Source organism: Vigna radiata, unplaced genomic scaffold (genome assembly GCF_000741045.1).
Source record: "Vigna radiata var. radiata cultivar VC1973A unplaced genomic scaffold, Vradiata_ver6 scaffold_7, whole genome shotgun sequence".
Taxonomy (NCBI): domain Eukaryota; kingdom Viridiplantae; phylum Streptophyta; class Magnoliopsida; order Fabales; family Fabaceae; genus Vigna; species Vigna radiata.
In genome coordinates, this window is record NW_014543262.1 from 4,515,004 (window position 1) to 4,587,092 (window position 72,089).

The 72,089-nt window shown below is 32.6% G+C and overlaps 4 protein-coding genes, 1 long non-coding RNA gene and 1 pseudogene across 7 annotated transcripts; 4 read left to right on the forward strand and 2 right to left on the reverse strand.

The window, feature by feature from the left end:
• Positions 1-4,784: 4,784 nt before the first annotated feature.
• Positions 4,785-16,072, forward strand: LOC106753894 (uncharacterized RNA methyltransferase BH0687). Its single transcript, XM_014635759.2, has 15 exons — positions 4,785-4,997; positions 5,082-5,196; positions 5,285-5,396; positions 7,273-7,317; positions 7,418-7,485; positions 7,584-7,638; positions 7,751-7,830; positions 7,925-8,008; positions 12,303-12,416; positions 13,637-13,755; positions 13,848-13,965; positions 14,228-14,361; positions 14,448-14,601; positions 14,687-14,766; positions 15,736-16,072. Exons 1-15 carry the CDS (start codon positions 4,819-4,821, stop codon positions 15,827-15,829), a joined length of 1,551 nt encoding a protein of 516 aa, XP_014491245.1. The 5' UTR covers positions 4,785-4,818; the 3' UTR covers positions 15,830-16,072.
• Positions 16,038-20,739, reverse strand: LOC106753893 (chloride channel protein CLC-b). The gene is made up of 6 exons (XM_014635758.2): positions 20,444-20,739; positions 20,175-20,375; positions 19,923-20,100; positions 18,141-18,673; positions 16,455-17,613; positions 16,038-16,301 (listed from the first exon to the last, which is right to left on the reverse strand). Exons 1-6 carry the CDS (start codon positions 20,599-20,601, stop codon positions 16,194-16,196), a joined length of 2,337 nt encoding a protein of 778 aa, XP_014491244.1. The 5' UTR covers positions 20,602-20,739; the 3' UTR covers positions 16,038-16,193.
• Positions 20,740-23,686: 2,947 nt separating this feature from the next.
• LOC106753846 lies at positions 23,687-25,903 on the forward strand. The gene is made up of 3 exons (XR_001375248.2): positions 23,687-23,878; positions 24,024-24,104; positions 25,686-25,903. It is a non-coding gene; the product is annotated as an uncharacterized LOC106753846 (long non-coding RNA).
• Positions 25,904-35,308: 9,405 nt separating this feature from the next.
• Positions 35,309-42,704, reverse strand: LOC106753668 (30S ribosomal protein S21, chloroplastic). 3 transcript variants are annotated; one of them, XM_022777667.1, is made up of 3 exons: positions 42,274-42,704; positions 40,088-40,222; positions 35,309-35,448 (listed from the first exon to the last, which is right to left on the reverse strand). In XM_022777667.1, exons 1-2 carry the CDS (start codon positions 42,660-42,662, stop codon positions 40,102-40,104), a joined length of 510 nt encoding a protein of 169 aa, XP_022633388.1. In that variant the 5' UTR covers positions 42,663-42,704; the 3' UTR covers positions 35,309-35,448; positions 40,088-40,101. The 3 variants fall into 3 exon arrangements, with proteins under 3 accessions (XP_022633388.1, XP_022633387.1, XP_014490999.1); XM_022777666.1 differs by having other exon boundaries at positions 35,314-35,453; XM_014635513.2 differs by lacking the exon at positions 35,309-35,448 and having other exon boundaries at positions 39,894-40,222.
• On the forward strand, positions 35,310-37,553 carry LOC106753869 (uncharacterized protein At4g15970). Its single transcript, XM_014635736.2, has 3 exons — positions 35,310-35,509; positions 36,486-36,860; positions 37,047-37,553. Exons 1-3 carry the CDS (start codon positions 35,366-35,368, stop codon positions 37,551-37,553), a joined length of 1,026 nt encoding a protein of 341 aa, XP_014491222.2. The 5' UTR covers positions 35,310-35,365.
• Positions 42,705-55,247: 12,543 nt separating the features above from the next.
• Positions 55,248-59,264, forward strand: LOC106753754 (annotated as a pseudogene).
• Positions 59,265-72,089: the final 12,825 nt, after the last annotated feature.

The window sequence follows — 72,089 nt, forward strand, 5'->3', positions numbered from 1 at the left end:
AACCCTGAGGCCACCACCGCAATCACCACAGACCTGCAAACAAAAATTCTAAAAATCATTGAGTGACAAAAAAATCATAGACAAACTCAACTAAGACAGTGAGAATTATAACCCCAAAGACTCCAAAAACATTCATATAGAGTGACCAAAATCACATTCACACACCCTTTTTATCAAAACCCTGTCAGCGGTCTCAATCACAGCATCAACAACTCTAACTTTACAATTGAAGAGAACCAACAAGGAAAAAGAGGAAACTTGGATATTGTTCACAGACTTGGGTTAGTAAAAAATTTAACTTGTCGGGAGAAATAAAGGAGAACCCATTTATTGCAACAACAAGAAAAAGATTGGGAAGGAGACATGGCTCATCAACCACCAAGATTGGGAACAAGATTGGCTAGCCACGAACCTCACTTTCGCTTTCACTGAAGTAAAGTAAAAAACCCTAACCCTAATTTCACTCTCCACCCTTGTCAAAAATTGGGTTCCATTAAATAAATCACATTTCTTTCAAAATCCACCTCAATGTGGCTGAAGGACTCCATGTGGGCAGTTAAATGCCACATCAACACTATTATGCACAACTGAACTGTCTGTCGTTAACAATTTAAACGGCGTTTGCAAAAAGGACCAAATGGAACAAAATTTACATTCTTTAGAACAACATTGAACAAAAAAAAATATGAGGACCAAAATGAACACTCGTGACAAAAATAGGGACCATTAGTGCTATTAAGCCTTAGATTTATTAGTGGACTTAATAGCAACATCCAAGATATAATTGAATTCCATGATGATGAGACTTTAGATGTAGTGGTTCATAGAGCCATGAAAGTAGGGAAGAAACTCTTGAAAAAAGAAGCTTGTCATAACAAATTTTCCAAATATTCAAGAGATGTTTTCTACAAATCCTCATCATCAAAGGATAAAACCAAGGATGTTTCTAAGGAGCCCACGAACAAATCTTGTCCTCATTCTTCTTCTAACCATTCCTCCTCTCCACCTAAATCTCCTTCTAGACCAAGTCACATGAAATGTTTTAAATGCTTAAGACATGGTCATATAGCGACTGTCTGCCCCAATAAAAAGGCAACATGCATTGAGGATGAAGCCATTGTCACTAATGAGTCTACCTCTTCCTTACCTTCACTAATTTATAACTCTTCTTCCTCATCAAGTGAAGAAATAGATAATCTCATTCTTAATTGTTTCACTGAAGACATTCAAGATAGAAAAGAGGAGAGAGTAAATGAAGAAAGAAAAAAAAAGAGAGAAGAGAGTAAAAGAAGAGATTGAGAGAAAAGAAAGAGAGGAAATAAAAAAGAAAGAAAAAGAAGAACTTGTGAGAGAAATGGAGAAGGACAAAGTCTTAGTCACAAAGGAAGTGTCATTAAAGGCACCATCCACTCCCATCATTCAAATAAATCCAAGCCATGATAGGGGAGTTTTTCAATCCTTCTACTTTTCTCCTTTTACTAAGTTTTCTTTCTTTGTTCCAAAAGTATTTTGTTCAAATTTTTCACCTTCCTCTTTTCTTCTTTCCAACTTTTCAATAATTTTTTTTGAAACACATCTTGAGTTAGTGTTACCCATTTGGTTACATTCAACTCAAGAAAAAAATATTTTTTCTCTAAAAATGGTCTCCTAGTTTTCACCACTAAATACAATAAAAATATAAGGAGACTTTCTTCTATTATTACTTGTTTATATATTAGTCAACATAAATTCATTCACAAAATGTTTGATGATTTTTGTAGGTTAACATTTGATCCAGGAGGAGTTCCTTTTGTTTATACAAGAAATCAGTCACTAATCTCTCTTTGTTGCAGGTTTTTCAAGATTCGAGGTTGAATCCTCATAGATGGTGTAACAATGAAGAGCTTTTAAGTGACAAAAAGAATAAAAAAGAGTAGAATATGTTTCATGGGCTTGTATTTGCCTCTTTGTTTCTTTTCATTAGTTCTAGTTGAATAAACGCTTATAAAACCTTCTTTTCCTTTAAGCACAAGCAATGTGGGACTTTCCATGGCTTGGTCTTAAAAGAAAAGAAGAGGAAGAAATGTGTCTTAGCTTGTAGCACAAGGTAGCATAACTTGTTTTCATTTTTTGGACTTTAGGAGAGCTAAGTGGCTTATAAACCCTTTCAGAATGAGAGAATTAAGCAATGTGGGACTCCAAGCATCTAGGGGCCCTACTGCAACTGCTGGCCAGGTCTTGGATCCTTCCAAGTCCCACGTTGCTTGAAACTCTTCACCAAACTCCTTTTAAAAGCTATATAAGTAAGCCTAGGGGTTCTCCTTATACAACACCTTTGAATGAATTGAATTCTTGAGTTGAATTGCATTCTTACATTCCTCTTAGAGATAGTTTTCTGTCTCTTAGTCCTATTTTGGGTAGACCTTATCTTGCGCAAAGCGAGTGGCGATCCTTCTTTGGCACTTATCTTGGAGCCTCCTTCAAGTGGCGCGTGTCTATGAGTCATAAGTTTTCTCTTCTCTACTCTTTTCCGCTTTTATTTCCTTTCCATTCTCTTGTATGTTATTTAGTATATTCTCTCTATGTATGCACTTCCCCATCAGGTTGAGTCTCATGTTATACCTCCTAACCTAGCCGAACACCTCCACTAGGTTCTTCACGTGGTCTTCAACTGAGTGGAAGTGCACCACCATATCATCCACATATACCTCCACACACCGTCCGATATGCTCACGAAAAATCTTATCCATAAACCTTTGACAAGTGGCTCCTGCATTCTTTAACCCAAATGACATAACTTCATAATAGAAGTTAGCTCGCTCGGTGATGAAAGTCGTCTTGTCTTGGTTGGGAGGGTACATCGAGATTTGGTTGTACTCCGAGTAGGTGTTCAAGAAGTTTGAAATTTGATACCCTAATACTCCATCCATCAGGTCGCCTATACTAGTGAGCAAATATGTGTCCTTCAGACAGACCTTCTTGAGGTCCGTGTAGTCCATGCACATTCACCATTGTTCTCTCGCCTTTTTAACCATCACCACATTGGCCAACCAGGTGGTGTACGTGACCTTTCGCACGAACCCTTCCTCCTTTAGCTTGCTCACCTCTACCTCCACAACCTTTCTCTTTTCTTCCCCCAACCTCCCTTTCTCCTAGGCTACCGAGTGCGCCTCCTCGAAAGGGCCAACTTATGGAACATGACGAAGGGGTGAATCCCTAGCATGTTTGTCGTAGCGATGAACACTTTACGCACTCCATACCTTGCTATCTTTGTCATAACCACCATTGGGTCATTTTGATCGGGGTCGAGAGCTTTGAAGTCCTCATATTCCCTCATCCTCAACCACTTTCTCCCTAACAGCCCTGGTCGCACTCTCCGCTCTTAGGGCGGTCAACTCTCCCTCGTAGCATTGTTGCATTTCTAACATCTATTGTTGTAGTGCTCTAATCATTTTGGTCAGGTCTTTTGAGTTCATGTTTCTTGTGGTCACCATTGGGTTTACTTCAAGATCCTTAGATCCCACGGTGGGTGCTAAAATGTTTCGGGTGTAAGGTCGAGGATTACAATCAAACACTCATTCACACTTTTCTCCAAGTCACTTTGCATCGTCTTAGGTATCCGTAGTTAAATTCCTGTTAGATTCTTGATGTTCGAGCTCCAAACTATGTGGACAGATACATGCCAAAGGCATTTCGACGCTCAAGTTAGTATTTTAGCCGATCGATTACCACAACAATGTCTTAAAATTCACAATAAATGCAATCACCTACCTCTTTACCTCAAACTTGTATTTATAATTTTCAAGATGGACTTATGATTAACAAATTTGTAATTAAGATTCAATGTCTAATAAATACAACTTACCTAAAACTTGATTATAGGTTATAATTAAGACTCCTCAAAATTTGTGACGGTTCGATCGTATTGACCAATTGTAAATGTTTAATATTAGTTGTACACCGTAGTACGGGTGTATGGTACATATAACATGAAGGTGATATACATTTTATTCCACTTGGACAATTCTTATTTTCAAATGACGATGTTTAAAGGTAGTTGTATGTTAATAAGTTTAAGAAAGTTTATTCACGGTGTCCCTTACCAATAAACAATATCTTTGTGCATTGTAAAATTTATAAAATATCATAATGAAGGAAGTCACTTAGTATATTCTTTTTCATTTTTTCTTCCTTACAAGAAAAAAATATTGTTATTTTACATCAACTTAACCAAAATGTTGTGTATTAGTTACGTTATGATTCATGTATTACTTATCCTTAAAATTTGTCAACTTCATATAGAGTAAAAATTTAAAAATGTGATTCTTGAATGACCTAAAAGTGGAATCAAGTGCAAAATTCTATTTAAAATACACCTAAAACTTCCATAAAAGTTGACATAGATTGGAGGTAATTTTGTGTTGAAAATGACTTGGATGAAGGAAATATTATTGTGTTTGAAGTGGACAACAATTTCATATATCTGAATATTAAAAGTGTTTATTATTGAATGTTTTCTTTTTAATTAACTTTAGGTATAATTTGTAATCTTATTATTGTATTTTCTATTGAAGTTGTTTATTCGAACAAATTATGATATCTTCTAAATAGTCCTATTTCTCGATTCAATATAACAGCATATAATAACTTTATTCTCTATTGTGATTATGGTAACTTTTCTTTTATGATTAATATTCTTATATTACACATTAATGCAATCAAATAAAATACCGGTGCATTTTCCTAAATCCTAAAATATGAAGATATTTTCGGAACTATAAATTTGAAGATAATTTATAACTTCATTATCCATTCCCGTGTTGTTCTCCAAAACAGAAAATGACCCTCCGTCTCGTGTCAGCACCGCCATCATTTTCTCTCTTCACCTGCCGCTCCTCCGCCTCCACCGCTTCCACCGCGCTCCCTCCGGCTACGCCGATACCAACGCCAGTGCCAGCTGCTTCAATTCCACCTTCTCCGCCGTTAACGTGCGCACTTCACTGCCCGCACTTCCAATCGTACGCTCCTCTGTTACTCAATCTCATTTCATACTTTCCATTTTAAAATTGCAAATTATTTGTTCATATTGTTGTTTTTCTCAGGTGTTCGGGGTGCACGCACGAGTTCAACCTCCACCGTCCGGTCATATTGGACGATGCCAACGATTTCTTTCGGAAACACGGTGTCTCCGACTTCACATTTGACACGTGTAAACTGGTTGGTTTTCTTCGCAATTCGTAAAGTCTTTTGGGTTTCTCTCTCTCTTTAAAATAACCTTTTTAATTTAGTTTTGTTTTTGTTGTAGTGGGGTTGGAGGTGCCGTGCGAAATTGGCCGTCCGTGGCTCTTCAACGGAGCCTCTGATCGGGCTCTATGAGGAGGGTACTCATAACATAGTTGACATTCCACAATGCAAAGGTCCATAGTTCATATATCTATACAGTTATTCCATAGTGCAAAAAAACATAGTTCATATGGCGTCTGGCCTCATAAGTAAGAAACCAGAAAAACTATTTTACTCTAGTTAAAATGTTAGTTAATTTCATTTAATTTTCTCAATCACATTGAAAAAAGGAACTTTCCTTTTCTAAATTATCTTTCTTGCTATGCTATTCCATAACAGAAAAGTACATAGTTTATGCTCAATTTACACTCAAATATAGGTTAAAAAAAGCAAACAAACTAATTTACACTAGTTAAAATTGTAATTAGCTTCTCCTAATTTTCTCAGTCTGATTTAAAAATTGAACTTTCAATTTCTAAATCATCTTTCATGCTAATTGATGGAAGCTTCAATTTAGGAGAATTAAATAACGATTATTTGGGAGAATGATTTCACTAAAAAGGGTGGAATCAATTTAGATTTACTTATATTTTGGAGCACCTAACTTAGAGACTATGTGTATATTGTTATTCTTTGAGTGCCATCACAAGATTCTATTCCATTTTTATCCACCTTTTCAAAATGGAATAAAATGTAAAACGAGTTTAATACAAAATTGGTACCTTTTATAATTCTCATTGTTTGGTGTACGGACAAGCGGTGATCTTCTTATCCTATTGTCTTTTCTATCATGTTGGTTCAACAAATTTTTTCTCCTTAGGTTGAGTTTAGTTAGTAGACAGCATGATGGTATAGTTGATTTCCCTCTCGCCTCCACTACCTGTGGTACTTCTATTGCTACAATTGTCATTGTCACCGTCATTCAGTTGTTGCAACTACCATCAACACCTTTGTTGTGGCACCACTGTCACCTGCACCATTATTGTTGTTTCTGCCACCTTCATATACATTGCTTTTACCATCATAGTTATCATCATCTTTGTCAAATCAACCATCACTATTACTACTATCTGCGTCACTGTGGTTACTTTAGCAATTGTCACTATTCTATTAGCTTCACTACCATGTCATCCTGATAGGAACTTGATATTGTGGAGTATTTAGTGTTTTAGTTCTTCCCCTTTAATAGCTAGCTTTTGAGGGTGGGTTCTCCAAGTACTTGGGTACTTATTAATTGGTATTAAAATTGATGGTTGATGTCTTGAAAAGGGCTAAGAAGACATGCTAAGGGTTTTGAGCTACGAGAGAGTTGAGTGAAGTGTCATCGAGTAAAGTTTTGTAGAGTGGTATGATAGGAACTTGGGTATTAGGGGGTCCAAATCCAACATCAGTGATATTGGATGTTTCCCAAGTGATTGTGTACATATCACATTTCTATTGCAGCAACTATCTATTGTCGTTATCACCACCTCTATTGTTGACACTACAACTACTTCTACCATTGTTATCACTATTAGCACTATGGCCGTTATAGTTATTACTCTCACAACTAATTATTACCATTGTCATTACCTCCACTCTCATCGAAGTCACCATTAATGTTGCTATCTTTTACTGTTATTGTTGTAATTGTCACCATTGTCACCACCATTATCACCTCTACTACTACCATCATCACCATCAACACTGTTATTGTCTCCACCATCCCCACCAACACCATTATGTAGGATTACTGCTTCTTTTCTTGCACTTATACAATTATGTTCTTGCCTTACACTTCAATTCTATTTTATCCTATAATTTTCCCCACCAAACGAGCCCTAAAATTGTTGGAACTAATGTTTTTAGATAATTATTTGAGTTCCAATTTGGTCACTTTCTGCATTTTGTTTTCTTTGGTTGTGTTTGTGAGTGCAAACGTAGTTTGTTTCCCTATTTATTTTTTATTGTCTCAGTTATTGATGTGAAATTATGTCAATTAAGCTAGTGTATAATGTCTTATGCTTGCAGCTCATCATCCTAATATTAATGCTGCTGTGGAGCTGCTTCGAGGGGGTATTTCGCTGTATTGTTATTATCACTATATTTGTTTTATTTTATTCTTCGATTTATTCATTTAATTATGTTTTATGTGCTTTACCTCAATATCATCTAGGTATTACTGAATTAGGCATTGGACCATACATTGAAGATGAAGGTACCGGTGATTTGCGATATGTCCAGGTGTGCTATTCATAACAATAGGGTAGTTGATGAGTTCAGTCAATGGTTGTAATTTTCTGCATTCGTAAAGTTAACTAGTAGTGAATGGGTGTTTGCAGATGGCGGTGACGACTTATAATACATCTCTTCCTGCGGCTGAAAGATACATGAACGGTTACTTCTTAGTTTCTATAACTCATTAATTATGCCAGAAAAACGAATAGATATTTTCTTACTGTTAATGGCATTGAATAACAATGACTTCATTTATTTTATATGATTTCAGGAAAGGTTCAGATTACATTGGTTTGGAATTCTAGAAATGAAAATTCACCTGGTGCTGACAAACTGAATGCATTGGCAAATGTGAGCTTGTTGGTTCCTTTCTTTTTGCTTTTATAAGTTCTCCTGCTTCTTCCCTTTTAATAATAGAAAGTGATGGTCGATATGATTGATACAGTTTCTATGGAAAAATGGTGGGCCACGGAGCAGGGTTCATTTAATTCACTCTGTGTGGGCCAATTTTCAGACTTCTACTAACAATGTGAGTTTAAATTATTCTTATAAAACAAATAAATGGTTTATATGTTATTAAAGTGGAATCTGGTATGCTGTTTGTGGTACTGGGAAGGTAGATGGTGTAGTTGCAGTAGGGAAGAAAGGAGGGTCTATATATGGTTCATGAACTGCTTTATTACACTAATCATTTGTTGCTGAAAATTTAAATAACAATATTGTTGATTCTTAATGGTTATATATTTGAATTTTAGGGAACAAAGTGCTGCTTTACAAATTTTCCCTTAACATTTCATGGTGGGCAAAAATATCACATGTGGAGAAATTGTAGAGTGGGTGAGGGTAGGGCACGGGACTTTACAACATGCAAGCAGAGTCTTAAATGTTACTTCAGTGGTTTTATATGTTGACTTTGCAGTTTAGGTTGCCTTAGCAAAATGATATCATATGAACAGGCAATCTCTGGAATAATTTTTAATTTGCTTACTTTGGATGATGAAATTTTGAAAGTTTGTGTTTGCCAAAACATTTCATCGGTATTATAGATGAAATTTTGATAAAAATGATTTCATCTGTGTACAAGACAGTATTTTTGATAGCTTTTAGCTTATGTCAATAAGCTACTCATATTACTGTTTTAAAATAGTCTACCCAGATGAAACTTATATTTTACGGTCTTGCCCCTTCAAATAGAAATAGAAAACCTCAATGTCCAAACTTTGTTGATTACGACAATTTTTGGATTATGGATTTAATGTTACACTTATTTGTTATTGTTTTAATTATTCATTATTAATAAAATATTTATTTATTTATTGGGAAATGATAACTATTTTAATTTACAATGAAGAATATTTTTTACACATATTCCTTGAAATGTATTAATATAAAAAAATTTAGATTATAAAATAATTAAAACAAATTAAAAAATAGAAATTTATTTTATTCAAAATATGTAATTACCTAATATTAAGATTTGATATAATAACCAATCATGTTCTTATTTGTCATTTTACAACTTTCAAGCAATTCGTCAACTAGTTTTATCAAATACTTTTTTTTTTTCTTTTATAAATTTGGCCTAGGCATGATGCCTTCGAATGGATAAATTTATTAAAAGAAAACAAAAGAAAAAAATATATGGGCAACTAAACGAAACCCATCTAACAAATTACTTAGAGAATGTTAGGTTTCTCCGAGAAACCGGATTTTCAGATTCAGGAAAGAAATAAGCACTAAAATCTTACCAGACAACGTAGGACTTTAATTAAGAAAAACATAATACAGAAAACATCCAATAGCTTCCAAAGGGAAGAAATTGCCTTCAAACCTGGTTCTGAATAAACTACTCAACACCCTTTTGCAGATAAGTCTCCCCCTTAAAAGATAACCCACCTTAGGCATCATAACTGCCTCCTAACTACTACAATTAATCCCTCTGCTTACTTCTAACTTCTATGTGTTATTTTTGCCAACCTGTCCCTTTTTATTTCTGTTAAACTGTCTAAAAGTTGTCTAATACATTACATATCCTATCATTATTTGCCGTTGCAAAACAACCTTATCCTCAAGATTGTAGTCTGGAAACTGGTTCTTAATCGTTGTGACAACTTCCCATGCGACTGCCTCAAGGTTTCCTTTCGGCTGTTGGATTAATCCTTTCCTATTACGTCTACCAAACAGCTTGGTGGAAAAAAAAACAGGCACTTTACTTTGACCTGAAGTTCAATAAGAATCCCTTGATTTGAGTAGCTCTTGTCCCTTTGATCAACATCCTGCACCCCTCCTATGGTCAGACAACCTACTTGAGCACCATCTATGTATGCTGGGCATGTCAACCGAGTATCATGAGTTTGATTGCAGAATTTTCCAGCCACGTAATCCTCCCAACTCTTTGGAGGTTTTCTCATGATATATCTTATTGTCCTCAATGATAGGATGAATGTGTTCTCATTGTAATGTAATGACTCCGGAGGATCTGTTTCAAGAGAGACTGGATGATCGAGATCTTCACGCAGTCCAATTTCAACCATCTTCAGGGCTGATTGATGAACTTGTTTATTGAAATCTAAACATCTTCCCACAATATTATCGCAATATAATTGAACTATATCCCCATATCTGTTTGTATCCCTAGCACCAGTAGCAACAGTAACACTCTGCCCACCTCCTACTGTGTAGCCAGCAATGTTACCATCGTTTTTTAAGTCACCCTTTGGCTATCATCATCTAGCAAATACTCATACATGTTTTGTAATCCTTGAATCTGTAAAGATCTAACTTTGACAACATAATCTTTTGCAAACAAATGCTTAATAAACAGTCTGACTCGACTTCCAAAATCAACAAATTTATTATTGGAGTTTGCTAGCAATCGTTTTCCATAACAGATAAGTAATCCAAGATAAAAGGGAGATTGTCGAACTTTCTTGTCCTTCATGCATAGGGCCTACCACTTTGTCAAGAAATACTCTCCCAATTGGTTTTCTGATGTTGGGTTTACTAGAGACATCGATATCTTGAATTTTTGGATGACTTTTTTCCTCTCCCCGTCCTTGTTACTATTGTCATCCTCTCACGTAAAATTTCCACACTCTCAATCTGTGTTGTTGCTGCCAAACTCTCAAATAACATGTTTCCCATGTTCCCTTCAACTATCCTTAGTTGAGTCTTCCCAAGAAAGGTTCTTGGATTTCTGTTGTCAAGTCTTGGACCCCTTAACTACATCTTCTCCCATGTTATTGAAGGTTAGGTGTACTTTTGATGTTCCAGTGATGTTCTAGAGTTCAAAAACATTTGTTGTCCCCAACACTAAATACCTTTGAACCATCCACACTCAAAACAACCTCATCTTTTACTTAGTTACAATGGTCCCACCACATTCAGCCTTCTTTCCTCTGTCTTCACTGTTTTGACATATTCACCAAGACCTACCACCCTATCGCCGCTAAAAACAATAGCTTTTGAAACTTGATTTTGAAAAGCAAGAATTACAACATTACCATCACAATCTTGGTCTCTATTAGATATATTATCTTTTATCTAACAGTCTTTTCCTTCCTCTTCACTAATATCCTTTTCTCTTTTCTTCTCTCGATTGATGGACTTGTCTCCTCCATTTGAGGGTTTCTTGGCTTTCTTGATGTCTTGCAAACTATCTTTTCCTTCCTTTCATGATGTCACGAAGAAGTTCCTCTCTCCCTCCCTTTCTTGCTCTGTCAACATATTTTTACCTTCCTTTAGAGTCCCTATTTTGAATTTGGTCATCCAGAATCCTATTACATTCCCATATCATTTCTTCCAATATTTGGAAACTTTTTCTCATCTCTTGACGACATGTCCTCACCTTTTCCACTTCCTTGGTCCCCCTCTCCAAAGTATTGACGCATCCTTCCATGCTTTCCATCCTTTTTGATCTGGATTTTCAATTTGTTAGGTTTCTTGGGAACAAGAACTGGATTTTCAGATTCAGTACAGCAGTAAGCACTCAAATCTTACTACTCAATGTAAGATAATATTTTAATTAAAGAAACATATAGAGAAAACATCCAACAGCTTCGAAGGGAAGAAAATCCCTTCAACACAGGTTAAGACCTGGTTCTGAATAAACTACTCAACACCCTTTTTCAGACAAGTCTCCCCCCTTAAAAGATAACCCACCTTAGGCATCATAACTGCCTCCTAACTGCTATAATTAACCCCTCTTAACTGCCTAACCATCTCTCTCCTTACTTCTAACTTCTATGTGTTATTTCTGCCAAACTGTCCCTTTTTATTTCTGCCACAAACTGTGTGAAAATGGTCTAAAAACTGTCTAATACATTACATATCCTATCTGAGAACCTTCAAACAAAAACTAAACAAGTCTGAATGTAAGTAATTGATATCCTTTTTAGAAAAAATCGAGAAATATTCTGGATGGTATAGAAGAATACCATTTATACTCTATTCTATTTTCTAAACCTAAGAGACTCAATTTATCCACATAATGATTACCTTCTCTATAAATACGAGTGCATTTAAATTTCATATCCTGACAAAAACTTCATACAGCTTTAGCCTAGCTTTTCATCTTTTAGCTAACATTTTAGCTTTCAGTTATTTCGGCTAATTTTATCAAACATAACCTGTATTTACGGTTTAGATGAGGAAATTCACAAACTTTATTTTCCATTTCCGTTCTTAAATAAAATAACTAAGTTATCCAGGGTTCCTTGTATGCCAATCATGTCAACTTTTCTTGACAACTTATGATGATTACTTCATGAATAGTGCTGACTAAAATAAATTCAAACCTCTGAATTGTTTACTTGATGGCTCAGATAATTTTTGGGAATAGATGGAGACATCTTCTTGGAGAAAGAGATTTTTGGGAACATGTTGGTGGAATTGATGTGTCCTTGGCACCTTCTAGTTTTGGCCAGGCAAACACACGGGTAAAGATTTTTAATTTAGTGGATCTTCATAATTTATATGCAAATCAGATACTGCATCTAGTTCATCTTTTTGAACTAGTTACTATTGAAGCTTGGACACTGGATACAAAATACATGCATTGTGTAAATAAATGAATCTTAATATATACATGCATATTTATGTTATTGGTATGTCAAGATGTATATGGGAATATGTCTAAACACTATATTATGCTTGGCTGTGTTAGAGGGTAAGCCATGGTGAAACAGTAAGTACTGTTGCCTTGTGACCAGACGATCATAGTTTCAAATCTTGGAAGCAACATCTCTAAGTGTAGGGTAGACTGCATCTATCCTCCCCAAAATCCATTAGGTGTGCACTAAATCACCTTTTGATGCATAGTATTAGAAAAATTCTTTTAGGATAGCTAGAAACATGTTTAGTTACATGTGTGAACTAATTTTCTTTCCAAGAGCGTTATATTTAGGTTCCACTATTTCATCTTGTTGGAAGTCCCACATCTACTAGAGATAAGGCCAATTTATAATATATAAGTGGGGTGCAGACCTCACCTTACAAGCTAGTTTTGTAGGGTTGAGTCAGGCTTAAACTCCACTTCTAATATGGTATCAGAGCTATGGTTAGAGTCTATCCTAACGATATTTGTTGGACATATTGTTCCACCCGCTATTGGGCCGTTATCGGACCACCTATTAATATCTAATCTCATGCTCAAGATGTATATACCTCGGCGTGAGGGGGGGTGTTGGAAGTCCCACATCGACTAGAGATAAGGCCAATTTATAATATATAAGTGGGGTGCAGACCTCACCTTACAAGCTGGTTTTGTAAGGTTGAGTTAGGCCTTAAACCAACTAAAAGGAAAATCACACAATTAAAAAACTTGGAGCATAAAATCCCTCAAGAAAATCAAAAGTTGTCAGATAAGCCTGACAGTTACTGGAAACTTTTCAGCAAAGTTGCTGGAAGAATCCCCTGAGTTCTGACAGTCTCTGGAAAAGCTGACAGTTGCTGGAAACGTCGGACAATGTCAAGTGCTTAGTGAAACTTAGCGAGAATACGAGTCTGATACCATGTGAGAAAACGTGAGAGGAAATTTGCTGAATGTGCTATTACCACATGGAATATGTCTAATGTTGTATCATTGAGGGTCGCTGTACCATTAAGCCTGTAAGGATTGATTCAATGTGCCTCTTGTCTTGCTTCCTCATTCTTCCAGGCTTTTGATATCTTGCTGCGGAAGTTACAAAAATATGTTCCATATGAATCAGCTGTTGCTGATTTGTATGCTGGAGCTGGGGTTATTGGGTTGTCATTAGCTGCCACGAGAAAATGCAGGCAAGATCTCGATGATTCTAAACATCTAAAATGTTGTTTTCTAACTTTGTATACATAATTGATTTCGAGGTTTTATTCTAGTTATCTTACAGATCTGTAAAATGCATTGAGATAAACAAAGAGTCGAAGGCATCTTTTGAGAAGACCATTGAACGTTTACCTTCCACTGTTGACAGCAGTATTACTTGGCATCATGCAGATGCTTCAAAGGTTAGTACTGCATATCCGAAGCATCATCATATACAGTGTTTTACTTCCAAATATTTTGTTTTCTGATTCACATAACAAAAATTATGGCTTAACTTTTGGTATGCATGTAATTTATGAACGTATGTGAAGATTTTATTTGAAAAGGATAATCTATATGTGTCTATGAGAGAAAACATAGCCCTTTTTTTTAATATCTAGAAAGGAATGTATCCTTGTCATGTGTTATTTTGAACTGATTGTATGAAAAATTTACATGTAACAGGAGCCTTTTTTGTGGCTTTTGGGATCAGATGTTGTTGTCATTGATCCTCCTAGAAAAGGACTAGATGCATCTCTTATTGATGCATTGAAAAACATATCATCAATCGAGCGGAAAGCCTTGTCATCTTCTGAAAGGTTTTGATTTTGTGAACCTATCTGGTTTGGTCTGTACCAAAATATTTCCCCAGGCAAGTTTCTGATCTAGTGTAAGTTAACTGCAGCTCAAACTCATCCCAGGAAGAGAAAAGACCATGGGTTTTACGTGCTAAAGAAGCTTCAGTCCAGATTGGAAGCAAACCACTACCGGCTAACATCCCTCAATCAGTGCCACAAACCCTTATTTATATAAGTTGTGGATGGGAAAGTTTTAAAGAGGTGTATAACCTCTCGTAATGTTTTATGGACGTGATTTTACTTTTCTCAAACTTTTCTTTATGCTAGCATTAAAATTTGTTGACAGGACTGCAAGTCATTGTTGTCTAGCAAGGCATGGTATTTGGAAAAAGCTCATGGATTTAATTTCTTTCCTGGTACCCAGAGGTATTTATGTTTTTCTTTATTTCTTAATTATTTATAAGTTTTAGTATTTACTAATTATCATATTTTCTCTTATTCTTGGTAAAATCTGAACAGAGTTAGTCAATTTCCCTTTTTCTCAGTTTCTGAATTACATTCTAATTGCGTTTCCACTTTTTATCCATCCTGAACACAAACCTTTGGTATAGTGTTTATCCTTTAGGAAGTTGAAAGAAATGAGCAATTATTTCTGCAAAATAAACTAAACCAAAAATACTAAATTGGAAATGGAAATAATGGTTAACGCCCAGGAAAATTTAAAATTGCATTTATATTTGAACTTGGGTTGTTCTCACAGTACTCAGCATCCCTACCCAATTCTTTACAGTCTCCTCCCTTGTCCTGGGAAGGGTGGTACTGGGCCAGCAAAACGCAAAACCCAGCCCCTATAGTGGACTCTTAATATATTTTCGTTGTTTTATTTTCTTTATGACCTTTCCCAGTGAGCTCTGTTTACTGCAGCCCTGTATTTATACTGCTCCTTCGTAAGGAACTAAGCCAATGATAACCTCTGTTAATTTATATTTATCTTCTTACTTTAGCTTTGAGATTCTCCCGCTTGATGTACTATACTAGTTTTTGGGTTGGTTCTCCTCTTCTGCTTAAATCCTAGTTTCAGACATGGCATATGTGCTTTATGTTACTCTAAAATTAGAGCATGATTCCTAAAGAGTAATTATGCCATCTCTATTAAAAGCCTGCTGCATATATGGTCCATGACATGATATATACTTTAAATATGTTCCACTCTTCCCCTTGGATATTTTTCCCCATAAAGTAAATTTTTTTATAACCTTTTTTTTTTCTCTGCAGAACTAAACTAAGGATACTTTATGTAGTTGGTCGTATGATTGTACTAGCATATCATCCTGCCCCACTCTTCCCCGAAAGTAAAAAAGAATATTAACATGTAATTTGCCCATTTTGTTGCAGCATTGAAGTCCTGGCAGTGTTCAAGAGGGGCCCTCAGAAAAAGAAACCAGGAAAGAAAAAGAAAAAACACTTGCAAAGAGCTGTGAAACATTAACTTGGACAGGGTTCCTTATACAGATTTTCGTGTACAACATCAAATTAATGTAATGTTGCATTGAAGAAAAGAAATGGCAAGTTTTATAGCAGTTTGGAGTGGAGAAAGTTTGCCATTGCCATTTGCGGGGCGGGGTGGGGGGAAGTCGTTTGTATTGGGGGAAAAAGGAATTGTGTTTCATCGTTTGATTAATTGTGTTGAAAGAATATTAAAATTTGAATATAGTTTTACATTGCTTTTGTATCTTATTCAACATGCTTTTGATATAAGTAATACAAAATTGAGGAATAACTTGAGGAATTATGAAACCAACTTGCCCCCAAGGGTGCGGCTTGACCATTCAATCTCAATTACTAGGAAAGGTTCAGTTTCTTTTTCCTCTGCTCTTAGATTTTGCCAGGTGAGGAAAGACTGTCAAAATGTTGTGTGCCAGAAGATCTTGCCTGGTCAAGATCCCAATTACTGGGGATACCTGTGATGAGGTGACATCATTTGGTTAGTCGTAACATAAAGAATTTTTCAAAATAAATAAAAATGAACAATGAATTTCGTTTATCTCCCTGAAATATTAACATATCTATTTCGTTTTTGAATTATGTTAATATTATGTGCTTAAAAAACTCACCCCGGATGCTTGATACTTGGGAACTACAAGCAGATGACGAAGTCCAACTTGCCGGAAGAGAATCATTGCTTTTGCTGCTGACATGCTCTCTAGCACGGTAAAGGGAGTTGTATTGGTTAGAGGATGTAGATCTACAAACAGCTCCATTTCCTTGCTGGTCACAGCCACCCCTTCAATAGTTCCTTCTCTCTCAGCCAGCTCTACCCAGGTAAATTTCTCTCTCACTTCCCAGTCCATTGTTCTCCTTCTTTCTTTAAAGAACCACTTCTTCTTTAATGCTTGGATGAGATGTGCTCTTAAAACTAGTCCATGCAACTCTGTTGCTCCATTGGCATGTCCTACTACTGGTGGTACTACTACCCCATCATCCAAAACAGGAAAGCCATTATGCGTAGTGTTTTTCAAGACATCTACTATTTTAGATACCTTTTCTATTCCGTGGAGGGTAACCACTGATGGCTTTACATCAACAAGCTCACCCACAGTGAGATTTCTCATCCATGGCTCGGGATTTGCATCCATGAAAGGGAGGCCTCTCAAGTGCAGTATAATTTCATAGATACTTGGGTTGAAACTATCTCCCACAGTTTTGGCTATTAGGAGAACAATCATTGTTATTGGTAATAGAAGAAGATTATTGGTGAGTTCTAGAAAGATCACACAAAGGGATACCGTCATCCTCATGGAACCAGCCATGAGGGAGGCTGCACCAAGTACGGCAAACAGCCCTTGGTCAATGTTTGTATGAGGCCCCATATAGAAGCCAAGAAGACGTCCATAACCTGAGCCCATAAGAATAATTGGGAGGAAAAGCCCAGATGGCACTGCAATTCCAAAAGTAATTAGTCCTAATATGCAATATAGTACAAAGAAAATTAGGAGGGACATGGGTTGATATTCTTGAGGGGTGTTGGTTGAGAATATGTTTCGAACAGCATCGTCATTAGTGGTAAGCAGCAGAGTGGCCAGATCGTTATAGAAGCCAGGTGGACAGTTGAATTGTTTGAAATTTCCGGATCGTCCATTGGTGGGGCATGCTGACTCTGGAATCGATGAATCACATGGGGTACATTTTGCTAAGAATGGGAGACCATATTGGCACATGGATGTGAAGAGTGCAACTGCAAGACTGAGGAGGAGTTTATGTATCTTTCCTTTCCTGCAACAATTAAAGGTAGGCATCACCTTAGTAATCAAGTAATTTTTTTATGTGTTGGCATTTTGGCGTTTCTTTATTATAGAGCATGAATCCAGGATACCCTTTGGGGTGTAATTCTATTATATACCCTCAAGTTAGGGTGCATCCTGGATCTCTTGTCTGTTACTGTTGGATATAATAAAATAAATAGACGTTACTTATTTTGTTCAAATCCTATGGTTATGCACCCTACATTAATGGGTGCGTTGTAGAATTCCTCACAGTTTGGGGTCATGCTGCAACTTTAGTTCATTGGATGCTATCATTTATTGATTTTGATATTTTTTTCTATATTTTTGGCCTTAGCAGCTGAACACACATCTTGATAACCTCATTTGGCAACTACTTGCCACATGTTTTCATTGGACAATGCATTTGTGGTCAGTATAGAACATTAAATCATGATATTTTTTCCTTTGACTCTTATGTGTTTTTAAAAGTTAAGGATGTGTAATATGTTGAGGCGAGGGTTGGATATCATTGCTTACTGATTGATGAGATTGTAGAGTCTGAGGATCTTGTGTAGCACATGATTGTAAAGGCTTCCCAATACCCCGCCTATGATACCAATGACTACAACGATGACAATATCCATAACATGGTACCTCACGGTGACATTGCTTACATCAAACATAATCAGACCTCCTTCACCAAAAAGGCCACATTTTCCAGAATGGCAGATTTCAATGAAGGCCCTGAGAACCACCACCACCACAGCTGTGCTAAAAAAGGTTCTCCACAGTAGAGCACTTCTCCACCAGGTTGCCACCTCTTCAAGAGCAAAGAGAACTCCACCCACTGGAGCCCGGAAAGCTGCACAAACTCCCGAAGATGAACCACAGGTGATAAGATCCCGGCGGTCACGATCATTGTTAAAATATCGAAGCCAACGCCATTTGATCCTGTAATTGTCAGGGCCTCCCTGGCCTAGTAAGGAAGCAATGCAGCTTCCTATATGTACCAACGGTCCTTCTTTTCCCAAATCTAGTCCTGCAGAGACAGCTCCAATGCTTCCAATTATCTACAACAACCAATGCATGAGATATGATATCAATAAAAACTGGAAAAGTACATTGATCAGCAATTAGAGATTTACACATATGATGCAAAAAGGACCATTTGTGTACAACAGTGTTTCTGTTAAACGTGAATACCATTTCCATTATAGTTGCTATGGTCGTGAATTTTAGCGATAACTTGTAAACTTGGCCAGTCATATTTGTAAGGGTGTGTTTGGGAAACAATTATTTTCCAGTTCAACAATTTTGTTGCTTCTGTTTTATACACCTACTTTTGGTGTCTGTGAAACGACAATTCAAACGCACCGTAACTCAGTTGTGGCATCCTAATGTACTATGTAGCTGATGATAATTACCATGTAGTATATGTTAGTAACGCGTTACTTTGTGTTTGTGCAGAAAATAAAAAATAGCCAAGTCCAGTATTTCATCATTCCACTCTGTGTCATAGTAATTAAGGATTCCAGTTGGAATGCTAGAAACATTGGATGGGAAATGGTATCTAAATTTTTATATGTATTTCTAATTGGTGGATAGTTGAAGTTTCCAATTTCATAAACAATTTTCTGTAATTTTTTTTATTAAATATGGTCTATGGTTTAGACAATATAAAATCCTACAAAAGTTTCATTATATGACAAGAAAGTATCTTACATCCAAATTGGAACTATGTTAAATTATGCGTTTAAATTTTAAGTTCTCAACTCGAGTTATTATATTAAAAATTGGTCTTGTTCATCAAATCTATTATTACTTTTTCTTTTTAAAGATTAATGAGTAAGAAAATTTTAATAAATTATATTAAAAATAAAAAAAATAGACAGACATAATCAAAGTATAAGGAAGTTTTATAAACAAAATAATTAAGCAATAAGAAAAGGCTTTAAAACAAACTTCAATTATAATCATAAAACAAGTATTTCCTGAAGAATTGTGCTAAGAGTGATTCAAAATTAATTAGAAATAAAACTGAATTTAAATTTATCATATATAATGAAATGTCAACTTTATCTAAATCAAATGGGTTGAACAGATATAATTTACTCTAATTTGAATCAGATTAAAAAATCCAATCAAATTAGTCCAATTAAATGGATCTAAATTAAAAAAAAAAATCATTTTCATTGAATTTATATCTAATATAGATTAGATTTTAAAATTTAGAATTCTTGGCCACCCTTATCCATATAAACGAGATTTGTAGCTTTAAACTGGTTTGTTGTGAGTTGAATGAGCATAGAATGAACTTACCTTGACAATCAATGTTGTAGCACCAAACATGTTGGGAGTATCAACACCATTAAGATAAGCTTTGATTTCAGGAATTCCAGGTCCTGCTGCTGTGGGTGCAAAACACACGCAGAGAATAGCAGCAACAAATGTCAAAATGAAATTAATGGCCGTGAAATATAGGAAACCTGTCAAGTACCTGTTTCCATGCATATTCACTCTCAGTCACACACAAAAAATAACTCAACATTAAAGAAACTAGAAATCGTTCACCTTTCTTTGTGGATGTATTTAAGAACAGCCAGAAGCTTATACCCAGCAATGTTCTCAATAGCAAGATTGATGAGAGTGGCTATAATACCAGTGAGAAGTCCAACAAGGAATGCAAGTAACCATTTCAAGAATATGTACTGCAACACTTGAACTCTTGATCTGCTCCTCCAGTCATCCTTGAATAGATCATTCTCATTTATCCTGCACACAACAATTCTTTTCTGATTAGCAACACCACAAGAAACTTTAGTATGATAATGCCTTCTTACTCATAATCCAAGCTTTCTATGTAGGAAACTTTTTCTCCAATGAGAGCAAGAGGGTTGGAAGACAGTGTCCGGTTCCTCTTTAGCAGTGGCTCATTCAATGGATTGCTTTCTGGGTCTATTTCTTCCTCTCTTTCAACTTCTTCCATCTTGTCGTTCATTTTGGAACAAACACATATCTCTTGAGGTACAGAACTTATAATAAGGCTCTCAGCTTCCTCAACTTTGTGTTTGTTTTGGATCAGAATAAGCTCATACTACTAATTACTTTGGATCTATAACAACTTTTTTACAACAGAACACGTGTAATCGTTTTATTCATCTGCTTAAATTTATATTTAAAAAGTATTTGAAACGAGCAAATTACAATTTATCACTTATGCATTGTTAAAAGTTGTTAAAAAATAGTTGTTAAAAGAAGTTTTTCTAATTATTTTTTCTCTCTTCCCACCTCTTTTATCTACATCCCTCCATCTCTTTATCAGATCATCACTCTTGAAAAGTCCTAATTAATGACTTTGAGTTTCATAGAAAAGAAATGACAAAATATCACTACATAAATTGTTTTTTTTTTTATATATAAATTAAATGTTTTGAGATTTTTGTTAAAAATGGTATATATATATATATATATATATATATATATATATATATATATATATATATATATATGACATAATAAACTCTTTAATATAAATAATAAACTAAGTCTATATATTTGTTAAAGAAGAAGGTGTTACCTTTTATAAATGAATGATTATAGGCTAAAGACAATGGTTGGGACAATGAATGCTATTGTTCTTTGCGATGAATGGATAAGGCTTTATTATTATGAATATGGATGTGCTATTGAAAAATAAACTAGTTTAGCCATCTGATGTGTGAATTTGATGGCTACATCTATGCTTTTTCACCATTTTTATCTATAGCTTTTCTTCTTTTTTCCAAGGATTACATTCCAACTATCAATTTCACCATTACTAACACAAACACTTTTAGTCTTCAATGCCTTGCTTTGCAATTCTCAAATTATGTCATCAATGATAAGGGATCAGCAAAAGTTGAGACCTTTTCCACTTTAATCTTGGAGTGGGGTGGATACTAGCTTGTTAAAGTAGTACCTTCAAAAAGATTATATGCTTTTTGTTTCATTTGAAATCTTAATACATATGGTTCAATCATCAACAAGTGCTAAGAATAAAGAAATAATTGAAAAACTTTCTTTATGCTATTCAAATAGCAAAAGTGTATAAAAAAATTAATTATTTATATGGGTGAACTGTTTAACAAAACTAGGGCAAACAAAGTTGATAAATGTATATTTTGTCTATTAATATTTGGTGTTAATTTGTATTCATAGTTTTTTTTTTTATATAAGTTAAAATTTTGGAATAATCCTTATATTTGTATTGAGATTTTAATTTAGTTCTCAAATTTTAAATAATCTAAATTAGATTTTTATTTGTGAAAATACGTATCAAAATAAGCTCAAATCGTTAATGGTGTGTAAATGGTTAATGATGATGCACAATACACATAGTGATATAGATTATTTTATTATGTGGAATTGGAATTTAATTTATTATATGAAATTGTTTAATTGGAGAACTTTTTTAGAACAAAACTTAAAGATTTGATGCACAGTATTATTAGAGATTTAGAGATTTCAAAACAGGAATTTAAACATGAAGAGAAAAACCAACACAATTTGTTAGAGACATGAAAACATTATGAAAAGTATTTCAAGAACAACAAAACAAAAGAACAACACAAGTAACACGTTAGTAATACATATATAAAAGCTAGGTATCATTAAAGGTAAAACATACGTGTATGATTGTTTGAATACAAAACTTAATGTTATTAATATAAACACATATTATTAAAACCGAAGAAACATATATTAATCGTAATCCCTACCGGAAATGGTTATTATACTACTTTCTATTTCACAATATTAATTTCAACATTCAATAAGTTGATTCTAAAATTTAACATTTAATTTTAACATTTCGAAATATTAATTTTAACATTTAATTTCACAATTATTAATTTTAACATTTCACAATATTAATTTTAACATTTAACATTTCACATTATTAATCTTAACATTTAACATTTAATATTTCACAATTAATATTAATTTTAACATTAATATTTCACAATCTTAATTTTAACATTTAATTTTTAACATTTCACAATATTAATTTCACATTAATATTTCACAATATTAATTTTAACATTTAATTTTTAACATTTCACAATATTAATTGTAAAATTAAATTTCACAATATTAACTTTAACATTTCTATTGAAGCATATATTCCTTTTCTTGTTTATTAAATTTTAATAAGTTGATTCTAAAATTAAAAAACGGAGACTATTAGTCAAACTTAACGGGTTGTTTTGCGACAAAATTTAAGTAATAATATTGTCAAAACTAATGATGATGTATAAAAAAACACATTCAAAAAGATATTGATAGGAGGGATAAGGATAAGTTTTAGAGCCAGTTGTGACGTGCCACGTGGCTCCTTTTTTGAGGACTAAATAGGATGAAATCATTGATATTTGAAATGGCCATTGACCCCTTCCAAAGGCCACTTACACGCACATCATACATCTCTCTATTATTACTACTAATCAATCTACGCAACATTCTCCAATCTTCATACATCATCAATTTTAATTCTTTTAATATATATTATATTTCTTTTCTCTAAAATGTACTTCTTTCAATCCACACAAGACTACTCATATCATTCATTCCTTATCCATCTTTACAATGCTTCTAATACTACTTATTTTTAAGTAATTCTGAAAATATTAGAAATAACACTAAGACTCATATATATATATATATATATATATATATATATATATATATATATATATATATATATATATATATATATATATATATATATTTTATCGTTAAGGGTGAATTATTTTAATTTACTAAATTCGATAATTGGATTTGAAATTCTATTATTTTGTAACTAATTTCTTAATATGAATGATAAAGAGATTTAGTGAGATAAATAATGTTTGAATATGTTAACCTTCATTAAAAAAAAATATTGAATTTTTATTATTTTTTTCTTTACTTAATTATCAAATGTCTATTATGTTTTATGTTATCAAAAGTTATTATAATAACTTAGAACATAAAAGTAATAGACTAGATAGATATATTAAAATAATGGTATCGAGTTTTTGGTGGTAAAATACATCAACTGTATAAATAGAAATTTCTAACACCCGATTCATTATCTTAAAAGTTGTCTATCTCTTTAAAACCTTTGTTTCCTACTCTTACTTTTCCTTCTCTCTAGATTCCTTCAATCTCAATTTATTTGTTCAATAATCAAGCAGTGCCTAAGCAATCCTGGTGTCAAGAGCTTTCCATTCCATTGATCCATTTTGTGTTTAGAACTGGTAAGTTTCGTTCTCCTTGATTTCTGTTGATTTCTTCAAATTCTGGCACATGCAAGAACATCTTTGTTTGCATGTGTTCAGTAGTCCTTCTTTCCTCTTTTTGAGTTCATTTTGGTTATGTAGTTGTTCTTTTTTCATAAATCAGTGATCCATAGGTGTTCTGAGGATTTTCTTGAGGTGCAAGCAATTTTCTAAAGGTGTTAGAAGTTGTTCTGTTCCGTTAGAGGTAAGGAAAACTAGTTAATTTAATTGTGATTTTCTATGTATGAAATTACTGTTTGGATGGTTGCATGTGTGTAACTTGAATGTTTGATTGAATTGTGTTGAATTTGTGAATGTTGGAACCTGTGAACTGGTTGGAGTTTCTCTGCAAAAGTGTTCGGTTTATTCTGGTCTTGAGGAAGTGGGTGGGTGAAAATGAGAGTTTGGGGTTAGGAGTGAAATTGGTCAGTGGGGAGAGTTTGAGAAAGTGTAATTGGACCTGTTAGAACCTTTAAGTCCCTCTAAAATGTGTAGAAAGTAGGAAAATGGATTTTGGGTAATTGAGTTGTTGATTATGCAGAATTTGGAGTGAAATCTGGTATGAGACTCTTTGGAATGATGTTAGAAAGATTTAGGTGTAAATTGGTATATGATTCATGTATGGAGGATTAGAAGTTGGGAAAAATGTTTAGTTTTGGTAAAGTCTAGCGTGTTCATCATTCTGCAGAATTATGCAGAAAGCTAAGCACGCGTTGTTGACCGCTCGACCATGTTCAGGTACTCGGTCATTAACTGGGTTCGATCTCTTTAGAGTCTTACCCGTTCATGATCGTTCGGTCTTAGGTGGGTGGGTGGTCTCTTGGTAGTGCTCGGTCTTGCACTAGCACTCAGTCTTGTACTAGCACTCGGTCTTGTACTAATGCTCAGCCTTGTACTAGCACTCGAACTTGTACTAGTGCTTAATCTTGTACAAGGGTTCAATCTACATTAGTATTCAGTTTTGTTAGTGTGTTAGGTCTAACTTTAGTCCTCGACCTTGCTATAATATTTGAACATGTTGTAGTATTCGGTCTCTCTTAGTGGCCGGTCCTTAATAGTGTTCGGCCACTTCTTCAACCTTGCCTATTACGGACGGTTCGGTCCTAGTCTTTGGGTAGTAAGAAATTGTTCGGTCTCCAACGTTCACAAGGTGTTTGGTCTTGCATGTGGTTTCCATTGTTGTTTGAAAACTTGTTAAATTCAGTTATATGAATCTGTTGTGCATGAATAAGGGAATGGATATTTCAAAAAGGTATTATGTTTCAACTGGTATGGAAGAGAATTCCAAGGAGGAATGTCTCAGTGATTAGTTATCAAGGTGGTAAAGTATGAATATGGACAGCGAAATTCACGGCGTTCATCCTGAAATTATAATGATTACCAATTCTCAAGTAGAGATGGGTAAGTCATGTCATGAGAATACCAGGAGGTCCTAGCCTATAGGTTCTTAGGTGAGTTATAACGGATTAATCCCGGGTGGCAGATGAGGGTGTTCCAATTACTACACCCTCGGGCGCAAGAACGACCTCAAGCTACATATTCATAGATCCGGATGGTCAAGTTAAGTGGTCAGTCTTTTCCTGTATTAATGTGCTCGGTCATTGTCTGTTTGAGTGGTAAGTCATTGCATGATTTAAAGTGCTCGGCTGTTACATGTTATGTACTTGTTTGAATTGGATGTTTATTTTGATCAATTAAATTACACTAACTTACTCTTCTTTTCTGTTTTGTAATGTTTATCCGTTCGATTTATCCTTTGTAATGATCATCCTATGGGTGTGAGCAGAGGGAGAGGAGTTCCCTCTGGAACAAGCACTGGAAGGAGAGGATCCATCTGTTTAGTATAAGACCGTGCAGTCTCGTACATAGTTTTGTATCAGCATAGGATTTTGTAAAGTTCTTAATTTTATGGTTATTGTAAGATAATTGCAAGTTAACTTTATTTAGAGTAACTGTTCTACCATATTATTATGTGATGATTCTTTCATATAGTTTCATGCTATATTTTTGGGATGTTAAGTTATCAATTTGTTAAATATTTTATAGGTGATGAATTGTTATAAATAGAAGTGTTTAAAAAATAAAAAGTGAATAAAGATTCGATAACAATATGTGTTTTTGTTTTGTATTTTTATAGATTTGTGTTGTGTTAGAGATTTTAAATTTTTTAAAAAATATGTAAAAAAATAAAAAATTATGATAAAATATATAAAAATAAATTCAATGATAAAATCTAGATTATAAATTAGAAAGTAATGTGTTTTGTTATGTTTTTTATTTTTATTTTCTTTTTGCCTTTTACGCACGTGGGAAGCTTGAGTGCCACTGCAATGAGATCCATAGACACCCAAGTACTTGTGGCTAGTTATTGGTGAACCCCCCACAACCATTATTTTATTTTGTTTTTATATGAATTATAATATAATTCATTTTAGGTTCTTCAGTCTCCCGAGAACAGGATGGTCTTTTTTTTTAATAAACATTTATTTTTATTTTTATTCTTTTAAAGGAGAAATTGAGTGAAATATATTTTCAAAAAAGTTATATTCTTATAAATAATTAGTGTAAAAGGCTTTCTCTAAACACTCACATTTTATAAACAATTTAAAATGGTTATTTTGTTTTTTTTTTTTATAAATTCGATAGTAAAGAAAGAAAGTGCCATCAACCAGGATGAATTTGTTTGTGCTTAATTGTTTACATGAAGTGTTTTTCCAAGAAAATAAACATTTTTATGCCTTTATATGTGTTAATATATTCTACATATATTTTAAAAATAAATAGTTTTCTACTCTCTTTTTTTTTTATTATTGAACGTATTCTATCGGTTTATCAAATAAGTGGTTTTTAAATATTATTTATTAAAAATACCTACTATAAGCTTAATCAATCTGACCATGATTTGGAGAACCATTCCAAAGAAATAGAAAACACTTTTTAATTATATTAGGGTTAGGATTAAAAAGAAGGTACCAATGTTGTCTTTTTGAGAGCTTTTTTCCAAACATTCCGTGCACAAGATTGTTGCGTATACACGTAAGATTGGTGAAGGTTGAACAATACAAATAATGATTGGGCCAAAAGAAGAAGCACATAATTTGTTTGGTGGGGACTACCAATGTTGTGAATTAGAGTGATAAAACATGTCACATGTTTAAAACTGTTACACATCAATCAGTGGCGACTCGAAATTGTGCTATATATTTTTTGCTTGCACCTTCAGAATTTCTACTGCACTTCTATATACCATATATACCCTTTCATTATAAAAAAAAAAAAACAAAAATATACCGGTGTGAGTGATAATGAGGGAGTAATAATGGTTTTCATTTTTGACCAACCAATAATAAATAAGTCTTATATATGTTAAAATAAACAAAACAGAGCATTATGTTGTTTTTTCAGTTCAATATAAATAGTTTGTCATTCATACATTTTAAAAGAATTAAAATTCTGAAAGTTATACAGTTTTACCTGAGAGGTCTCTGTGAGTGTTTTTGTCTGATTGGTTCTGTGTGTTGATGCTCCGCCTTGTGTGGTGGTGGTGAACTGGTGAAGAGGGTTGAAACCCTAGCAGAGCTTTCGCTCCTCATTTTCTCTCTCAACATCTCGAGTCTTCTAGCGTTTCTGAAGTTTCTCTCTTTGGCACGTGCGCTTGTTTTCTTTAAACAAAAGTAAAGCAGAGTGTGGTGTGGTTTTACATTTCTACCCTTTCTGTTTTTCGAATATGGTATCAGAGCAAGGTTGTAAGGCCTGGGGTGTACGTGATAGTGGGTGTTGTGTTGATATCTGGAGGTGTGTGAATCCAGAAGTGAAAAAAAAAGGGTTCTTTAGGTGTAAACATATCAAGATTTATCAAGATCAGTGCAAGAAGAGATGGCTGGAGTTTGAGGAATTCAGGGGCCACTTCCTATGTTTGATGGCAAACAGTTTGCTGACTGGAAGATCAAGATGTGGGCCGTTTTTGGGTTTCAAGATGTGTTGGAAGTCATTGAAGATGGAGTGCCTGAGTTGAGTGAAAAGGCAACCCAAGAACAGAAGAAGGAACACAAAATGCTGGAAAAACTGGACAGTAAGGCCAGATTCTTAATGTATCAGTGTGTTAGTCAAAAGATTTTCAACAAGATTTCTAATGCTGCTACAACAAAGGAGATATGGGGTATATTGGTGAAAACCTATGGTGATGGAGACAAAAACACAAAGGTAAAACTGCAGGCTTTGAGGAGACAGTTTGAAACTCTCATTATGGAGGAGAGTGAGACTGTATCTGAGTACTTTGACAAAGTACAAGAGCTGGTGAACAGGATGAGGGCGTGTGGTGATAAAATGGCAGATGAATACATGGTGGACAAAATTCTACGAACCTTAACTCCTAGATATGACTATGTGGCTGCTGCAATTGAAGAAACCAGAAGAAAGGAAGACATTGACAGTGGAGAGCTGCTGCATTCACTAGAGGCTCATGAGTTACGCCTCAATGAACGTAGACAATGTCAGGAACAGGCCTTGCAGGCCAGATCTCAGTGGAAAGGGAAAAAATGTGTTAAGAAAGGGGGTAAAGGAGGTAAGAAAGTGAAAGACTCTCAGGACCAACAAGGAGAAGAGTCTAGTGAGTCTGGAAAAGGCAAGAAACCAAACAAGGGAGAAGGAGAATGGAAGTTTGATAAGAAAAAGGTTAAGTGTTTCAACTGCCAGAGGTATGGCCACTATGCTAAGGAGTGTTGGGATGGAGAAGGGGCCAAAAATAAACCCAAGAAGAGGGCAAATCTGGTCCAAGAGGAAGAGTCTGACTCAGAGGCAGTGATGTTAATGGCACAGGTTGATGACAAACCACCAGAAAGTACTGTGTGGTACTTAGATTCTGGGTGCTCCACCCACATGACTGGAAGGAAAGACTGGTTTGTGAAAATGAAGGAAGTTGAGCAGGGAAAAATCAGGTTTGCTGATAACAGCAGTCTGGAGGCAGAGGGATCTGGCAGAGGGATCTGGCAGAGTGGTGTTAAGGGGAGAAGATGGCAAGGAAGTGATCATTGAAGAGGTATTGTATGTACCTGGATTGAAGACTAATTTGCTTAGTCTTGGGCAACTCTTGCAGAAAAAATATAAGATAAATATGGAGGACAATTGTCTCAATATTCTGAACCTGAATGAGAAAGTAGTACTGTAGACACAGCTGTCACAGAACAGAACATTCAAGGTTGTCACGGAGGCAGTAAATCATCACTGTTTTACTGCAGCAGAGGGTGAAGAAGAATGGTTGTGGCATCTCAGGTTTGGGCATCTGAATTTCCAGGATCTATCAATGCTAAGTCAAAGAAAAATGGTGATTGGCTTACTAAAGGTAGATATTCCAGGGACTGTTTGCAAAGAATGTGTTCAATGCAAGCAGACCCGTGGCAGTTTTCAAAGGTTCTTACCCCAGAAATCTGTAGAGAGGTTGGGAGTGATATTTTCAGATGTCTATGGCCCTATATAGGTAGAAACACCTGGTGGTAGCAGGTATTTTCTACTGTTTATAGATGATTGGACCAGAAAGTGTTGGGTCTATCTATTAAAAATAAACAAAACAGAGCATTATGTTGTTTTTTCAGTTCAATATAAATAGTTTGTTATTCATACATTTTAAAAGTTGAATAAAAATTTTGAAAGTTATACAGTTTTACCTGAGAGGTCTCTGTGAGTGTTTTGGTCCGATTGGTTCTGTGTGTTGATGTTCCGCCGTGTGTGGTGGTGGTGAATCGGTTAAGAGTTTCACTTTTTGAAAATCGATTAAGAATCTAAGGTGTTTTAAAATACGGTTAAAGTTTTGTTGACTTTCAAAAACCAATTAAGGTTTCGACGTATTTTGAATTACAGTGAAACCTTAATCAGTTTTCAAAAAAAGATGAAACTAAAGAAATAGAGAAGCAAGTTGATAATTTATTAAAGAAATGGTGAATACAAAAGAGTCTTAGTTCTTGTACAATGCCAATGTTGTTGGTCCTTAAAAAGGATGAATCTTGAAGAATGTTACCGATTGTAGGACCATCAACAACATAACCATTAAATATCGACACCCTATTCCTAGGTTGAATGATATGCTAGATGAGTTGTATAGGACAATCATCTTCACCAAAATTGATCTTAAAAATTGTTATCATCAAATTGGAATTAAAGAAAGAGATAAATGGAAAATCGCTTTCAAGACCAAGTTTGGCTTGTATTAATGGTTAGTCATGTCATTTGGTTTGATTAATGCCCTAAACACCTTCATGAGGTTAATGAACCATGTCCTAAGGGAATTCATAGAGAGGTTCATTATAGTCTACTTTGATGACATCTTAATCTATAGTAAAGGTCTTCATGAACATCTTAGCCATCTTAGGTAAGTTTTGATTCTTCTTAGGCAACATCACCTTTTTGCCAACTTTGATAAATGCACTTTTTATCAACACAAAGTTATTTTTCTTGGATTCAAGGTTGGGAAAGAGGGAGTGCATGTTGATCCTAAGAAGATAAAAGCTATATAAGAGTGGCCTACCCCTAAGTAAGTGGGAGAAGTTATACACTTAAACTCACCTTTGAGAGTTTGAAGTATAACTTGCTTTACACGGTTATCGCCTTTATAATCTTTCTCAAGAAATTGCCACGCTTTTCTTGAAGATTTAACATCCATTATCTTCTCAAAAGCTCGGTTCAATATGTACAGGCTGATTGATCCTTCACCCATGATTTTTTTAATGCGGAAACTTGGACCACTATTTGCTCTACATCTTCCACGAGCTCTTCATAGTCATTCGCAACAACATCCCACACATCTTGGTATCTTAGAAGAGATCTCATCTGCACACTCCAATTGTCAAAGTTGTCTTTCTTTGTCAACTGAGACAAATAAACACTGTTTACTAGGCTGACCATCTCTTTCTCACTATCTCTTTCTTACTCGGACACTTAGGCTTTCTCAACTCTGATACCAATTTGTTAGCAAATGACACTCACTTAAATATTTCTGAATATGTTTCTGGTGTTTTTCACACTATGTCAATAAGACACTTACAATTTATAAACTTACATATAGACTTTTCACCTACAAAATAATAAACTTTATCATTAAGACATCGTTTATTCTCTATTATTGTCTAGTAACCACTATATATATATATATATATCTACTGACCCTTGAACCCTAACAAAACTCTTCAACAAATAAAAAATGCAATTAAATCTATTACACTTGAGTTTACCCTAAGACTAACTATGTATTTATAGTGCTACAGAAACAACCTCTGAAAGAAAACTCATTTACTCTAATTCATCCACAATGAAATGAATATTTTCAAATTGCATGACTACCTCTAAATTACTAACAGTTAAGACTATTTTGAAAATTTGTGAATCTAAGCTAAGTAACTTAATTGTGCAAAGAAAAGAACCTTGAACGTGACCATCTATTGAAGCCAATTTGGACAATTGGACAATGTCGAGTATAACCACTAAAACCCTACTGAAAGGGACCCAACTAAAACTATTTCTCAAATCAGACCTAAAGTTGAAACCTCTAGATTGAATTGCCCACCTAACTAGACCACTAACAATTGCTAAAATGAGTACTTTAATGTTGTAGGCCAACCTATAAACTTTCACTTAAATTGAAGTAATTTCTTACTGCCATAGAGCTCCTTTACCAGTTGTTGTTATCTAACCTTAAACCCCCTCACCTAAGTTACAGTTCACCCTCTAAACAATTTACCTAACGCTTCGCACTCATAATTCTACCTTTAGGAAACCCTTATGCACCAATGAGACAAACATATTATAGGCACTTAAACCATGTCCTACACGAAACCATAATCTACCCACAATTCTTATATTTACAATGCACTTGGTACCTCCTTATATCTGCTAGATATATTCTAACATTGGATAACTTAGTAAAAAACAAGTGCTAGTTTTCCACAAATAAACTGGTTATTGAGCCTCCAAGTCAATGAATCCAAAATTGTGACTCATGGTCAACAAAAACATATCTATAAATATTATTTTAATTATACTTTGATAGTAAAATCCAGATTTGACTAGAATCTCTTATCAGTACTAACTTGAGCGAGAATCTTCTGTAGACATCCTATCATTCGATAAAAGACCAAAAAGACTTGAAAAACGAATACCGAGTAATGAGAAATTTGCTAAGTGAAATAAAACTTTACATAATACATTCAGTTCCACACTAAGAGTTAAATTAACAATATTCCAAATTAAGTATCTTGATTACTTTTTAAAACTAATTGCAAATATTAATTTATAAATAAGTTATAAGAAAACTATTTTGTTTTCCATCATAACACCTCATAAGTTATTTACTAGTGGAGAATTGGCTTTTAACGTCAACCCTTAGACGTCAGTTAAGCGGGGGCCCGACGTAAACTAATGACCGGTGGCACTTTCGTAAATAAGTTGTCAATATAGATGTCAATTAAGAGGGACCCTGACGTTTATAATATTATAGACGTCGGGACCCTCATAACCGATGTCTATAGGCCCTCATATACGTCGGCTCCCCCGAATAGATGCCAAAACTAAACGAAAAAGTTAATAAAAAACATTTTTTTATTCTATTTAGACGTCTGTTATGGGGGAACCGACTTCTAAAGCACTTTAGACGTCAGTTATTGGGGGAACCGACGTCTAAATCCTAAACCCAGAAATTTAAAAAATCACTTTTTGACTGCATATAGACGTCTGATCCCACCACTTCGACTTCTAAAGCACTTTAGACGTCAGTTATTGGGGGAACTGACGTCTAAACCTTAAACCCAAAAATTTAAAGAGTCACTTTTTGACTCCATATAGATGTTTGATTCCGTCAATCTGACTTCTAAAGCACTTTAGACGTCAGTTATTGGGGGAACCGACATCTAAAACCTAAACCCAAAAAATTTTTAAAATCAATTTTTGACTCCATATAGACGTCTGATCCTGCCAATCCAACTTCTAAAGCACTTTAAACATCAGTTATTGGGGGAACCGACGTCTAAACCCTAAACCCAAAAATTTTAAAAGTCACTTTTTGACTCCACTTAGACGTCTGATTTGGGGGCAACCGACTTCTAAAGCCCTTTAGACGTCTGTTATAGGGGAACCGACTTCTAAATGTCGACATTAAAACACCGTGATCGCGAGACAACCCTTACGCGCACTCATTGTTCATCATCTTCATCGCGTTTTCTCTCTACGGGTTACGCTTTTCAGGTTCGTTTTCTCACTTTTGCAACATTTTAAATTAGTTTTACTCCGATTGCATCACTCTTTGATGCATTATCTTTCATTTGAACCGATTAAAATGTGTTTTCATTGGGTTTTGGTGCAGTTATTCTCGTGTCCTTGGGCGGCATTCTTTGGCAGCGATTTCTTGCGTTTTGTAGTCTCCAATTCCCTCCACTACGTTTTTAAAACCATCCAATAAAAAAAAACATACAATACATTCTCTTCAACTAAAATATAAAGTTGTAAACTCGAATCACCATCAGTCAGGAACAACCTCAGAGACGTCTGACCTGTATGGATCAGACGTATATATAGACGTCTACGTCCGACATCTATATAGACGTCTGACCTATATAGGTCTGACGTCTATAGAGATGTCTGACCTAAAGGGTCCGACGTTTCATTAACGACACTCGTATAGACGTCGGACAAAGATCAGACGTTAAAAGCCCAAAATAACAAACGTCTAAAGTCTTTTCTGCACTAATGATTTGTAGAATTGTTGAATGTTTAGATAAAAATAAGACTTTATTTAATATCAAAATAAATATTTTTAATAATTGTATCCCTTCGTATTAAATTACCTATTCTTATGTTAAGCATTTAATTTTATCCTTGTGATGGTATAATTTTTTATATTAAATACTAAATTAGTATGACATGTGAAACTGATAGCTACCCGACTCGTTTAGGTAAAATATATTTTAATTATAATGATCAAATTTTCCAAATCAATTATACTTGTTGAATAAACATTGAAAAGCAAAAGAAATAACATTGTTAGTAGTGTAAGTTATAGATAGATGGATGCTAAGTAATTGTGGAAACTATTTTAAAACATGTTTTAATCAGAACGGTGAGATTTTATGGAAGGTATAGAATGCAGAGTGCTATTTTGTTTACAAGAGCTTATAATCAATAAAATTAAAATTTTATTGTGAATAATATAAATCCGAGCTTTTATAATTAAACAAAGTTATTTATATTAAAATTCTTAATTTTAAATATTCATATTTGTGAAATACATATTAAAATATTGTTTTTATTGATAACAAGTTCGCGTAAATCATACTCAATGTTACTAAAGACTAAACTAAAAGAGGATTATAAAATGACATTCAATAAATTATTAATTGCATTAAAAGCTGTTATATTTCATAAATGAATATTTAACTAAAATCAACCTGTACTATATACGTTTTAAACCTCCTTTTTCTCTTTCAAAGGTTATTACTTGTAGAGTCATCAAATTATACCATTTAGCTTCCATAAAACACTATAAATAATAGATAAATTTATAAAAATTGAGAGTTTTATCAATTTAATAGTTGATTATAACTTCATGAGGATTGTTTAAGTCAAAATTGAAAAATGATATAAACATATTTAAGTGATCCATTTCTTAGTATATATAAAAATATATAGTATAACATCATACATAAAATAATTTTGAATTGATATAAAATTGTTTATTTTTTTTTTAAATGACTAAAAAGAAGTGGTCATTATGGTGAGTGGAGAGAGTATTACATACGAGTAATGATACCATGATACATTTTTACATTCATTTAACACAGAGTATAAGATTAAAATGGTCATAAAAATGTAAAATTTTGTATTTTTTTTAAGATTAAAGAAAGTAAAAAGTAGAAAAGAATAGTATTAAATGAATATAAAAAATTTAGGTGTGTCAAATAATATTTTTCATTATATTATATGTAGATAGAGAGATAGATGGGAGTGAGAAAAAGAAATTTGTTGTTTATTATGTAAAGCAAACCAAAGGAGATAGTGTATCTAGCAATGACCGTAAAAGATGATGATTTTGCTAATAGAGGGGTGAAGGAGATGCATCCATTGCATCCACATGGGGTCACCTAGTCAACAAAAGTTACCATAATAAAGCCAAATTTCGAAAGCATATCAGATTTGTCAAGACCTGAAACGGACAAAGTGTTTAATTGGATAGTTAAATATATTTATTAGCATTTATTTTTAACTTTTTCTTTATTGTTGCCTATTGAATTCATTCAACATGTCAACCCATTTGAGCATATATAATTTGTATAATGTGATTTTCTCAAATCTCCCTGATTCTGGCTTTTCATGCAAAGGGGTCTTCTCTCAACACATTCATTGGTTTCTTTTTCACAGCACTTGATAAACGTGAGATCAACTTTCAAAAGATTAAGTTAGGCCTAAAGGCCATTTGCATTTGGAAGGATGAGAGCTTCCAGATTGAGAAATTCTCTGTATCTTTCTCTCTTAGCTTTCTTCATCGTGCTGGTATGCCTCCTTCTATATCACTACCCTACATCACATCAAAGTAGTCTCAGAAAGATGGTTCTGTTCAGGCATTCATCAACTGTAAGCACTCATTTATTGTTTTTGTATGAAGCCATAGAATAACCTAAAAAACATGATATGGTTATCTCTTTCGTCCTTAGGGATTCTTATTACACGTTCCGTTGTTTGATATATTTGATGTTTTAGGCCTTGTTCATCTGAGTAGATTTGAAGAAGTGTAATTGAGAGAATTTGATGATAAATATTTTTGTTGTTTATAGATTTGGAGATAAACGAGAGTGAATTTAGAAGTAAAGTTTTTTAATCTGTCATATAAATTAAATCTTACACTAATTCTCACAAATTTTACTTCTAAATCTATTTTTACTTACCTCCAAATCTATTCAACTAAACAACAACAAAAAAAACTTATCTTTAAATTCTCTCAAATTCTTATTCAAGTGAACAAGACTTAGTCTCTTTGTATTAATTAATTCCAGACTCTTTTGTTTGTGTGCAGATTGAATGATGATACAAAGGTAATTAATTGTGAATGTGTAATATAATCAAATTTTATTTATAAATATAAACATATAATGTATAAACAATTTAATTCATAGGTATTTTTTCAAAACAAAAAATTAAATGGAAATATAAAAATATAAACATTTAATAGATTTCATTTTATAAATTGATAAATTGTAAATACATTTAACATTTGATATTAATTGAATAATTGAAAATATTATTAGTAAGAATGAAAAATTAACAAAGTATTCGATTTGATTGAATTCAGAAACTACGACACATACATGCATTCCTGTTTTTAACAAAGTATTATAACTTTTACTAACATTTCATCTAATTAGGATTCAAATTTCTTTTATAGGTGAGTGGATTTTTTTTACATCATAATAATTTTGTTCTTACACTATATAGCAGTCAAACTTCTTTAATAATGCATTGATATGCAATTGAATGGACCTGAAAGCAAACACTGACTAGATCATCAAAATAATTTTGAATTCTGGGTTAATTTGTTTTACTTCTCTATCAGTATGACCCAGAGAATGAAAAATTAGAGAATACGCTGAGGAGAGCTACGATGCCAGACAGAACTGTTATCCTAACAATGGTGGATGAATCATTGGCAAGTCCTGGATCTCTCCTTGACATTTTACTACAAAGCTTCAAATCAGGTGAAGGGACTCAAAGGTTAGTGAATCACTTAGTAATCATAGCCATGGACCCCCAAGCTTTTCAGTACTGCAGGTCCTTGCACCCCTATTGCATCCACCCTTCCATCTTTCCGCGTCATTTTGCCACAAAAACACAATCCATTATGACAACCTCGGCAGATAAGTTATTCACTTGGACAAGAAAGGATGTCTTGTTTGAAGTGATTCGATTGGGTTACAACATAATTTTCACGGTAAGGCTTTGTGAACAATACTAACAACCTACTCTTTTCTAACATTTTGTGAGACTCGCATAATTTCTCGAGTCTCAAAAAATTTCAACACAAATAAAAGAGTTAGAAATCTTCAAGTTTGATGTAAAAAGTTATGGATGAATGGCTATTAGTTTACTTGAATTGATTGTGACTTTAATTTTGCAGGATCCAGATGTGCTGTGGCTTAGAAGTCCATTGATAAACTTAAATCCAATTGATGAACTCACAATTTCATGTAATGTGTTAAGTGATGGAGAAAGTGGAAGTTACCTGTATGATGAGGGAATATTCTTCTTGAAAGCAAATACCATTTCCTTCGAATTTTTCAACTATTGGAAATTGACCAAGATTCTTTATCCAAACGATCCCGTAGAAGAGTCCTTGTGTACAACAATAAAAGCAAGGCAAGATGTAGCTGACTCGTATGGCTTTCGGATTCATTTTGTAAATACAAGCTCTTTTGGTGGGTTTTGTCAGCTAAAAAAGGATATGTTCAAGGAGGTTTATACCATTCAAGCTAACTGTTGTGACGATCTAAAAAGCAAAGTTCATGACCTGAGGATTGTTCTAGATGATTGGATCCGCTTCAGAAAACGTGCATCAGGGGACAATGCTTTGGATAAAATGGCTTTGAGGTGGCCGCAGAAGTGCTTCAGAAGAAATCATACTTAGAATCATATACAGTTCTCAATTGTTTTAGAAGGAACTATTGTGAAAGCTTTCCCTCATCCAAATTTTTAAGTTTAGTTGAACTGATATGTTATCACTTAGTCTAGCTTTAATGTCCATGTCTTTGGAGCATCATAACAGGTTTTTTTCTGCTTCTATTTTGGAAAAGCTCTAAACATAAAATCAACTAATAAAATAAAACAGCTTAAATATAGGACAATTGTGGTTTTGACAAAAAAGTAGTTCAAAGAATTAAAGAAGTTAATAAAATGAACTACTTTTAAGAATTTCAGAAAGGCTAAGCTAGATACTACTTTAGTGAAAAGCTAAACATCTCCTTTAGCACTTTGTAGTTGTTGAACCGAAGAAGGGAAAATATTACACTTGGAACATTTACCCCAGATATATAGACCATTTTCTTTGGCATTTCAGTGAAATAGAAGTGATTAAATCTCTCTCCCTTTTATCTAATCCTGGAAGTCTTGACTTGAGGTTATTTCAGAAATAGTGATCCTATTTTTCCCCATTTTTCTTCCGTTAAGATAAAAATACGCCAAACTTCATACAATTGATCCTAACATTGAATAAAACAAGTTGCCTATTTTCCAAGAAAAAAAGCATTATTCTCTCTAAAAACACAGCCATATTTTGGCACTGCCTACATTGTGTCTTCATGCCTAAGTTTTTCAGTTCAATCTTGAAAATGACACTCACTTAAATATTTCTGAATATGCTTTTGGTGTATATTCATTTCTCATAAGCCTTAAAATTTATAGAACTAACATTAGACATATTGACCTATCTACACTCATTTGCATAGTGGCCATGCTTGCCACATTTATAGCATTCTACTCCATAATTAATAGACCGACCTCTTGCTTTTCCACTACCTCTCCAGTTTCATTTCCCGGCTTGTTCATCTCCGTCTTCAGGATCACCTTGACCATGACCTCCTCGTCCACGACCTCTTGCTCCAGGACCACCTCGACCTCGAGTGTTCTGAGCACTTCCCTTCAAGTCAAGCTTTGCATGAAGTACCTAATCAAGTGGCTCAAACAATGTTCTCCTCCGCTGCTTGTGTGCCTCCAAAGATCAAACAAGCCCTCCAACCGAGAGGAGGGTCAAGTCCTTGGACTCCTCAATTGCACACACAATATTCTCCACAATATGGCTGGCAGACAACTCCTCTACATTTCTTCACAGTTGATTCGTTACAGCCTCCACTCAAGATATATACTCGGTTACTCGTTCTCTACTCTCCAATCTCAGACTCTCAAACTCACCTTTGAGAGTTTGAAGTCTAACTTGCTTTACACCATTATCACCTTTGTAAACTTTCTCAAGAATCTGTCACGTTTCTTTTGAAGATTTAGCATTCACTATTTTCTCAAAGCCAAACTCATCAATAACTCGATACAATATGTACAAGGCTGATTGATCCTTCACCCATGATTTTCTTAATGCGGCAAGTTGGGCCACTATCTACTCTACATCTTCCGCAGACTCTTCGTAGTCATTCGCTACAACATTCCAACGTCTTGGGATCCAAGAAGGGCTCTCATCTGCACACTCCAACTGTCAAAGTTGACTTTCTTTCTCACTATCTCTTTCTCACTCAGACACTCAAGCTCTCTCAACTCCAATGTCAATTTGTTAGAAAATGACACCTACTTAAATATTTCTGAATATACTTCTGGTGTATATTCATTTCTCAAGCCTTACAATTTATAGGACTAACATTAGGTCTTTCATCTGCGGATCATAATGCTCTCAATTATTACAAATAATACACTATAATGACCATAAAACATAACAGAGTAACTTCGTGTCTCTTCCTCTCCCAATGCAATAAACACTACACTCTTAATAATTATTTGATAACTCCTAAATTTAAGTTTATTCCTACAATTTACTCTTGTTCCAATGAGGTTAAGGATTTCAATAACCTCGTTAGAGGAAAAAACTCTAGTCTGCAATATCTTAAATACATATCCAGCTCAAAATGATGGAAAACCAAGCATGATAAAGAGCATTGCTTAAGGCAGAGAAATTAACTACTATAAAAAACATCATTGTCAGTAATTCGAATGACATGCATATACTCCAAAGTCAAAACTAAAGAAAACTTTGGCTTTTCTAACTTGTCCAATCTCTCTCATTTTGAAGATGCTATAGTAGGAAATTCAAGACGAAGAAAATTTTAGTGTCCAGTGAATAGAAAATTTCTTTTGGCACACATTTTCCACGCATTGAACTTTTACATATTCTTCCTATCTGATAAGTAACTTTTGCCTCGCTGGTAAAACTGAACATCATAAAGGGACTCTAGATTGATGCAAGAAGGGAGAATAAAACAGACTGCTGCCAGATTTCAGAAAATCAATGCCAAAACAAAATTTGATGCACAAATGAATAAATAGCATAACTTAATATGAAATGTGAATTGAACATTACACTAACTGTGTCCAAGGAATTGATTTGACTTAACAGAACTCATGCGTAAAAAGCCTTTCACAATAAAATGTGAAGAATCGTACAGAATGTAAGTGGATCATGTTGTTGAAATATATGGAGCGTCTACTTCTGGAAGATCCCAGTTATCATCATCCTCTACCTTCTTGGTTGTTGCAACATCTTGCTTGTTTTGTGCTTGAAATCTTGATTGAGGGCGCCTGAAAATAATGCAGAAAAGACAAACAGTAACTAATCTTACTCAAGGCAACTATCTAACCGGAAGATGAAACCTAATTTTGATAAATAGCAATCTTTCTGAAGGGACCACGATGTATCAATGGTTTTGACCTGCCTTTTATCACAGTCTAATTTAGCAATTTATGATAAATAAGGCGGGAGAAGCGGGGAACTTTGATACAAATATCCTATAAACTAGATTGTAATTGCAACCAAAATCCCATTACGACTATCTTATCTGCACTCCCCGTGTAAAAATATTGTCTAACTACCTTTACTTGTCACAACTCAAAACAGGAGACTATTTTCACACCAAGCACTATTTGACCCAACTTTCTTCTTGAACTTCTCCTCCTTACACGTTTATCTATATAGAATCGTCGGATGAATATCAAAAGACTCATTTTATCTTGCTCAATTAACTTAAAACGCATTCAAACTTTGAGCCATCTAAGCTTTGTCCAACAACAGTCATAAAGGTGCTGAATGCATGATTGCCAGCAAAAGTGAGTGCACTAAACAGGGTTCTGGACCAAAACTATATCTTAGCCTTACTTAAGTTACCTAGCCTTTCAACTCAGAAAACATAAGAATGACGATAGGTGATACTTCCCTGAAACCAGTTATCTTATTGAGCTAGATCCTAACTACTCTGTCATATTATGAAATGAACTAAGGGCTTGTTTGGTAATAAGGATATAAAAGGATAAGATAAGATAAGATCAGAAAAAGATAAGATAAAAGCAACATAAACATTAATCAAATCTAATATTTAGTGTGTACAATGATAACACCAAATAATTTTATGTTGCAGTGGTAGTAGTTGTAGTGATGGTGGTAACAAGGATGATGATTATGGTAGTGATAACAACGATAAAAATGATGAGATGGTACCAACAGAAGGTTAGGGTGACAGTGGTGATAATGATAACGATTGTAGTGGTTATAATGACAATGATATAACAAGATAGTGGTAGTAGTAAAGATGATGGTGAGAGTGGTAGCAACAATAATGGAAGTAACAGCAGTCATTATGATAATTTGGTGGCAGTAACAATGTCGACAACTCAAGTGGTGACACTAATGGTGACGGTGTTGAGGTATTGGTAGTTGTCGCAATGAAAATGAGACGGCAATAGTGATGATAAAAATGATAATAATGGTAACAATGATGACGACAACAGAGGAAATAACGGAAGTGGTTGCAAAATTTTTGACAAAAATGGTTGAAGACGTCTTGTGTTGGCCGGTATAGCAACTATGATATTAAGAATGGCAGTTGTTGAGACAAAGATGATGTATAGAGGAGAGAATATCCATGGAGAGGTGACGACAACAACAAAGGTTGTGAAATTGATGGTGGTAATGACAATGAAAGAAATGGTGAAAATGGTGGATATGTATGACAATGAGGACATTGATGATAAGGACGGCGATGATGAGACTGGTTGAAATGAAGATTGAGTAGTCTAGCAGGAAGACGAAGGTTGACTATCTTATCTTGTTACTTTCTAACTCAGCTCCCCCGACACCATAAATAAGAGGCACACTACATAAGATAGACAATAGGATAAGAAGAACTCGGCATACCAAATAATATATTAAAGCATTAGAGGATAATTATCTTATCCTATTCTAATATACTCTGGCCACTAAACGGGTTTATCCGTAATTAGTTGTCCTTTTAATAACATTAATCCAACATATAACATATCAAACAGAAAATTAATAATAGAATTACCAGTTTGGTCCTCAAAGTATAATGTGTTGTTATATTAGTATTCAGAATAACAAATTCTAAACATTTTCTTGAAAATTTTCTAAATATTTCATCACAGCAAGCCCACTAAAAATATATTTTTAAGTTAAACACTTTTTTTAAACTTTGATGTAACGTGATTGATGAATTGCATATTATTGTTACTAACTAATCTCATACTTAAGTCCACATGACTGCATGGTTGTTAATTCATTAAGAAAAATGAGATTAAAATGCAAAGAGAGTGTAAGCACAAGGAAGGAAGGAAAGAACCTGCTTCTGCTTTTACGCTTAGCAGCTTCGCGGTTCTTGCGTTTCTTCTCCTCCTGCTTGTTCTCAAAGAAGCGTCTCCTCTTGCATTCTTGTATGACTCCAGCTTTCATGACCTCTCGCCTGAAGCGATTGAGCAGCCTCTCCTCGGGCTCGTTCTCGTCAACCACCACCTGCACGTTGTACGCAGATCGGAAGAAGAGCGTGTTTGCGTGCGCGTAAGAAGGGTTGATTATAACGTGCGAGGACAGCTCCGGTGAGTGGTGGTCCTGGTGTTGAGCACAGAGCTTGGAGCTTCGAAGCGAGAAACGCGCGAGGGAAGGAGGGTGCAATTGTGGCTTTGGTGGGAGAAGAAAGGAGAGGAAGGAGGAGAAGGAGGATGAGGCTGCCATTGCCGTTGGTTGAGAATGTGAGGTTGGAACATTGTGGACACTTTTTCAATTTTGTTTTATCTCATCATCAAATTATATATATATATATATATATATATATATATATATATATATATATATATATATATATATATATAATGGTTTTATGTAATGAGATTTTTTTTAATGAACTTTTAATTTTGGTAACTTTAGTTCGTATTGGTAATGACATTTAAATTATTAATGTGAATATTACATTACATATTAATTAGTGATTTTTTTATTTTATTTATTTTTTAAATTAAAAAAGTTGGTTATATGTCAACTAAGTTAAATAATATAATATCATATGTTAAATGTTAAGTTTGTCTTAATATTATTTGTTAAGTTAACATCAATATAATGTGTTAAGTTACTATTAGTGTTTCACAGTCGTTTAAGTATCATTTATTATTATCTCTTATATTAAATTTAAACACAATTTTCATCCTAATTTTTATTAATTTTATTCAAATCAATCCTTTTTTTTTATATAAAATGGAATTTGATCCCTCTTCAAGTTGAGATCAATTTAATTTTTATATAAATGTCATACAATATTTATATAAAAATTAAATTTGGTCTCATTTTGAAAAATGATAAAATTGTTTTCTTTTTAGACAAAAAATTGGACTTCATTAAACAAAATTATTGAAAATCAAGATTGAATTAAACAAAATTAACGAAAATTGAGACTAAATTGAATAAAATTAACAAAAATTAAGACTAAATTAAATATATGACACTGACACGTGACATTGAAACTGACACGTGATATTAAAACTGACATGTGACACTGAAATTGATACATGACACTCATACTGACTTGACATGTGAATGTGGTTTATGTAGGTTTGGAGGCGCAACGAAACAAGGTGGAGGAGACTCGCGATTTAGGTGGTGTGATTTCAATGGTAGTTGATTCGAACAATGATGCCACTGATTTATGGTTCTTTGATTTTGCAGGTTGGAGGTTCATGGTTCGAAGGCGAGATTTTTGTTTCTATTTCTTGTGATTGGGTTTCTGTTTTGCAATTGGCCTTCGATTTGTGGGTTTTGGTGGTTTTGGTGACTCGTAGCGGCAGTTGGTGGCATCCATAGAGAAGACGAACAAGCTTGAATTTTCTGGTGTGTAGAGGTTACTCGTGGTGGTTGCTAGTGGTGCGATGGAGATTGGTTTGGTTCCACGGTGGTATGAGGATAACGAATTGTCGAAGATGGTGGTTGATGACATGGTTGCTAGTGGTGGTTGGATGATTAGGGTTTATCGTTTGGGAATGGACAAGATGATGACATGGCAACCTCTAGTTGGCCAATTATTTTAGTTGAGGATTTTGTCACATGTCAACATCCGATTGGCTTGATTCATAAGAGGGGGATTATGTCACGTGTTAGCATATGAGTGAGTCTGATTTTGTGAGTGGTACGACGAGTGTAAAATAGGAAAATCAGGGGGTGTAGCAGCAAAAACTAATTTTGTTGTCCAATGCATAAAGAGGAGTATATAAGTGAAAACTTGAGATGCATCAAACTTTTTGTATATTTCTTTCCAGAATAAACTAATTTTGAATTTATTTTGTAACTTATACCACTTAATTTCACGTTGCGAATGAATCAAACTATAACTTCAACTGTATCAACAAACATTAGAATATCCATAAATAATTTATGCAACTAAAAATCACTTTTTAAGATTGATGAATCAATATTTTATTGACTTGGCTTAACTTCTTGTACTAGATTTAATTAGGGAATTATGCTTAATTGTCCAATATTTCCCCAATTTTGATATTTGGGTTTGAGTTGACCAGTTTTCCTATTTTAATTAATTTGAATTATCTGAGGATAATTATTTTCATTATTAATTGCAGAAAAAATTTTGGAATATTATTTTGGGACTCAAAGAGGGTTGTCACGTCATTCTCTACTCTCCATATCAGCATTTTAGTTTAAAGTACAATTGTTATTTCGTTTTTATGAATATTGGACCAGATTTTTATTGTTAGGCCAAATTTAGCTATTAGGCCCAATTTTGGTCTTTTTGGGGAGAGACCCAAAGTGTGGGCACATTTGGGCACCTAGGGTTTGGTGCCCATTCCACTCACTCTCTTTAACTCTCTGAATTTTATGTTTAATAGTTTCTAAGGAGATCTCCCGTGGAGGTTTTTTTCGTTTTCTCTCTTGTTCACTCTTTGTTTTCTGAATTCATGGAAGTTGAATTAAATTTCATTCTAGTTCACTGCTCTTCGTTGTTTCGAAGTTCATTTTCCCATTTTTGTTATTTCGTTTTTGCACTTTGGTTTGTCTTCCATTTTTGTTTTCTGTTTTGTTTGCTTGTTGTGTTGGTGCTTGCCGTTTCTTTTTCCTCTTTTCAATTTGTTTTCCAGCTTTAAGTTTTATTCAATATTAATTTCTGATTGCATTTTAGGGTGTGTTTTACAACTTCGTTTTTTGCATTGAGTTTCATTTTCTAGATTGTTGTTCATTTTCTAATTGTTGTCCAGTTTCAATTTTGTTTTTGCAAATTCATTTCGTTTCTGTGTTTAGGTGTTGACAATGCTTGGTTCTTGGTTCTGTTTACATTAAATTTTAATAATGGTAGCTTAATTCGTTTGGGTTGGTAATTAGTGATGTTACATTGCTTTCATGAGGTTTTTACATTGTTGTGGTGCATCTACTACTCTAACTTTGGTCACATCTTAATCTGTTTGTGCAATTGCCATTAGGACATGCTTAGTAGACTGATTGGGGGGGGGAGGGGGGGGGGGGTTAATGTTTGCTTAGTCATTAATCTGTATGGTGCACAATCGGTTGAATGTATGCAATTCGTTTGCTTAATTCGATTTTAGGAAAATTCAATTAATCTTCGCTTAGTTGATTGAGTCGTGTTGGAATAGGGTGAGAGTAGTGTTTAATTGATTGTTAATCAAGGATTGAAAATATTGTAACTGAGCTAATGACCAACCTATCTTTAAATAGTATTTTAATGAGTGTTTTAATTCGAGTCTTAGTTAGTAAAGCTGTCCAAAAACATCCTCCAACCACGTGTTTGACCTATTATCTGAACCACATTTAGTCCTTGAGAGACGACCCAGGAGTCACTTCCTAGTATTATATTGTACTTAATTGCATATTAATTTGACTTGAGTATGGTCCCGATCAAATATCTTTTAATTTCCAAACTCGATAAGTCTAATTGTCACAAATCTTATTCAAATCCATCACTTAAACACAAAAAATTCATCAAAATTTCAAAATTAAACCTAAAATATAGGTATAAATATGCATTCACAAATCCTATATATATATATATATATATATATATATATATTTACATATTAGTGAAACTATATTTGTTTTTTATGATAATAGAATGTTAATTATTATAATAATTATTAAAATAAAAAAAATATTAAATTTATGTTGAAATTAAAAGAAAATGTGTAAAAAAATTATATTTTATCAATTTTTATAATATTATACCTACAATAAAAGCAGTTATATTTTTTATTTATGATAATTATTATTTGTTTCTACCCAATCCTAAAAGCATATTAAAATAAGGTCATTTAAGGATCTTGATTATGAAGCAATCCAAATCTACACCTTTTTTGCTTATATTTATATATTACAACTAAATCTCAATACTTTAGCATGTTAGTTATTATTTATTCTTTTGTTATTATTTATTAGACTATTGTTATTCTCCAAAGTAAATATTATTCTAATAAGGATAGACGACGGGGTGAATTGTATTTTAAAAATATTTTCACAAATCAGTGTGTAATAGTTTGCAAAAATAACGTGCAAGAGTTTTAAGATGATTAGACACTAGGTTTTAATATTATGAGTAAATGAAAAATGTTTTAGATAGAGAAATAGTAAATCAAATATTTTGATACTAGTTCACTCAACCTAAGCTACGACCAGTTCTCTCTTAAGAACTCTTAAGAGGTTCCACTAATCTTTTCCAAGATTACATGAGTTTTGCCTCTCCAAGATCGCACTGAGTATTCTCAACACTCTTGGTTATAATAAATATTATAACCCTAGACAATTGTATAGACGTTTAACTCAACCTGAGCTGAACAACCAAGTATTTGAGTTTTTTTTCCAGAACTTACAATAAATCCACATATGAATTTTCTATAAGGTACAAATGAATGACTCTCAATGAGAGGATATATGCTCAAATACAATACAATTTGTAACACATGAAAGTGTTCCTCTCTTTACAAAAAAGATTCTCTCAAAAGATATTGAGCGTTAGACGATATAAGAACATTTTAAACTTTTCTCTCTTTTCTTATTACTACTCTTCTTATGTTATTATGCGCTTTTTCATCAACAACATCTTCTCTTCAAGCTTTCTTCTATATATGACTTTCCTTGAAAGATGATTGTTGGACCAAGAAGTTGACTTCTGAAGAGTTGGTACTTTTTTATGTGAAATCTGACTTTAGTCTATTATGTAGGGTCCAAAGCTTTTTCTTATAGCCTTAAGTGAAATCTGAACTTGCAGATGTGACAGAGCAAATGGATTATGGGAAAAATTTCCAGAATGTTCTTCTTCTCTCATAACGTCTTTTTCTTAGGTGTCATGATTTTGGTCATATTTTTTTGCGTTATGGATTTACATAGATGTCAAAGTACACAAGCATAGAAGTACTTTTTCATACACGCATTAAATATTTTAAATGTTAATAAACGTTAAGCAGTGTAGTGTGTTTAAGACAATTTGTCATTTTTGCATTTCACTAATAAATGCATTGTGTGGTGAGACAAATGTTTATTCATCTGATGATATAAGCAAAAGATGCTTTTCAAGGCTAAAGCATTCGATGGTCACTTATAAGATGATGTTTCCTATATAATGTTTTGTTTGATATAATATTGTGTGAAGAATACTTATTTTAGTCTTAGTGTCATATAAGAGATATATTTATGTTTCCATAAGAAGCTAACTTACTTTCTCATAGAGTCTATTGAGAGATTTCAATGAGAGACACTTGATTTTAGACACTTTTTATGATTTCCTAATCCATTAAAGTAGTTTGGTCTAGAAAACATTTCTTTTTGGACATAATCACGAATGAAGTGATGTTTTATTTCAATATGTTTAGCTCTCGAATGTATATTAGGATTGTTAGATAAAAAATAGTAGCATTATTATAAAAAAAGATAGGAATTTTATTCTCGTAGATGCTATAGTCTTCAAGCTGATTTTTATCCAAAGAAGTTGTGAGCAACAACTAGCTACTGATATGTATTCTGCTTCAGCGGTGGAAAGAATAATTGTTCTTTGCTTCTTACTTGTCTAGGAGATGAGGTTTCCTCCTATGATGTGATAACCTCCACTCATACTTTTTCTTTCAACCTTATCTCCAGCGTAATCTGCATCACAATTTCCTTACAACCTATTCGAATGAGAAACATTAGGGTTTCTTCCTTTAAATAATTCACAAGGAGTACATTTCAAAATAGGTCAAGTAAACATTCTGTTTAAAATATAACATGCAGTACTTACAACGTCGGTCCAAAAATGTTTTGGAATTTTTTATTCATTCAATAAAGTTCTTAACAATTCTTCTAAAGATCTATTCTTCCTTTCTACAACCCCACTTTGTTGTGGAGTTCTAGGTGCAGAAAAATTATGAGAAATTCCAAGTTCTTCACAAAAAAAATTAAATGATTCATTTTGAAATTCCCATCCATGATCTCTACGAATAAATTTAATTTTCAAATCTTTTTCATTTTGAAACTGTTTCACAAACTTTTTGAAAACTTTGAGGGTTTCACTTTTATAATAATAAAGAATGTCCATGTATATCTTAAATAGTCATCAACAATAACTAAAGCATAATATTTTTCGAATAAATCCATGTGCAAGAGTTTTAAGGTTTTTTATCCTTCAAGGACCAAATAAATCCATGTGCAAGAGTTTTAAGGTTTTTCACTTGAAACAATATTTTTCGAATTAAAAGATGATTTAACTTGTTTACTCTTTTGACATGCACTACATAGTTTGTCTTTTATAAAATTGAGTTTTGGTAGACCAATTACTAAGTTTTTAGATATGAGTCTATTCAATTGTTGCATATGAATATGAGCAACTCTCTTATGTCACAACCATGGATTTTCTTCTTTTACTACTAAATATGAAATATTTTTATTTGAAACATTTTCCAAATCAATTAAATAAATATTTGTATGTCTAATACCTTTCAAAGCAACTTCATAAGAATCTTTTTCATGGATAGTGCAATAATTAGGTTCAAATGTTACCTTGAAACCTTTGTCACATAATTAACTAATATTGAGAAGATTATGCTTCAAACCTTCTACACAGAATACATCTTAAATCATCAAGGTATTTACACTTCCTATGTCTTCTACTCCGAGGATCTTTCCCTTGTTATTGTCACCATATGTGACATAGCCCCGTTCTTTCTTTTAGAAGTTTGTAAAATTCTTAATATCACTTGCTATGTGCCATGAGCAACCACTATTAAGATACCACATAGACTTTTTGGATTTAGAACTTATCTGCAAAATAGAAAGATAACAAGCTATTTTAGGTACCCAATCACTAAGTCATTTGGGTTAGTTAGACAAATATTTAAATTATTTTATAACTCAAGTAAAATCTTCGCAAGAAATAACATAATATTTTATTCTACCTTTATTTCATTTCCTATTATTATTATATGTTCTACTCAAATTTTACGAGTTTTATTATTTTTAACTTTATGATTATATTCATAATAGTAATTTTGATTATATTTAAGAATATATTTGTTTTTATTTTTATAATTATAATTTTAATTATAATTATTTTTGGAAAAATTTTTAATTTTATTCCTATAATTAAAATCGTATGTACATATTTACGAGAAAGTAAGAATAAACTTAAAAATATCATCTTCACAAAAGTGGAACGTCTTTGAAATCTTTTTTTTCTTCCATTCTTCTAATCATAATTCAATTTGTAAATTCCTAGAATTATTTTCCATCAATTATCTAATAATATGATATAATAATTTGTCGACATATTAAAATTTAAAATATTTATATGCTATTATATTGAATTTTCATATAATGTTTTATTACAATTGGTTTCGTATGGTAAAATGTTACTTATTATTTAGGTTTAATGTCTCGATAAGTCTCTATTTTTGTCCAAAATCTCAAATAGGTCCTTTTTTTTGTGTCTCAATTAAGTCCTTATTTTCTTAAAATTGAATCAAATATGGTCTTTTCGTCAAATTGAGATGACGTAGTTAAGAAGGGTATGTTGACCGTGTAGTTTTATATTACGTGACATTGAAAATGTGACTGAATTGTATTTTTTTAATTTTTGAATTAAATTTTAATTCAAAAATTAAAAAAATACAATTCAGTCACATTTTTAATGTCACTTAATAAAAAACTACACTATAAGCATACCTTCTTAACGACGTCATCTCAATTTAACGGAAAGACCCTATTTGATTCAAGTTTACAAAAATAAAAACTCGATTGAGACGCCGAAAAAGAAAGGAACTTATTTGAAATTCTGAATGAAAATAAAGACCTATTAAAACATTAAAGATATTATTTAAGATTGATTTCAACGAATAAAAGACCTGAGATTCCAAAAACGATTTTCAAAGGATGGCTTCTCGAGAATGGGTTTTTCTCCTTCTAAGATTTTCTTTTTCTTTCCTTTATGAAAAATTACATTTTATTTCTTTATTTTCTTTTATTCAGTTTCCTCCTCATCATACCTACTCCCTAGAAATTCTCTTCTTTGTGACATACGATTTTCGTTATTTGAAATTACTAATAATAAAAATAAAAAATCGTCTTAATGTAATTAAAAATCCATAAAAAAAACACTTGTTTGAAAAAAATTATAAATATCCTTACCAAGAGAAATAAAAAGTTTCAAAACAAATAAAAAGTCAAAAAAAAATTTCAAAGTGGATTTATTTAATAAAGGTAAAATATCTATTTTGGTTCCAGTTTTGGTTGGTAATATTTGAAATGGTCCCATTTTTTTTTTTTTTTCAGTTTTAAAGAACGTAATTTGTGTTCAATTTAGTCCTTTTTACAAACTCCGTGAACCACAAACAAGGACTAAATTAAACATAAATTACGTTCTTTAGGACTATAAGAAGTAAATTGAATATAAATTACGTTCTTTAGGACTATATTGAATATAAAAAAAACTAAATTGAACACAAATTACGTTTTTCAAGACTATATTGAAAAAAAAACTAAAATAAAGATAATTTCCAATATTACCAACCAAAACTAGACAAAAAAAAAAAAAAAAGAAGTAAAATATCGTTATCCTAAATAATTCAAGGCATCCCCTACGAGTATGAAGTCCTTTCATTTTCTAAAGTAAACTTATTTCTTCTCTTTAATCTGCTTCTTGTTTCACTTCACAGATGGTTATTGTTTTTGCACCTCTGTAATTACTGATTGCATACTGCACTACACCACCTAACTGTCACCTCCATCGTCAGGGTTGCTGCAAAAGAAGAGAGAAAATACGAAAAAGAAAAAATTATTTTCCGAAATATATTTCATGTAGAAGTGTCTGAAAAACTTAATCCACGAGAAATTATATGTTCCAAAAAGTTTGTTTTGAAAATACTAGTATAAAAAACTTATTCCAAAATATATTTCTATGTATTTTGGAAATTCTGTTCAAAAAATCTTGTTATGAAAATTCTGAAAAATTATTCTAAAAAGTGTTGGGAACATGAAATCTGGAAGTCAATTTCATAGAAGATAAAATAGTCATTTTGTAAATATGGATGGTTGCACTAACAAACTGTGGGGCTGCAGAAAATGAAAGTGTCCTAAGATTCGGCTGCAGTGGGTTTTTTGGTGAGTAATTCTTTCTACACCTCCATAATTTCTTCCTAGAATACCTTTTTGGGTTTGGGACAAATTGTAATATTTGAATTTTAGTTCTCGAGAGAGTTTGATAGGATTGGATTTTAACCATGGGGCTTCCGTGATATTTTCTTTAACTTATATTTCTAATTATTTCATTTTGTATCTCTAATTTTCAAAAATAACCTTATATATTTTTTATTGGATTTTGAAGTACAATGAAAAGAATAAAAAATATTCATTAGATTTCAAAATTTGATAAAAAAAATAAAAAATCTTTCATTAAATTTCAAAATTCGATAAATAATAACTTTTTCATCAAATTTTGATATTGGATGAAACATTAGTGTAAAGGTGGGTTTTTAAATTTCACGGACAGTTTTGGAATTTAAAACTTTTTGGAAGTGCAGAATAAAATGATTGGAGATGCATGTTAAACAACCTTTCTTTAAATCCTTCCTTTTAATTAAAGTGTCTTATCCCAACCACCTAAATAAAATATATGAATCATTTATATTAAATCATTATTTAAATAATACTATATTTCTTATACACAAGTGTGTCATAGTTAACGGGACAAATTAATAAATTTTTATATAATTGTTTCATTATATATAATTATATAATCATACTTACTTATATAAAAAATATTAGTTAAATAAATTTGTAGTCTATAAGTTTTAACGTGAAATTGAAATTCATATTGGTTTCAAATTTTGATATGGTGTGGTATGCAAACTTTAAAAATAAATAGATATAATTTCTTGAATATAATTATATTAAATTTTTTTAATGTGTCAAATGACATTTGAAATTGAATTTTTAGTTGTTTATATTGTTTGATATTTTTAACTTAAATATTAGTATAAAAAGTCATTTAACATGTAAAATAATATTTAGCCTATTTGAATTAAGAGTATATGTATTTATTTTTAAAATTTTGAGATAAAGCTAGAGAAAGAGATGAATTATAATTTCATCTCTAAGTTTAAGGATTAAAAAAATATTTATCCCAAGTAATAAATATATACAAATATTTTAAAATTTGGAAAATTGTATAAAAAATAAATTGTGTTTCATATTTTACAGTGTACAATTCAATTCTTTAATTTTCTGAATTACACTACAATACTAGATGATACAATGAGTGATAGAGTAAAATAAAATAAGTCTAGCTTACTTAATACATTTTACATCTTAGCATTTCAAAATTAGTAAAATAATAATATGTCAATTATTAAGAAATAATTGAATTTAACTCCAAAAAAAATAATATATGTTTGTATATAAAATCTCTGTCAACTTTTCTATTTTTATTTTGTTGATATAATGGTATCATATGAATGATGATTGTTTTGTGTTTTTATCTTTTGTATCAAGATTAAGTTCATTCGTATTAATGATTATTATCATGTTTTTCATTAAAAGTTCCCTTCATTCATAACTGTAAGAAAAGTTGGAAACATTGAATGATCTTTAATACTATCATGAAACACAAGTCATTAAAGAAAACAATGAAATTAAAAGAGATAAGGATAGAAAACAAGTACAACTTTTTATACTAGTTCAACTTTAATGTCTACATCTAGTGTCCTTTCAATCAACCTTAGATTAAAAACTAATGCACTATAAAGATTTGAGTTAATACAACAAGACTTACAGAGCAAACTCTCAAATGTAATCTCCTTACTAACTCCCAAATCTAATATAGACAACAACTCTACAGAAATAACAATCCTCTTCCCTGTAGAAATAACAATCCTCTTCCCTACATAAATAACAATCTTCTTCCTTGCAGCACCCCTTTGAGACCTTTCTCAAAGTCACAAGAACCACACGTTCTTCTTCCTGGCCACACGCACAGGAAAAACATCAATCCAAGACTGTAAACACATTTTTGATCAGGAAAAAAAAAACACCTTAATGTGCAATAGTTTGATCAACCAATAAATGTCCAATGATATCCTTCAAGAATCCTACAAAAATTCTTCAAATCTTTTGTATCTTGATTCTTGGAGAAACTAACACACCTGCAATTCTTTTCTTGACTCACTAATATCAAATTTAAAAGTTCAAATGATAAAAAGTTGTTAATGCAAAATGCAGTGCGTCATTATATAAATTTTCTCATGTTTGACGCATTTTAATCAATTATGAAATAATGTAATCGGTTACACTTTTAACAAAGTTACACCAGAATTACATTCAAACAAATTTAACTAATTAAGCATTTAATGTAATCGATTGTACATAACATGTAAGTTAAAACATATGAAAATATGACTGTTCTGACAGTTAAGACTTATCATCAAAACAATTTTCAATGTTTAGTAGACTTAACTAATTTCGTAAACCAATTTCAATGTTTATCATCAAAACAATTTTGAAAACTTTTTTTTCTCACAACTCATCACAACACATTGCAGATAGGTGTTTTGCAAAGGCATGAGTTTTAATCGATTATACATATAATGTAATCGGTTAAAACTTGTAGCTTGTCACAGTATAACCATTAGCTATCTGATGAACCTAATTGGTTACATAACCACTGTAATCGATTACTTCATACAGATAATGCATTGGACAAGTGATTTTAATATATATGAGTATGCATACAATATATGTTGCAGTCATGGAAACATATGTATTTTCATCATTGAAAAACAAAACATGTGTTGTCATCATATAAAACAAAACCACATAAGGAATTGGGTTTAGCATTCATATTGCTCCCTCTATCAACAATAATATTTTTTTCTAAACCCCTACATGAAAAATAATGTTTCTACATTTTTTTTTCTGCGTTTCTATCTTTTCTATTTTCATTTTGTTGACCTAATGTTATTGTAAGATCCTAGGAAAGTGTGGTAATTAGAGAATAATGTGGTTATGAGACTTGGACCTTATTGTTTGTTAATTGGTATTTGATGATTAGATATTTTCTAGAATTATAATTATTATGTTTACTATTATTATTGAGTAAGTAAAACGCATGATTGATATGTTGTTACTTAGATGAATTGTGTGGTGTGTTGTTACTAATATGATGTGTTGGATTGAAGGTAGAAGGGTGATTTAGGTTGAATAAGTGTGGGTCAAATTCTAGAAAGAAAAAGAGTTAAAGTAAACTTTTGGGTTTTAATTTGTATTTTGGGTCCAAGGGCAAAAATGTCATTTATCCTCATTAATTAGTGCATAAATTATGTTATGGGGGTGTGGAAAGTAAAGTAAAGGAAAATAAATATGAAATTAAAAGATTTAAGGGTTGTTGATATTATTTTAATTAAAAAGATAAAGATAGAATAAGAAAAGATAAAAAGGAGAATGGGAAACTAGGGTTTGAGTATGTTTACGTGGGTATGTGATGCTTGAATGGATGTATGAGGTGTGGAGTATGTTTTCTTATGAATTAGGGGTTGTTGCATGTGTGTTTGAAAACTTGAATTTTGTCTACGATGTGTTTTGCTTCGCAGATAATCGATTATCACTAATGATAATCGATTATTGCACATCAATATTGAGTCTAGTTGTGGGAATAATCGATTATCAGTTATGATAATCGATTATCCCTTCTTGCGTGATGTTTCCAGGTGATTTTAATTGAGATAATCGATTATCAAAAGTGATAATCGATTATCAAAAGTGATAATCAATTATCACAGTGTATTTTTGTGAAAAATGGCAAATTTGATGAAGAATGAACGTGGTTCAAGCCTAGGAAGGAGTGGAACGCGTTGGTACTCAATGAATTAAAGTAATGGGCATGTTTAGGATCAGTTTTGACTTGTGATTGTGAATTGGAGCATGAATGAGTGCTGGGATGTACCAGAGTATGTGATTGGTGAGCGTGAGAGTGGATGATAAGTCTACTTGTTGTACCTAGTAAATCCTAGTGTTATCCGCGGATAGGTGCTTCCTTTTGCCTCGTGTACATTGGAAGGGTTATTCGGGTATTGAGTCTTCCTTATGTGGGGCTGAAGGTGTCTTCCTTGTCCTTGTGTGGTAGGATTACATGTTCCTTAGTTGGATTGTGGGACTATGAGAATGTATCTGTATGGGAATATATAAATGGGGCTGTAGGAACGACTACAATCGGTGAGGTAAGGTACAGGAGTATGCTTAATTTTTTTCACTATGGTGTTTATGGTATGGTGATGCTCATGGTGCTTTTCATGACTGAGATAGTCATGATGGTGGTGTTTCTATGATGGTGATCATAGTGGTTGAGATGCTCCAGGTGATGTTATGTGATAGCGGTATTACTATAATAGGTATAGTAAGTAGTTAGCATAAGAGCTAATGAGTGGATAAACCAAAGGTGTATGTGTGAGATGTTAGTGAGGACATCAAGGATTAGAGGTCAAAGATCGAGGATTGTTTAATTCATTTTGATTGAATTGTTATGTTAGAGGATTAGGAATCCTATTGTTATTACTAATATGTATGGGATGTTTGATTATTGTTGATTTAATCAGTATGTTTATATCATGTTATTATGGTTGTTTTACTAGTAGCTTACCCCATACACGTTTATGTGTGTTCATATGAATGCGATGATCGTATAATGTGTGATGTTATACATGAGCAGACGATGTTGCAGATGGTGTTGAGACATAATAGATTCGAGAGATGACGGAGGACAAACTTGAGATTTTATTTACAATTATTTTATTTCCTTCGTTATTTTCATTAAACAAATGTTTTGGAACTATTATGTTTTATGCACGTTTAAATGTTGAGGTTTTGAAAATATGTTTCTGCGTTATGTTAAAGTTTGAAATTTTTACCGATTTTTGAATAACCTGTGACACCCTAGAAATTAGGGCGTTACAATTATCACACGAATGATAATTTCCTTGTGTTTTTATCTTCTATATCAAAATCCACTTCATTCTTATGAATGATTATTAAATATGTTTATTTATTAAAACCTCATTTCGTTCATATGGATAATATATGTATCTTTTAAAAAAGTTTTGCACTTGACCATCAAAGTTATTGACAAAGAAAAATGAGACTAAAACGAGTAACTCATACTATGACTACTACATTAGTAGTTGGAAGGGTAAAGAAGGGAAATTTGATAAGAATCCTTTTAAGAGCTCCCAAGACCCATATACTAGGATAAATACGCCTAAATGTTTAGGATATAGATACATAGCATCCAATTGTTCTACTTGAAGTACCTAAGAAAACACTAGAAGGGGGGAAGGGGAAGGAGGAGGGATGTTAAATAATGTTAATGGAAAAACTTTTTTGCAATCCTTCTGATATAGCACGTTTGCCGAGTATGAGATTTATCAAGTAATTGTTAAACTCTCGACTTTAAAAATGATTATGAACAATAACTTCTTTTACGTGATATTCATATTAGACACTACGGTATTTGTAAAAACTCCCTTTGTTAAGGAACAATCGTTTAGTATGGGAAATTTCTTGTATGTAAAACTAAAGTGTAACTACAAGTTTTATAAGAGAAACGTTTAGGCAAAAAAGAACAATAAATGCACATATATTTTTATATTGGTTCACTCCAACTAAGTTACGTTTAATATCTTCTATCCATACGGGTTCCACTATAATCTTCAACAAGATTACAACTGAGTATTCTCACCACTCTTGGTATCCCTAGGCACTCCTGGTATTCACCGATATGCTGTCTAGTTGAGTTTCACTCACTCCTAATTTTGCAGTATTCTTCACCACTCTTGGTATCCCTAGTTAGTTAATAACCTTCTGTTACCCTAAACTAGTTGAGTATTTGCACCACTGCTAGTACTAGACAATTATGGTATCCTCTGATACATTGCCTAGATTCCATTAACTCCTCAGAGTTTCAACAATAAGTGTTTTAATTCTCTTCAGAGTTACAATCAACAATTGCTTACAAGTTGTTTAGATTATTATGCTCGCAGATAGGTTATGTGTACAATGCAATACAGTCTAGAGACTCGCTGGGTGTTTTCTCTTTTCTATTTTCTCTCCTTACAACACTAAGTAAATATTACAATGAAGTTCAAGAGTATTGCTTGACTTTTCTTTTTCTCTGCTCACATATTTTCTTTTTCTTGAGCTTTTTTTTGTGGTTCTCTTCTAAACGTTTTCTGTAGGATGAATCTTGTGTCTTTTTTTTTTTTTCGTGTGAGGCAACTGTTGGTTAAAGTCAACTTGTCAGAGCAGACATGCTTTTTTAGTACTTTGCTTGAAGTAGGTTGTACTCTTTTTCAGACACTTCTTCTTATGAAGAGAACATTCCGTGAATGTCTCTTTTGTCTCCAATGTCCACTTCTGATATGTTTCAAATAAAGTAGTGGATGTGTGTAGTAGGCTATCTGCATAAAATAAATTAGAATTGCATGCAACAAATATGTCTTATCTCTTATTACTTTTGTTGTTTTTTAATATTAAGCATTTAATGAAATTTAAGACTTGTTCAGAAAAACAAAGTGCTATTTCAATTTTCTACCATTGAGGTATTGTTTAGGTTTAATGTCTCAATAGGTCCTTATTTTTGTTCAGAATCTTAAATAGGACCTCTTTTCTTTTAGCGTCTCAATTAGATCCTTATTTTTGTAAAATTGAATCAAATAAATCCTTTCCGTCAAATTGATTAGACGGTGTTAAAGAGAGCATGCTGACTGTGTAATTTTTATTATCTGACATTAAAAACGTGATTAATTTTTTTTTAAAGTGAGGGCAAAACTGGAAAAAGTCTCATCCTTCTCTGCAATTACGAAATCTAAACGAAGCCATGTTCATCCATGGCACTGCAATGGCGGCAAGAGGATGACGAGGGCGTCACGGACGGTGCAGTGATGGTGCTATTCAAACATAACCCTTCTTCCCTCTATCCTTTTCGAGTTTTAGTACTTCCTCGCAAAGAGAGAAGGGCCAGGTTCAGCGGAGATTGCGACNNAGGNTTACTTTCTCCTCTCCGTTCTGGATCGCNACGCAAGANGGAGGCTTCCTCCTCCTTTTTGTTTTTGTTTTTGTTTTTGGGTTTAGGGTTCTCTTGTTCTCTGATTTTGGGGATTAGGGTTTGTTGAAATTAGGAAATTAGGGATTTTTTGGTGTAATTGGTTTTTTATTCGGATTGAATTGGTGATATGCGTATTGTTTCTGGGTATGGGTAGATTATTTCTGGTTTGTTTAGACTGGCCATTCCCATTTTCTGCAAATGTTTANACGTGGTGGTTGAAAAGACTTATAGGGCNCACCAAGAAAGTAAACGTTGATTGGCCATTCCCATTTTCTGAGGGGAAGCTTTTTGTTCTTACTATTAGTGCTGGGTTGGAGGGGTATCATGTTACCGTTAATGGGAGACATGTAGCATCCTTTCCTTATCGTGTTGTAAGTGATATATCCATCCCCTTNAAGTTAGCTACCTGGACTTGAAGATTGATTTACTTGATCACTTGATTTTGCATTTTGATTTTGGCAGGGTTTTACTCTTGAGGATGCCACTGGGCTTTCGTTGGCTGGAGACATTAATGTTCACTCTGTATTTGCAACGTCTTTGCCTTCATTGCATCCCAGTTTTTCCCCATAGCGGCATCTTGAATTTTCCGCCAGGTGGTGTGCCCAACCACTTCCTGACTCTGGCGTAGAACCGTTTGTTGGTGTCCCTCAGCTGGAAACCATTTTTCTGAGCAGATGGCTGTGAGGAAGTCATGAATGCAACATAGATTTGTTTAGGGTTAGATTTCTTGGAGTAGCAGAGAGAACGAGGTTTTCTGGGATTGAATTTTCAACTTTACCAACTTTACCCTTTCTTTGATTGAATTTCCATTCTTTTAATTTAATTTTTTAATGACACGTGTGATAAAACAACACTGTCACTGTGCCAAATCATACAATACTTAACGCCGTTTAATCAATTTAACAAAAAGGGTCTATTTCATTCAATTTTACAAAAATAAGGACCTGATTGAGACGTCAAAAAAGAAAGGGTCCTATTTGATATTTAAGACGAAAACAGGAACCTATTGAGACATTAAACCTATTGTTTATTAATTAAGCTTTTTCAAAGATACTAAGCGTTGAGTTGGAACTTCATCGTTGGAGAAAGTAAAGATTTTAGCTCATGGTATTGTCTAGGCTGATGTAAATGCTTTTTGGGATAAAACCTTTTAGAGCTTGAACATTTATCATATTTCTTCCTTTATAGGTTTTTAATTTGTTTAAGGCTTTTAGAGGGTTTTATCAGAGACATTATCTCAACACCTTTTTGCTTCTTGAGAGTTCCTCTAATTTCACTTTAGCCCTTTCTTTCTTTTCAAAATTGCCTAGGAGCCTTGAGTTGACCAAATTGGATCAGATTTGACCAGAGTTTAACATCCAATGAGTGCCTATTTTGTATATTGAACATTTAAATTTAATAATTTTAATCATTCAAATGTTGACTTCAGCTGCATCAACCAATGTTATAACATCCAAGAACAATTTATGCACTAAAATTCACTTTTTACGCCTCTTTAATTCCCAAATCTGATAACTTCAATTGTCACAAATCCTCTGGAAATAAACCCTTTTAAATAAAATTATTCCACTAAAAATTTGAAATACAACCTAAAATGTGGGCATAAATATGCACTTATCACATATTTACTCTATTTTGTGCAGATTTTCTATTACATGCATCCACCTGCTCAATCCTATATAAATTAGGAATGGATGTTAGGAACAAAGAAGACATTCACGGAATGCTATTTCTATCAGAAGTCATGCTAAAAAAATCGTACTACAAAGAATAAAAAAGCAAGCCTGCCCTGACAAGTTGACTTTAACCAACGACTGCTTCATATGACAAGACAAAGAAGACTCAAGGATCAAGGAAAAAGTTGTACCCAATGGATATATTTTTTAGAAGCCTTTAAATAGAAGAAGATTCTAAAAGAGAATCAAGAGAATAACACATAGAAAGAAAGAGCTCAAACAACCATCATTTAAGAGAAAAGCTCAACAAAGCAGACGAACTCAAAAGAGATTATTTGAGAGAGAAAAAGCTCAAAAATATAAACACTCTCAAGTTTCATTGATATATAAGCTTACTCTTGTGAGAAGAGAGAAGAGGGAAAACACCCAGTGAGTCTATTAGATTGATTTGTATTGAACATATATCCTCTCTCCGAGAGTTATCGTCTAAGGACTTGTAATGAATCTTTTGATTAATTCTGAAGATAATTAAAAGACGTTATATTTAACTTGGTGGGGTTAAACTATAACTAGACAAGTGTGTCTAGTAGAAACCAAGAGTGGATGAAACTATGGCGTTTAACTTGGTAGAGTTGAATGGTAGCTAGGAAACATATTGAGGATATATTTGGATTGCCTAGTGGAAACCAAGAGTGGGTGGAACTCAATTAGACAACATATCAGGAAGATATTTGGACTGTCTAGGGATACCAAGAGTGGTGAAGAATATTGCGCAACCAGGAGTAGGTCAAACTCAACTAGACAACTTATCTGGAAGATATTTTGATTGTCTAGGGATACCTCGAGTGGTGAGAATAATCAGTTGTAATCTTGTTGAAGATTATAGTGGAACCCTCTAAGGTGTTAGAGGAGATTGGACGTAGCTCGGTGGAGTGATCCAGTATAAAAACAATTGTATGCTTATAGCTTTATTCTCTTTAAACACTTCTCTAACAAAACCTGCAGTTGATATTTATCTTTTATATATATATGTTAAGACAAGACAAGCTCGTGTATATCATCCTTGGTTTTGAAGTTTAAACAAACAATATTAAACGAAGTAGTTGATAAATCATCATTTTTTCCTATTCACTAAGCTTTTGGTACCAATTTTAATTAATAAATTGTGCTTAATTATCCATTATTTTCTCAGTTTTTCTATTTGGGCTTTATTTGACTAGTAATTCATATTTTAATTAATTTCAATTATCTGAGCTTAATTATTCCTATTATTATTTTCAGGGCAAATTTTGGAATTATAGTTAGGACTTCAAGAGGGGCTACCACGTCATTTACTATTGTCCACATCAACATTTGCTTTTTTTTTTCTTTTGTAATTTCGTTTTTATGGTATTTTGGGTCAGACTTGAACATTGGGCCCATTGTTTTTGTGAATTAGGAAAAAGCCCTTTTGTGGGACAAACTTTGCCTTGCCTAGGGTTTAGTACCCATGTAGCCATAACACTTTCATTATTGCTTGGACGTGAACAAGAGTAGCTTCATTAAGTTTTTCATTTTTCTCTCTTTAGTTCATTTGTCTATTTCTGAATTCGTTTTGTAGTTGAATTCCACTTTCGTTGTATTGTCTTGATTCATTTCTCTTGTTTTTCTTATTCATTTTGTTTTCCAATTCCGTTTCCAATTTTGTTTCCTTGTTCTTCATTTTGTTTGGCTGCTTTTACGTTTTGCTTTGCCTTGTATTTTCAAACCTTAATTAATGAATGAATTACATTTCGTTTTCTTCTTTGTTTGCATTTCGTTCTTAGTGGAAGATTGAAATTTCAAAGAAAAATAACACCTTTAGCTATTGAAACAAAAATTTCTATTTAATTAGGAAATTTGGGTTCTATTCACGACACTATTCATGGTAGTTTTCACGGTTTCATTGGATTTGCATGCATAAAAATGTGGTTACTCGGTGGAAAATAAAGGTCATCCAAGAATGACCTACCCAAAAGAATGTGGGGGAAGTTAGGAGCTTATATAGATTGACAAGATCTTATAGGAGGTTTGGTCCTAACTTCTCTAGTCTTTCTTCACCACTCAATAAATTAGGGAATAAATATGTCACATTCCATTGGAGAGAAAAGCAATAAAAGGCTTTTGGTCTCCTTAAGGAGAAATTAACCAAGGCACCAATTCTAGCTTTGCAAAACTTTTCCAAAACTTTTGAGCTAGAATATAATGCCTCGAGAGTAGTTATATGTGTTGTGTTTTTTAAGACAAGATTGTCTGCGAGAGAGACTAGAATCGTCTATGACATCTCTAGTTTTGAAGTTTAACAAACAACATTAAGTGAAGTAGTCTTGAGTCATTAAATATACAAAAAAGTATAAACACAAAGAACAAATTACAATGGTCTAAATAATAAAAGTGAGAGAAGCAACATAGACATGCAAAGTCTAGATTAGAAATAAAAAGACATATCTACTACGTGAATATCTACTATACTTTTTGGATATTTCCTATTACACGTATCCACCTGCTTTATCCTATACAAACCAGAAGTGGACGTTAGAGACAAGAAGACATTTATGGAACGATCTTCTTGTCCAAAGTCGTGCGAAAGACATACTACTATCCCCTTTTGATAAAACATTAAAAAAATGAGTCTGTTCTGACAAATAGACATCAACCTATGACAACCACCTATGACTAAAGCTTTGAATCTCAAGGACAATAATCATTAAACGTTTACATTATCATCAAATCTTGAGAATAAGCATAGTTTAAAGGATACACATCAAAAGGATTATAAATAGAAGATATTTGAAGAAGAGTGAGAGGATGGATGCTTAAAGAATGACATGAAAATCATCCTCATGAAAAGATCAAGGATTCTTTAGAAACTATTTAAAGTCAGATCCAATTATGTAAGAAGAAAGAGTGAGAGAGAGATAGAGAAACTCAAGAAAAGAAACACTCTCAAGCTTCATTGTTATATAAACTTACTTTTGTAAGAAGAGAGATTAGAGAAAATATTCAGTGAGTTTATTAGAATGAATTGTATTAAGCACATATCCTCCCTGCGAGAGTTATCATCTAAGGACATGTAACCAATATTTTGATTGTAAATTCTAAAGAGAATTAAAACATTTTACGTTTAACTTTGAGGAATTAAATGGTAGCTAGACAAATGTGTCTAGTGGAAACCTGGAGTGGGTGAAACACTGACGTTTAACTTGGTGAAGTTAAACTGTATCTAGATGAGATTATTTAGTGGAAACCAAGAGTGGGTTAAACTGAACATGGCAATGTATCTAGAGAATATTGGGAGTGTCTAGGGATACTAGGAGTGGTGAAGAGTACTACACAACTAGGAATTGGTGAAACTTAGTTAATAGTCACGATAACAAAGGTTATTAGGTTGATAAGATAAACAAGAGTGGGTTAAACTCAACTAGACAACATATCAGGAAGATATCTACTTTGTCTAGGGATACCAGGAGTGGTGAAGAATACTACACAATTAGGAATGGGTGAAACTCAGTTAATAATCACAGTAACGGGGTTACTGGGTTGACTAGGCAACCAGGAGTTGGTTAAACTCAACTAGACAATATATTGAGAAGATATTTCGATTGTCTAGGGATACCAAGAGTAGTAAAGATTACTGCATAACCAAGAGTGAGTGAAACTCAGTTCTAGTCATAGTAATGGGGTTACTAGGAATAACTAATTTAACCAGGACTGTGAGAATACTCAAATGTACTTCATTGAAAATCTAGTGGAACCCACTAAAAGGTCTCAAAGGAAACTATACGTAGCTTTGTGGAGCGAGCGAGTACCAAAAAAAACTGTTCGGTTCTTGCTTTAATCTTGCTTTAATCTTGTTAAATGTTGCTTTTACAAACTCTGGAATCAAATGCTTTATTAACCTTCATATCAGTTCTTGTCAAAATGCTATAACTAATCCTTTTAAATGAATAAAAAATATTTGTTTGAGAATTTATAGTTTGATCAGTACTTTCAAGTCAAGCATTTAACAACGTTTATAAAATCTTTTAATCCTTGACAAGTCTGTTAAATTATCTAATTTGCAAAAAGTTTTCCTAAAACATTATTCACTCCTCATTCTAGTGTTTTCTAGGTACTTCATTCAACACTCTACAAACCCTTGTAGACTGTTGCACCTTTAGACGACAATTTAGGCTCGCATCTCATTCAACAGCTTCAATGGGTCTTCTTCCCTTCAACCTTAGGATGCATGAACCCTAACTCCAAAACTTGGTGAAGAAATTAAACCCTTCTCTCGGCTTCATGCCTTCAACTATGCAGTACTAGCCAAACGATGTGTTTTGGGTTATTGATGCTGCGTATTTTGGCTTAAGTCCAATAAACCCCTTAGTTGACTAAATAAGCCCCTTTTGACCAAGGGCCATCTATAAAAAGAGATAGATGGAGAGGGGTTAAAAAGAAAATATGAAAAACAAAGACCTATTTAAGCAAAAAGAAAATATTTGCAATTTTTATTTTGATTTTGTTATCTATCGTTTAAACAAAAACTTATTTATCGTTTAAAAACACTTAATTAAGTACATTTTTATAAGAAAAACTTATTTAACATCCTAATCACAAATTAGTCTAATTCTAAAGACTTAGAAACTAAAAGTGTTTGAAAAAGGATTTTTACAAAGGAAAAAGATAGAAAGGTGGTGAGTTATCACACCCCACACTTAAAGGATTGCCATCTTGGGCAAGGGAAAAGAAAACTCAAAAGAAAACAAAAAAAGACTCAAAACAAAAAAGAGAAACTTAATTTAGAAAACTATATTTGAACATACTTATTTTACTACATTGTCGTATCCAAAAAGCATTCAAATCTAACAAAGAATAATTGTAAGAATCCAAACAAGCTATAAACAGGCCAATCAAGTCAAATGCATCACAACCTAACTAGTTAAGCTCTAAAATCTAAAAAAGCCTCACAGGATTGTGTTTCACTAATAACTCAACTGTTTAAGGAAAAACTCTCATCACATTAGGAGAATCAACGTTATCATGGATTTGAGAATATTTTAATTCACTATGTATGTCCATCACAACAGTTTATGATCACCAGTGCTTTTATTTAGGCTTATAATGAGGCTGAGGTAAGAGTAGGAACGAAAAAGGTGTAGGCATAACATAGAAATGTGAGGCAGCCATGGAAAGTTGTGCTAAATTAAAGTGAGTCCAACCTATACATCACAAGACACATGTTTACTTCTTTTATTTTCTCTTACTTCCCTTTTTCTTTCTTTGTTTCCAACCATTTTCTGCTCATAACCATAATCTTTTTTCTCGATTTTTCTTCTTTCTCTGTTTTTTTTTTCAAACTCAAAGGTTTTCCAACTTTATTTATTTTTCTTTTGATTAGCCTATTTGTGGCACACTTCCCCCACACTTGAGTTTCACATAACTCTTTCTCAGTTTCATACATAACACCTCAAAACTCCATAGGTGGGTGGTTGATTTGTAAAACCTTATTTATCTCCTGAGCTCCCTCACTCTGGAAGCACTTCACAACTCCCTAGCTGGACTGCTAAGGTTTGGCATAAGGCTACCTCTGTTGTTGCTTCATGGAAAAACTAATTTTCCAAGTCCTCGTGACTCTATTTGGGTCCATTTCTAATTACTCTACTATTTTTGCCTTTTCCATTAAGGCCGAAAAATCTTTAATCTCTAAAGGTACAATCATCTTCATCAAATTGTGCCTTAGCTCTTTGTTCGAATCTCTAACATCTCCGCTCTTTAGACATATTCTGAGTGTAAAAACTGACTAAGTATTCAAATATGTTAACATAAGCTTGTATCGTCATTCTCCTTTGTTGTAGAGTCAAGAACTTATAAAGCACATAAGCTTTCTTATTAATAAACATGGAGCAAGATCACATCATCCTTTTATTACATTGAATTTTCCCAGGTCTTAAAGTCACACAAGTCGTTATGAGGCCAGAAAATATAGAGCACGTAGAAATAGTGAAAGGGAAATGGTTTCGTGCCTTGGGGGCCTGACGTCATATCTTATTAGACTTCAGACAAGTAGGGGAACCACCGTCTAATGAATACTGAAAATTGGCTTTCGAACCCCTTGACCATTTGACGTCTAATGCAATATGACCTCAATCCCTGAACTTTCCAACGTCATTTATGTATAGAAAAAGGTTTTTTCAGTTTAGTTTTTTAATGATTTAAATAGTATTAGACATCGACTCCTTTGACTGTCTGACATCTAATGCGATATGACCTTACCCTGTTCACTCTCCAATGTCATGAGTATAAGAAAAGTCTTTTCAAGAAGAGTTTTCTAATGATTTATAAACTATTAGAAAGCAGTCCCTTGATTACTTAGCATCAAATATAAACAAACGTCTAAAACTAATATGATGTTGACTGTACGAGTGACTCGATGTCTAATAAAAAATGTTATTAATCATTTTTAACGTTAGACTTTTTTTTTTTTAGATTTTGAATGCTAGAAGTTAAAAGTTCATTTCACAACATTATTTAGTTTTACCGTAACTTCAATGGAGAAGTAAAATATGAAAATAAAGCATGTTTTCATAACTTATAATTCAGAAGGGAGAGATCAATGTGAAGATAAAAATAAAAAGAATAATAAATAAATATGGAAGAGAGGTTTAGTGATTATGAGAAAAGGAGTCAAGAAGAAATAAATTACAAGGATTATATTTTAGATATGAGACTTAGGTGCTCTTATTTCATGTCCAAATACTTGACAGCACAGAGGTCAGAAAAATAATTATATATATCAAAGAGTAGCATAAAAAAACAGATCATGATTAGATTCTGCTTTGCAATTACAATAACTTCTATGGCGTCTAACTTTAAAGAATTAAAATGTAATGATGTGAACTTTTGCATTCTACTGTTACCAGTCACGAAATGCTACAAATTTAAAGCACCTTTCATTAGAAGCATACACATCCCCTGCAACTAAATTCAAGAAATGTCGACATTTGTACAGCAAAACATTTTTTTATAGCAGTTTTCCTTTGTAAAAGTTGATAGATAACCATTGTTCATGATTTGAGTTAATTTCTATGAACAAGAGAATATATCTTTTTCTAGACAATTAAAAAAAATTAAAGTTGACGAAAGAATAACATAATTTTGTAAAATTAACTTTATTAGTGCTATTATTAACTTTTTATAGTTTTATTGCTCAGCCTTAATATTATTAAAGATGTAAATAAAAAATAATAATTTTTTGTTAACTCCTCTGAAATGTCTAAATATTTTCAAAAGAGAAAGAAATTATTTCATTGCTTTCAATAATTTATATTTTAAAAGTATAATAAAAAAGAAGTCCCCATTTGATGTGTATAATTGTTTCCTATTTTCTATTTTAATTATGTTTTAAAGTCATGTAAAAAATTTATTAATAAAAACAAAAATAAATTAAAATAAAATGGAGAAAAAAAAAGGAAAACTAAATATTTACAGAAATCTATTGATAAAAGGCTCTTATTTAAATTAAAGAAAAAGCATCAGTCACATGGATCTGTAAGATTTAAAATATTTTATCTGTACAATTTTTTTTTATTACAATATATTTAATTATTTTACTTTTATATAATAATAAATCGACAAACAGAATTATATATATATATATATATATATATATATATATATATATATATATATATATATATATATAGATTATATTGAAACTGAACTTCTTGTTTTTGTAATCCAAATACTTCTCGTGAATAAATTATATTAAGTTATAAAAACTTTTCATGTAACAAAGAAATAAAAAAGTAAGAAACAAATTAATAATGAAATAAGGGTAAAATTTTAGTATTATAAGAAGTACTATTATATAAATAATATATAATTCTTATTAGTGGGTTTGCCTTGTGTACTGAACCATTTAATGATTCAAAGATAAATTAAAAATAAATTTTGCCAATAAAAAGACCTCAAAAAACGAGAATATTTTAGTAGATCTATGCCATGCATGCCTGACGCCATTATATTCATGTTGGGCACAAAGTTCATTACTTGGTTTGCTACTTAAATCTAAATATATAAGTTCATTTATCAATATTTATTTATATATAAACACTTTTTAAATGAGAAATATGATATGTATAAATATTTTTTAAATCACTTCATAATTTAATATATATATATATATATATATATATATATATATATATATATATATATATATATATATGAAATTTTCTCAAAAGTTACAATTTTTTTTTATAAATTTGAGATGAAAATTATTAAAATATAGTTGTTAGTCACGTTTTATTATAACAAGTAGTGTAAAGTGTTAGAAAGTATGAGTCTAAGTTTCACATCGGATAGAAAGGAGATATTATAACACTATATAAAGATAAAAGACATATTAACTCATTTTCTTAAGGCTTTGGGTAAAGAGTGATGTCAATTTCTTATATGGTTGAATTCATATCTTATTGGTGTTTGTATTTTTCCGGTGATCGACTCATACAAGTATAAATGATCTCATTGATATTTGTGTAATCCAGATGTAACCTCCTTCTTAATAAACACAACAAAAAAAGTATTAGGTTTATTATTAAACAAATGGAGAGATTGAAATCCTTTAAAAATAGTGCATAATCTCTAACATTCGATTTCTCTTTCTAAAATTGATTGTTCTTTCCTTTCCATAGCTTCCATATTTGTTTTGTATTAAGGTTTCTTACGTCTCCACCTCATCATATCTACCCTCTAGTACTTCTCTTCTTTGTTAATTCCTTTGGAAGTAGTTTTTCCACCAAATGAATAGTCACAAGTCACTGTGCCAGCATTTTATGTCTATTTTAGCATAGAGAATAGTAATAATACATACTATTTTACATCTGTGTATTGTACATTTCGTTCCTCATTTGAATATATATATATGTAATTTTGTTTCATGAGTGTTGTCTAGAACGTTTCTGGTGGTATGAGTAGGTGTGCCAGAAATTATATATTAGTTGATTTAGCTAGTTACAGAAAAGTGTGCTTAAAAATATAAAGCATCTTTGTCTGTGTTACATCGCAACATTACATAAAATATTGATATTGTTATCAAAATCCATGAAAGCCCATTTAATTAATTTAATGAAGTTTTTGAGGGTGTAAAGATAAGTCCCACTAACGATAGTGCAGAAGGAATATGACCTTGTAGACTTACCAAGAATCATACACAGTACGTTTTTAAAACTTTGTTTTTCTCTATACTTTAAGAAATTGCATTGATATACTCTTTCATCAAACTATGAAATTTATATTATATATTAAGTTTCTGTTTGCTGACTCCATTTTCCAAAGAAAAAGAGTACAACTATGTAGGTCCACTCATACTAGCTGCTCTTTCTTTTCTTTCAAATTCTATTCTCCTAGTTAAAGGTAAACCCTAATTAATCAATTAATCAATTAATCAATTAATGAATTAATGGTCCACCGTACATGCTTATGCTTTTTCAATAGTAAGATTCCACCAATCAACAAAATTATTGGTCACTCTAATGTGTATGGTCAGATTCCCAAATTCACCAACATAATTTTAAATTTTATTTGCGCAATTCAGAAATTATTAAGGAATCATTTGGGTTATTTTAGATCAACAATTATATATCATGTAGTGCATTAAAGTTTAAACTATGGATTAATTGTTTGAGTAAGGTTGGGTTTGGCCAAAGCTATTCGTCAAAGGTGAGACTCATTGTCCTATTCTATTACTCTTGTTTCTCCTTTCCATTATTTTAGGGTTTTAAAAGAAGTTTCTATCTGATTTCTTCATGGTGTTCTATCTGTTTTTGAAAATGTTTGCTTTTTTGTATTTTATTGCCATTATTTTTTCTCATGACTCCTTTTATCAACTCTACTTTACTATATAATCTTGTTTTTGAAGAATACGTATGATCAAATTATATAATTGGTTATTTTTAGCAAGTTAAATAAGTTTAAAAAAAATACATTAGTTAATTCAATGCTAATTACTTTTTAAAATTAACAAAGTAGCTCAATGTATGTACAGCTCTAAAGTATATGTGGTCGGATTTAAATAATAATACAGTGAAGCACATACTAGAAAGAGTTATGGAGATGTCATTTAAATGTTGTGTTGGGTATCTATTCTAAGATATTAATTTGTGACCTTACTATATGTTTCGATGAAAATATTAAACCGATTAATAAAACTTAAGAAAATAAATAAAATAATTTTTTCTAAAAGTATTTTTATTATATTGGAAATTAAACATAATTTACAATTTAAATATACTAAAGTATATTAACGATAAATATTTTTATGAAGCAAATTGTTTCTAATAATACGTTAATCTAAATTTTTACACGTATAATAATATAAATTCCATTCCCTATTTAATATAAACACAGTCTGTTTTTAAAACATTTTAATATTTTAGAATAAACATGATACTAGGGTAACTTCAATATATATATCTGGAAAAGAAAATTCGAAAAGGAAAGATTGTAAAATGTATGAAAACTTTTGTAACTAAATAATCTTCCAGTAAACTAAACAAATAAAATAAAAGAGCGTTTTGGAAGAAATATTAATACAAATAAAAGTAAAGAGTAAAATAAAATGTAAATATAAAGAACAAATAAGACTCAAGCAATGCAATAATGCGAGAGTAAATACAGAAAACCAAGTGAAAAATTACCAAGAGCAAAATAAAAAAAAAAAAGAAAAAAAATCTGCACAAGAAATATAAATGGTGATGATCTGAAGTACGCTAGTGGTGATTTTCTCATTGTCGTTTTTAAGTTTCAACATTACAAAGTTTAAGAAAAATAAAGTTTTTGATATCTCTTCCTTTTTTATTTACAAATAACAAATTTTTTTATACAGACAAACATTTGACGAGTTGTTCTTCTGTTACATTTATTTTGCACAAAAATCACATTAAATATGTCTGAAAGCACACTTGTCATATTTATTTTTTATATCAAGCCTACATATATATAAGTACATCATATATATGTCAAAACTCCCAACTCCAACCACTTATAATTTCATACATTGGGTACTGATTTTTTTTTTTAGAGTATTTGTTTACTTTAGTATAAATGATGGTTGTCAGAAGTCCTTACTTGAATGGACTTGGGCCATGTGGCCTAATCACTTATTAATTTTGGAGTAATTCTTTTTTTCTTATCTTATAATTGTGGATTATCATAATTAATCGATCTTGCTGATATAAATGTGTCCCAACTAAGTATGCATTGACCAGATACATGTCAATCTAGTAGGTCGACATGTACTCAACCATAAATAGGTCATGCCATCATGGTCAAGTTGTATCTCGACGTGTACAATACACTAGCCCCCAATAATTTAACATGTTATATGTCAAAGACTTACAAAGAGGTTTTAAAGATGTCAGATAGAGGGACTTGCATTGGTTATGAGGATGTCGGCCTTTTGCTCTCGGTTTTCGATTCTTGTTCCATTTGCAAAGAAAATTTGTATTTCTTTAGTTATGTAATCCTATAGGTATACTAGCCCCTAACCTTGAGAAGTGCATTCGACAAAGAGGGTTGATTGATGGGCATCAAACCTAGAAGAGTTCAGTAGTCACAACTCCTTGATAGTCATATCTTAAAGGCTAAATGATTGAAATTAAAGAGGTGAGAGGTAAAATGTCACGAAAAAAAAAATATAAATAGTAAGATCATATGGTTGATTTAAGTTCTTCTAGCATTTTTTCCTCTGGTGCTGATATCATTCTTGAGAGTAACTAGTGATCTAATTTTCGCATAACATCAGATATGTCGTCATCTAGTAGTTTCAATATTTATCTTAGGGATATTCCAAAGACGAGTAGTAGT

Coding starts and splice junctions, on each gene's coding strand:
- LOC106753668 (XM_022777667.1), bottom strand. CDS start 42,662: ATGGCAGCCTCATCCTCCTTCTCCTCCTTCCTCTCCTTTCTTCTCCCA. Junction 40,223..42,273: donor AAGCGTAAAAGCAGAAGCAG/GTTCTTTCCTTC, acceptor CATTATTTTCAG/GCGCCCTCAATCAAGATTTC.
- LOC106753869 (XM_014635736.2), top strand. CDS start 35,366: ATGAGAGCTTCCAGATTGAGAAATTCTCTGTATCTTTCTCTCTTAGCT. Junction 35,510..36,485: donor TGTTCAGGCATTCATCAACT/GTAAGCACTCAT, acceptor CTTCTCTATCAG/TATGACCCAGAGAATGAAAA. Junction 36,861..37,046: donor GTTACAACATAATTTTCACG/GTAAGGCTTTGT, acceptor TTAATTTTGCAG/GATCCAGATGTGCTGTGGCT.
- LOC106753894 (XM_014635759.2), top strand. CDS start 4,819: ATGACCCTCCGTCTCGTGTCAGCACCGCCATCATTTTCTCTCTTCACC. Junction 7,639..7,750: donor GGCTGAAAGATACATGAACG/GTTACTTCTTAG, acceptor ATATGATTTCAG/GAAAGGTTCAGATTACATTG. Junction 13,966..14,227: donor ATCATGCAGATGCTTCAAAG/GTTAGTACTGCA, acceptor TACATGTAACAG/GAGCCTTTTTTGTGGCTTTT.
- LOC106753893 (XM_014635758.2), bottom strand. CDS start 20,601: ATGAACGACAAGATGGAAGAAGTTGAAAGAGAGGAAGAAATAGACCCA. Junction 17,614..18,140: donor CTCTACAATCTCATCAATCA/GTAAGCAATGAT, acceptor TAATTGTTGCAG/GAAAGGAAAGATACATAAAC. Junction 16,302..16,454: donor CCAAGTATCAAGCATCCGGG/GTGAGTTTTTTA, acceptor ACCTCATCACAG/GTATCCCCAGTAATTGGGAT.